At 40.1% G+C, this 68,007-nt stretch overlaps 1 protein-coding gene across 1 annotated transcript; it reads right to left on the reverse strand.

Annotated features, from left to right (window-relative positions):
* Positions 1–2,112: 2,112 nt before the first annotated feature.
* LRRC58 (leucine rich repeat containing 58) lies at positions 2,113–28,797 on the reverse strand. Its single transcript, XM_070369961.1, has 4 exons — positions 27,891–28,797; positions 16,329–16,457; positions 14,698–14,975; positions 2,113–11,406 (listed from the first exon to the last, which is right to left on the reverse strand). Exons 1-4 carry the CDS (start codon positions 28,388–28,390, stop codon positions 11,198–11,200), a joined length of 1,116 nt encoding a protein of 371 aa, XP_070226062.1. The 5' UTR covers positions 28,391–28,797; the 3' UTR covers positions 2,113–11,197.
* Between the last annotated feature and the right edge of the window lie 39,210 nt (positions 28,798–68,007).

Genomic DNA, 68,007 nt, shown 5'->3' on the forward strand with positions numbered 1-68,007 from the left:
TCTGAATGTAAATACTGATTTGACCCAAATCAAGTTCCTCTCCTTAATGGTATCCTAAACAGATTATATTTACCTGAGAGTACAAAAAACAAACAAAAAGTAAAAGAGTAGATCTTCTCTTTGGGATAGTTTATAACAATTAACATGTTCACAGACACATATGATGATTTATATGTATATAAATATACAATCTCACTTTGGTTCACACATCAGTCACCAACCTTCATCACAGGGAGATCCATGAAACACTCAGGCAAATGTCCTTTTTTCCTTCTGTATACATCAACTTCTGTATCTGTACTAGTCAGTCTATTTCCTAGTCAGGAACACAAGTCAGGGAGATTCTTGCAAGGGTCACTGTCAAGAATTCTCTTTTCTCAACTCATCATAGCTTTATGTACAGTTCTTTTATTATTGGATTTATATCTCATCTGCACAGAACTGTGATCTTGCTGTTCTTTCATTTTTCTCTTTATAACAGATGTTTCACAAACACTTAAAAAGGCAGGAACTGTTGGAAGTGTGACTCCTTCTATAGTGGTGGGAGTTTTGGACTGGGAGAAAGGATAGAGAGAAGGTACTGAGAGGAAGGGAACAGCAGCATTTGGGAGCCAGGCAAAGGCTCTAGGACAAAATAGTGCACACAGGCGTGTTCACAGACACACACTCATACAACACACTCTGGTCTTACCAGTGTCATTGTGCCTTTCTGCTGACATAGTTTAACAGTTGCCAAAGGGGTACCTTCAGAGACTGCTGCTGCCAGTGCTCCTGTCCCCCCGGTGAGCCACTGCTGACCTGCTCCTCTGCAGTATATCCTCCAACACTAGCAGAGAAAAGGCTGTATGAAGACATAGTGAGAAGAAGCTGCCTGCAAGCTAAAGAGAGGAGCCTCATCAGAAACTAGCCCTTCTGGCAGCCTGATATTGAACTTCTAGCCTCCAGCACTGTAAGAAAGCAAGACTCCAGCTTCCCTGACCTTCCCTGAGTTCAAAGAGCAGATTCCAACAATTGCTAATCAAGAAAGGTGCAGGCACAAAACCACTTAAGGCAAGATAAAAAGGACTGAGAAGCTCAAAACTGGGAGACTACCACCTGAGACCCTGCAGGCACCCTAATCTCGGCAGTAACCCCACTTTTTTGAAACTGCAGAACAAAGAAGAATGCAAGACTGTCATTGCCTTGATCCTTATCACACACCCCTTTCTGACTAACCTTTCCCTGTTTACCAGGGAGGGGAGCAGAGTTCTGGAGGCACTAGCCTACTGTGTTTCCCTTTTGCCTAGCAAAGGAATAAAGCCACTCTTCCCTCCCCTCCCCCAGACAGTTTGACAGATGCTTTCATATCAATCTGGCTAGCACAGATCACAAGAATCTTAGGAAATACTTTCTCTAGTGACAGTTGCTAAACTTAAGAATTGCTATAGAAGTAAAATTTTCTCTAAGGTATTTAAAAATAGGATAGGTTCTTACCCTGATGGTTGAGCTGTCCTCTGCGTAAAGTGGTCTGATGAAGGCTTCTCAAACTCTGTCGAATCTTTGATTCTGCAATCACTTAGAACCACAGAGAAATTCATATAGCAGGCCACAGTTAAAAATGTAATTACAGTCATGTCAGAGCTTAAGTCATAGGGATCTAGCAACCATCTGATTCATTTTTATCCACTGGTCATTTACACACATGCCTTTCTTTTATGAGATGCTGCCCTCAGCAGAAATAAAAATGATTGTTTCAAAGCTGCCTATTGACTTGTCATCCACTACAACAAACCCTTAGAAGTGATATAAAGGGTGGAATTTTAATTGCAGAGTCAGGGGCAAAGTCTTCATTACTCCACTAACACTGCCGCTGGCTGCATGTACACTAGTTTAAGAGGAAAGATTAAAAGACCTAAATAGAGGTGACTAAAAAGGGTGTGGTAAGGGATGCAAGAACTTACAAATATTTGAGAGCTACAAAAATAGAAGTTTTGAACACAGATAATTGTAGACTCAAAGTTAGGAAGAAACTCAGAGATCACTGTTGAGCTTACAAACAGGTTAAAATTATAAGTGATGACAAATTTCAGAAACTAGTTTTCTAGCTGTAACATAAGTTTAATTTCCAAGAAGTTAAACTTATTTCACAAATCTTTATTTAGTTCAGCTTAAAAAAAAAAACCCCAAAGCAACATTAAATCCAGTCTTTATTTACAGAAAATACCCACAGTAACATTTTAAGAATAGTTTCTTTTCTTTGCATTTCCATGGCATCATGAGCAAGTTTACTCTTCCATTTAAATCTTCCAAATAACTAGATATTTTAAGATTGCATTATTTTTCAGATTTAAGTAATAAAATAATCATGTAATATCATAGCTAGATCTAAAAGAAACTAAGGGTAGAAATTATGCATAGTGTTTATAAAAGTGTGTAGTTGGGTTGAACATTTCTTACTGTTTCCTAGCAAGAGAGTTTATATTTATGGATGATCTATAGTGTTTTATATAGGCGGATAGCTACATTTTAAAAATCTTAGAAAAAGTTTCTTGGCATTGTCAACTTCATCCCTGCTGCTAAGGATATTAGCCACTTATTTGTGTGCACGCTAAGTTGCTTCAGTCATGTCGGACTCTTTGGGACCCCATGGACTGTAGCCCGCCAGGCTCCTCTGTCCATGGGATTTCCCAGGGAAGAATACTGCAGTGGATTGCCATTCCCTTCTCCAGGGGATCTTCCCAACGCAGGGACTGAACCTGAGTCTCTCATATCTCCTGACTTCACAGGCGGATTCTTTACCACTAGCACCACCTGGAAAGCCCCAGCCATTTGTTTACTTGTGGTCAAAAGCAGCAGTGCATGACTCAAGGAGGTCTTCCTTACCCATGGAAAGGCTCTCTCTTACTTTGTGACTTTTAACTTGAAACATCTGACCAAGTCATCCTATTATGAAGGTTTCTGGTCACACTGATGTTTTGCTGCTTTTGTATTCCACGATTCAGCAGATATTGTTAGTTGAGGCTGGCTTCAATCTGGCCAATCCACTTGAATATATCATCTTAAAACCACAAAATGCTTTCAGTTCAGAAAAGAGGTAACTGACAGGGAAAAGCAAAGGGCATTGGATTAGTAATCACTGCTTGGTCTAAAGTAGCTGCTGCTGCTAAGTCGCTTCAGTCGTGTCCGACTCTGTGCGACCCCATAGATGGCAGCCCAACAGGCTCCCCCGTCCCTGGGATTCTCCAGGCAAGGGTCTAAAGTAGGCATTCAATTAAAACATTTTTTTTTCCAATAAATAGATTCTAGCCGCAGCTCTGTCACAATTAAGATATCTTAAGAGAATCTGGGCAAGTCACTTCATCACTCTCTCCCATTTCTTCATCTGTAAAAATCCTAGTTCACTGATCTTACCACAAAGGGACTTTCACAAAAGAGTAAGAACTCTTGCCGTGTAACTGAGTCATGGAGAAGAGCTTAACTATTGATGCCCAGACTCCACCTCTAGAGATCAGGTTTCAATTAGTCTGGTGATAAGGCCCCGTACTTTTGTGTATTTTGTAAGCTCCCATGGTGGTACTGTATAGTCCATGGGTTGCAGAGTCAGACACGCCTGAGGGACTTTCACTTTCACGGTGGTTCTAAAACGTAACCAGGGTTGAGAACAGATGTCCAGAAATCTTTTTACATCTTTTCCTAATTGGCAGCATTTGACTCCTTCAGATCTGTGGTGTTAAGTCAGTCTCATGAAATGTTATCTAAGGGTACAGGACCCATGCAGGGGAATCTGAGTTTGGTTTGTTATACTTGTTTAGGAGAGTAGAAATTCAATTCTGATTTGATAAAGCTAAATATCCCTTTCTCAAATCTATGTCAATTTCTTGATTTCAGACACAGAGAAGGGAAAGGGTATGACAAACCCACACCAACAAACTTCACCAAACCTAGTCCTACCTCAGTGTCATGAAGATTAAACAAGGCAAACTTTTGAATGTGCTTTGTAAACATAACGAGCCACCCAAGTATTTATCCTACCAGTAAAAATGTAAAATTCTGAAGTGATAGTGCAAAATCTTGTTTTGTCACACAACAGAGTACATATTAATTAAACAAGGTAGCGTACTGTAATGGAGACAGCACTGACCTGGGAATCCAGAGGCTTAGATTTAAGATTCAGTCATGTGAAGTCTTGGACAAGTCTGTCTGGGCTTAAACTTTTTCATCTCTCAAAAAAGCGAGTCAATTTCAGACCTCTAAGATTTCGATACCTGATGTTCAGATGAGACACAGCCAAATCTCACACAGCCTCTGGAATGTTCGGGCTCTCTCTGTGGTACAACAGAATTAGACGAGCCATTAAGACATTTTTCTTTTAACACTTGCTGTTAAGGAGAATATCCTCAACTGGGCAGGTTAGGGAGTTTTACCCTCAGGAAAGATCAGTTACAACTGACATTTTTTCTCTTGTGCCCTCAAATTTCTAAGCCCATCTTTATCTTAGGAGACTAAGTCTTCTTATATACCAACCAGGTAAAGTACTCTAAGCCTTTTCCATTTCAGCAAATTTTAAACAATGGCTGTTTTACAAAGTGTGTGTCTTTCCTACCCAGTTTTTTTTTTACCATAACTCACAACCAATCACGATACTCTTCCAAATTCCAGAATCCAGAAATATGTCAGTTGTTCTACAGTCAACCAAAATAATGGCACTGAATAAGTACTGTAGTATCAATGTGCTCTGTTAATACTATACTACTTTGCATTAAGATTGCTTGGTTCTGGACTAAATGCAAGAAATAACTGACTTTCCACTAGCAAAATGACCTCACCAATTTCATTTTAGAGTATGCATGTGTAAGTCTGTTAAGATTGTGGAAGGAGGAGGAAAGGATCTGGTCTAGTTCATCTTTCATCCTTTGCATCTGGCACAGAGAATATAAATGCTTATATACGCTTAATGTATTATTCATGGATTGAAAAAATTCAATGAATAGATGAGAAACAGCACAGCAAGTAATCAGGCAAAAACCAACAGTATAAGATTTTTAAGTAAATGCTTGTCAATTAAAAGACTTTTACTTTTCCAGAATACAGAGTTAGATTCCAACAAAACACTTTTAACAAAATAAGGCACAATGTTTGATAAGGCAAAATTCACACAGAGGGTTAATGTTAGATCACATTCTTTTGTGTGTCCTGGGTGAGGGGAAAGGAGGTATAGAATTGAATTAGCTTAAATATTCTGATTAAAGCATTTACCATTACAGGTAATATATAAATCTGATACAAAACTGTAACTTGTTTTGAAAATAAAATATAATTACTGAGTCACATTGCTTAGTTACACTGTTACTACTGTTTTAAACATCTATATACCTATAGATATATTAATTCACAAGATTTCAAATACAGAAAATTAAGAACTCAGATGATAAGATGTAATTTAAAGTAAAAGTACATTTATTTTCAATATCCTTTGTTGATACTTTAAAATCTCAAACTTTATAAAAAGTTAAAATACTGGTTATATAAAATATTCTTCCCATTATATTTTTGTTTCTCAGGAATACAAAGTGGGCTCAGAAATGCAACAGATACCAATTACAGACACAAAAGTCTTTCCATGACTGTTGTAAAGTGATTGTTGAGGTTAATACTCCTTTTCAATAACATATCAATGCCAATCATTTAAGTTAGTGAAAGAATTCTCTTCAAACACTAGTTGCAGACAGAACTAATCAATTTAGTAATGTTTCTGTTGAACCAGCAATAGTGATGTCAATCTTATCCCCGGCTTCTTCCTGTAACTGGAATTGAAAATACAATAGTTTTACCCAGTTTATTCACAGCCAAAGGAAGAAAGTAACTTCTGGTAAATGCAGATAGTCTCTCCAACCATGGCTTTCTGGTATAATGGTATATAACCTTCATTATACTAACAAATTTAATATTAAGTAGATTGAATACTGTCTCTTACAATAAACTGAGACTGATAAACAAGTTCTAGTTAAAAGTCTAGTAGCACCCAAATCAATATTACCCTGTGAATGTTTGATAATGTGTCATGTTTGTTGTTAGTCAACTGTTATTTTCTACATCAATTCTTAGCAAATATGAACCAAGAGACAGAAAAAGAACACAGATATCTACATGTAAAAATATTAAAACATACTCCTCCTTTAACCTGGTATAACAAAGAAAGCAAAAAATACACTAATAATATCTTTATATGATGCTATTAATATCTTTATATGATGCTATTAATATGCATTGGCTAGGAACTGGTAGCAGATGTATTTTCTTTATAAAGTAATATGAAAAGAGAATATACTTTTTCACTGATTTTATTTCAGGGACCCTAATCCTTCTGTGATAGTATGCCTGATTAGGATTCCATCTCCAGAAGCCCTAAACTCATAGGCATTAGGCCTGGTTTTAGGGGAAGAAGCCCTTCAGGATCACAGTCATTCTCCTTTCACTCAAAAGCAAGCGGTCACAAGACTGTCACATACAACTTAACGACACAGTTCCCCAAACTTTGGCTCTAGAAAGGGAGATTTAAGGCACACACTTTCTAAGCACAACTGAAGGCACTGCTACCTTTAAAAAGACCATGACTATAATAAAATACAAAACTGGATGCTATTAAATTCATCAGATTAATGTTACACAGACTATAGTGCTTAATACAGAACAGTGAAGGTCAAGTACCTTTCTAAACAGTGGAAATAAGAACTATGGATCCCAGGTCATGTTGCCTAAAACCTACTCAGCAGTCTTTACTGTTGTTAAATACTCAACACAACTTCAAAAATATTTTGGACTAAATGGGGAGAAATATTTATACTGACATAATAAAATCTCTACTTTGGATGAGAAGACCATTTCTTCTCATTCAGGTAAAAATTAGGTATTTCTAAATAAATGCAGCTTTACTAATTTTATATACTACATACATACACTATGATAAGTTCTACCAACAAAGGGTCTTATTTAGAACAATTTTTTATATACATAGCTACTGCTAAGATGCTTTATAAGATCAAACTTTACTTGCACTAATTATTTGCCTAGTATCTTTTCTCTTTTATATAGTGAAAAGGTAAACATTAACCAAGTTACCACAAATTCCAGGTTAATGAGGCATTACTTTCTCCCTTTGGAAAGACCAAGGTTAGCTGTAAGAAAATCCTATTATTTGCTGGCCCTGCATTATGGGGGAATGTAGACAATCTCCTACTAACAGAAGCTGAAGAAATTTTGTGATAAAGTCTTCCAGATGGTAGTTAGTGGGCCACTTAATTTCAAAATTTAATCTTATTTTAAAAAAACTTTCTTGGCTGAAGGATCTCCCTAAGTGACTTCTCTTTCTCTGTCCTTTGTTGTTTTAAAAGATTTCTTTCACTTAACACTCCAGCAATCAGCCTTTCTTGTCTTCTGTTTAAAACTGGTATTTACAATGTATGGTAGACTTGGTCTGCAGTGTTTCCCCGCACTAGTGTGGACTGCTTTCAACTCTACATTTAACCCAAAAACTTCTCAAATTTGAGATACAGTTTATAATGCACGTCTTTACTTTTAAATTTGTTAACTTAAAGTTCCAAATATCAAGAATTTTAGAGTAGGAGACTCTTCCTAAATCAGCAAGCATTTAGAAGTAAAATACGAACAGTAACCCTCAGATCTACCTCTACTACACAAATACAGGGAATGCTGAGAACCAGGACTGGCTTGTCCTTTGGTCAGCCAATCCCTGGCACCATGGAAGCAAAACATTCTATTACCTAATCTTCCTATTTCCTAAAATCCTAGGACTATTTCACCAGCTCAGTTTGGTGACACTTGAGAGAACTGGATTCTAGGAATAAACATGACTGAGAATGTTCATTTCAATTCCAAACCTGCAATGAAGAATTCCATTCTAAACACATTAATGTTCATCCTACCCTCTTCCTTCCCCTGCTGTGAATGCTTTGGTTAAGTAGCTTTATCCACGTTAAGTTTTGGTCATTAAAATTGTCCAAGTGGAGCAATATCAAAAACTTACACAAAAACAAGTGACTCAGCACCTAGAGACACTATCAATTTAAATATGCAGTTAGCTATATGACTCTGGAACTGTATTTCACTCCTGGTTAATTTTTATAGCCATCGGTTACCAAAACAAGGAAGACAGAGAAAAGAAACAGGGAAAAGCTTAGAAATTATTAGCAGCTCTTATAAAAGATTAAGTCAAGATTAAAAAAAAGAGAGATAAAATTGACAGCTAAAATGTAGATTTCAGTAAAAGTAACCAAAGACAGCTGTATACTAATCAGAGATTTTCAAATATACATACTAATATAACATTCTGCTGTTAAGACATTTTGCTATATACAATGTATACATCTATATTGTGCAACAAAGACTAGACACTGTTTCTGGTTGGACTGAGTTAAGTCTGTAAAAAATCAATCAGAATATCTTCTTTCCTGGAAGCTGGCAAGGTTAAGTACCATATCTACATTAGAAAATTATCCAAGCTGTTACTTAAATCAAACTGGTAATGAATTAGGAAGTAAACCTAAAGCATTTCAGCCAGAAAAATTTTGTTCCTATCAATTTTAGTCTTTTACTATGAATACGTTATTTACTTTCTATGAAAATATTTTATGAATCTTACCTAAATCACTTACTTACAGAACACTTTGGCCTTGCCACTTAGGCACTGCCTAAGTCATTTTTCAGTTTTGTATTAACAGTATGTCGTTTACGTGCATGTTAAGTCGCTTCAGCCCTATCCGACCTTTTGCGACCCTGTGGACCATAGCCCACCAGGCTCCTCTGTCCATGGGATTCTCCGGCAAGAATACTGAAGTGGGTTACCATGCTCTCCTCCAGAGATGGAACATGCGTCTCTTATGTCTCCTGCACTGGGAGGCGGGTTCTTTACCTCTAGCACCACCTGGGAAGCCCAGCTGTGTGGCTCAAGTGGAAACGTAAACAAAGACTTTTTATTACTTCCATTTTATGATATAATCACCTATGTACTACTTTGCTAGGCAGTGGAAATATACTACATTACTCTATAAACATACATAATTTCTGGATCAAAAGGAAAAAGGAATCTTATTACAACAGAGTGAAGGGATTCACTCCATAGCAGCGTTTCACAACTGCAGTCATGAAACTTTCATGATGTTTCATGAATTAACATATAACAAACAATCCTACGGTATATTCTCTTCTAAAATAAAAAAAAAATATATATATATATGACAAAAACCTAACATATGTACATATCATTATTATACAAGAAAAGGTGTGCCCAGTCATGAATGCCAGAAGTCAGAAGGGAGATCATCTGATGTTCCAATGTGTTTCAGGACTGTGTCTTACTCTACAGGTAATATTCTCCAACAAACTATTATGTTATTACAAGTAAGTTATCTAATGATTGCTAGTGTGTGCTGTGTATTTTATATTACAACGTCAACTTATAGTTGTACTATTAGTTTTTACTGTATACTGCTGCTAAGTCGCTTCCATCATGTCCGACTCTGTGCGACCCCAGAGATGACTGCCCACCAGGCTCCTCTGTCCCTGGGATTCTCCAGGCAAGAACACTGGAGTGGGTTGCCATTTCCTTCTCCAATGCATGAAAGTGAAAAGTGAAAGTGAAGTCGCTCAGTCGTGTCCGACTCTTAGCGACCCCATGGACTTCAGCCTACCAGGCTCCTCCGTCCATGGGATTTTCCAGGCAAGAGTACTGGAGTGGGGTGCCATTGCCTTCTCCATTTACTGCATACTAAGTTAATAAAAATTTGGTCATTTCTACTGGCAATATGTGAAACCATTTCTCTGCTATATTTTAAGGCTGTATTAATACATTTAAAATATTTTATCAATATATTATTTTCAAAAAGTACTCCATGGTTAAACTTGTTTTAAAAACTGTTCTACTGTGTAAAAACAATGACTGCTGTGCCCAGTTTTGTTTCACTTGTTGTCATGTTTCTCTAGTTTTTCTTTAAAATTGGAGGAAGTTACAGTTCAGTACACACAGGCAAAGTCATATCTGACTCTTTGTGACCCCATGGACTGTAGCCCACTAGGCTCCTCTGTCCATGGAATTCTCTAGGCAAGAATACTGGAGTAGGTTGCCATTCCCTTCTCCAGGGAAATCTTCCCGATCTTGGGATCAAACCCAGGATCTTCTGCATTGCAAGCAGACTGTTTACTACCTGAGCCACCAAGAAAGCCCTTTCACACACAGGCAAAGGAGCCACAGTGGACTCCTAAAACCTTTAAAATCATTCTCCTGTTCCTTTAATGCAAGATATAAAGAAGTTTCCTATCTAATATCTCTTTTCTGTTGAAAGAAATCTGATAGATTTTTCCGTCAAAACCTATTATTCTTTCGTAAGTTCAAGCTGGTTGGCTCCCCATTAAGTATAAAAGTGATTTGTTTAGACAAAAATGAAGTTAAGGTGGCTATGAGCTCAGATGTCAGATATACATTTGTTTACCTAGCTTTGTTAAAGCATATTTTAAACCATTCTGCATAGTATGTCAGGTTATAGGCTGCCCTGGTATCACTTCTTGAATAAATTTCTAAATTCTTGTTATGATTAAGGCACTATTACAGTCACTGCTGGATTATACAAGGATAACAACAATCACATAGAACAAAGGAGCAGAACTGAAGAGTTTTACAACCCCACATAAGAGTTATATCCCTTCCTTTGCAATCAGTAGCTGAGAAAGGTTTAAGTCCTATGTAACCATCTGTGAGCTTATCTGAAAAACTGTAATCTAGACATATGAGCAATACAAGAAAGGAGGGTTAATCCTGTTATGGTATAGGTTCAACCTAAACTCAGGACAACACTGGTAAAAATTACAGCTGCGATAATTTCTACCTTCATGTCAACTGTCACAAGCCAAAGCACTGGTGGTTTATTATAGTACTGCTCTGCAGAATGTTCCATTCTGCTGTGTGATTCATGCAAAGCCTGCAAACTGCAAACAATCAGCTAAATTTGAAACTGCCATTCAGAGCGAATTATATTCCAAGAATCCAAACACGGAACTGGGCTTCTTCCTGCTGAATGGCGAGAAACAAAATCTCCAACTATGTCATGGACATTTAAGATACAGTTTCTAGTGAACCTCAAAGTCCATCCTCTTTTCTAACCACCTCTGCTCAGTCTTTTAGTGCTTCAACCACCCTGCACCCTTTTCAGCCAAGAAGAACTTTCTGCATTCTGTGTGCAGCCACACTAGCTTCATCTTCTGAGTCGGATTCGCTCTGGGATGTGGAGCTGTGAGAGGCAGAACTGCAAGGGGAAGAGCATTCTGGCGAACACAGGTAGTGCATCAGAGGGAGGCGGTATTTCCCACAGAAGTCCACAAATTTAATTTGTCTAACGCAGCAATCAAAGTAGACTCCTGGGGAGAAGGAAGAATAAGTACAAAGTAATCATTACAAAGCAAAGCAAAGAGCCACGGTTTCTTTTTTAATCCTATATTCATCACTCTGAAAAAATATCTTAGTCTTCTTTTTTGAGAATCTTAAGCAGAGGTAGTGGCTGCTTCCATAGTTGTTAATAGAAATACTGGAAGGTCTTAGAGATATCCATCTGACTGCAAAGAAAAGGTCAGGAGATTTACTTTAAAGGGAGCTGGCATTAAAAGGACACTGTTGACTCAGCTTGTTGTCTCTGGTGACTTGGTGGACAGTGGCTGATGGAGATTATAGGATACCTAAAGTGCCCTTTCTCCATCCCCCAAGCCACTCCGTAGTACTACCCTACAGTCAAGGAACTTAAAAAAAGGAAAAAAACAAAAACAAAAAAACACACACACACACACAAAACTCCTTTGATAATGATCTTAAAGAATTAATTATTATACCCAAAATTTGCATAAAGGAGATGATTTTTGGTACCCCTGTCCTTATATAATGAGAAGGAAAAATTAAAAGTTAACCAAATGCCATATCTCCACAGGGTCTAACTATACAGCTTCAAAGTTGTTTCACTACTGATCTCACCTGACTTTCATGCTATTATATACTGTGACACAGACTGAAACTAGTAATTAGCTTTTCTGATGCCTAATTTAGTGCTCCTGATCTGTGGCCCTTCAGCTAAGTAAAAATACAGCTAGTGATGACAGGAAAGCAGAGGCTGCTGTGTCGTGGGCTTCCAGCTGCTCCTCCTCCTGCACGTCTCTAACTATGAAGGCTATCACAACAGCTGCAATATAATTGGAACACCTAGAACCCTGGGTCCCATCACCTCTCTGGAGAAGAATCTCAACCTTTACACTCTACCTAAGATTCCTCTGACACCAACTACTCTGTGTATATAACATATGGGACCAAAATAAAAAGATATGGTCCAAGCAAAGGATAACTTTTCTCCTATTTATTTTTCTTCTGTTATTTCTCCATTGACTTTCTGATTTTGTGATCCTGTAGTAAGTCAGTATAACTGATAGTTTAAAAAGGGAAATTCATAGTATGTTACTTTGAACAATATAGGAAAGTGGACCAATTCTGTAAACTGATCAATCAATATTAACAATAAGTCCCCATAATGTGCTAGCTTCTAAAACAGATAGAAGTAATAAAGCCTTTATAAAATTAAGCATTATAGAGTTGCTGTTGTTTAGTCACTAAGTTGCATTTGACTCTGTGACCCCATAGACTGTAGCCCACCAGGTTCCTCTGTCCATGGGATTTCCCAGGCAAGAACACTGGAGTGGGTTGCTATTTCCTTCTCTAGAGGTTCTTTTCCACCAAGGGACTGACCCTGCATCTCTTGCATCTCCAGCACTGGCAGGAGGATTCTTAATCACTGAACCACCAGGGAGCCCATTATAAAACAGTATAATACTATCTTGTCATTTGTAAGATCTCCAGACTATACAAAGACAAATTATCTCACAAAATGAAAAATTACTTTTGTTTATGAAAGTGAAAGTGAAGTCACTCAGTCGTGCCCGACTCTTTGCAAATCTGAGGGGGAAAATGTCAATGGTTCATTTCAGATTATTATCTCAAACTTTAAGCTAATAATGTAAAAAGTATTTTTGTTCCTAAGATAAATAACATAGCAGTATACTAAAGAACTCATTAAGAAGATATTTAAGAGAGAGGAGAATTCTTGTAGAGGTCAATGTCTAGAAAAGAAAGAAAGTGAAGTTGCTCAGTCATGTCCGACTCTTTGCAACCCCAGGGACTGTAGTCTACCAGGCTCCTCAGTCCATGGGATTTTCCAGGCAAGAGTACTGGAGTGGGGTGCCATTTCCTTCGCCAGGGGATCTTCCCGACCCAGGGATTGAACTCGGGTCTCCTGCATTGTAGGCATATGCTTTACTATCTGAGCCACCAGGGAAGGATAAATTCAAAGAGATTAGATATAGACTATTAAGCCTGAGGGCCTGGTGTGAGTGTTGTCTCTTGCCACTGTTAAAGTCAACTTGGAAAGGAGAACCAGAGAAAACCAAAAGCACTTCTAACTTGGCACAGCAATCTCTACTTCTAAGAATAAGTGCCCAGAAATGGCCCAAAGCAGTGTCATTTTTCTTTTTTTAAACTATTAGTATCCTTTTGACCTTTAATATTCTTTGAGAAACTTAAGTCACCTTCTTTCTTTTTAACCTTGTAAGTTTTCAAGGCATAATAGGACCTTGAGAGCCCGGGGAAACCTCAGCTCTGATCATATTTATGCAGCATTTTCCTGGCACCCACATTTATCCTACAATAATAAAAAGCTTCCTGTACCCCTATTAAGTTGGATTTAAAAAAAAAAAAAGTCTTTTATGAGGGAGACAAAATAAACTGACCTGCTATCATTTACAGATTCCACTCCAAACACCCTGGCGCTTCAGGCCCTTCATAACCTGGCCTCAATGTACGTTTTACTTGTCTCTCGTTACTCCTTTAACTGTACATTTCAGTCAAATTGTTACTCATCCGACATTTTTTTGCTTTTGTTCCCAATTTTACTCTCTCCAGCTGAAAAGTTTTCTATCCTCAATCAAACCATATCAAAATTCAACTCATGTTTCAAGAACTGTCTCATCTTTTCCAGATCTAATAAAGGTACTCTCTCCCTTCTATGATTTCCAATAGTATTTTGGATTCCTACTTTACTCTGAGTTACATTACATTATTCAATTCTCTCCAAATGCTCTAAACTCAAGAAATTTGAATCATGAATTTAAAAGAATATGGAATTCCAAGATAAATTCTGAAATTGGGACATGTTCATCCTATTCTCATACATTTTGAATTATACTTTACAAAGGTACCTGACACTCAGAATGCTGAGTCTAAAAAAATGTCCTTCAAATAAATATGAAAGGTAGCTAAACATTTTAGAGACTCTTCTAAAGCATTTAGAACTATTTATGTTTTGTGTTTCCCCTCTTATTACCAATTTAGCTTATCCAATGATAGTTCCATGACAGGATAAGACTTTTTTGCCTTGTGTATGAATTTGAAAGTACCATGAAAAGAAGAAATAAGAAAAGAAAGAAGAGAGAGAGGGAGAAAGGAAGGAACACAGAGAGGGTGAAATGTCTCACTATCTGGTAAAAGGGTGAAAAGATAAAGCAAACAAACAGAGAAAAACTACCTTTTTCTGAAAGAAGACAGCTAATTATAACAACATTTAGATCATTAATTTAAAAGTAACTAAATGAATGGGTAACAGGACACAATTAACTTACCTCCACACTTTGGGTTTGGACAATTGCTGGCTAAACTCAAGTATCTAAGAAGATTCCCAGGAAGATCATAGGGAGTGTAGGAAATATTTCGAATTTTAATGGTCCGTGCAGCTAACTCCAGGAGAGTTGGAGGATCATAGGTTAAATCTCTAACAAAACGAACAACCAGTGGGTTCCCTCGCAAACTCAGTTCTTCCAAATGAATAAGGTTGAGGATCTCTCGAGGCAGGTATGTCAGCAAGTTATTGTGAAGACTAAGGGAACGAAGTGAATGCAACCTAGAATGAAGGCAGTACAAAAATGAACAGCCATAAGTGAGGTCACTACTCAGAAAGTTAAGTGAAGAACTCAGTGTCCCCATAAGAATGAGCCATTAAGGTTAGTATCAATTCAACTAAAATTAAAAGATGCTGAAACTAAATTAGAACCCAAATTTGTGTATGTCATGGAATCTTAAAAAGCTCCAAATACTTAGAAAGTATTCTGTGTTAGCTGATATAAATACTAGATGTGAAGGCTTTTTTTTTTTTTGGCATGCTTTATCATTCAGATACCTAAAAAAGCAAAGATTTCAAATGCAACAGGAATCAAGCTCCTTCACATTATCTCACTGAGTGTGAATGCTACATAGCAAATATGAGTCAACAAAATTCCATAAAACCTTGGGGAACCTACGCCAAAGTAATACCCTATTTTTGATTACAGAAGAGAGGCTCAACAACTATGGAAAACAGCATGGAAGTTCCTCAAAACATTAAAAACAGACCTGTAATATGATCCAGCAATCCCACTCCTAAACATATATTCAGACAAAACTACAATTCAAAAAGATACACGGAACGCTATTTTCACAGAAGCACTATTTACAACAGCCAATATGTGGAAACAATCTAAATGTCCATCCACAGGCGAATGGATAAAGAAGATGTACACACACACACACACACTGGAATACTACTCAGCCATAAAAAGAATGGCATAATGCCTTCTGCAGTTACATGGATGGACCTAGATTATCATACTAAGTGAAGGAAGTCAGGAAGAGAAGGACAAATACCATATGATATCACTTACATGTGGAATCTAAAATGTAACACAAATGAACATATCTATGAGTCAGAAATAGACTCACAGACTAGAAACCACACTTCTGACTGCCAAGGAGAAGTGGAGTAGGGGAAAGAAGGATTGGGAGTTTAGGCTTAGAAGATACAAACTGTTACATACAAGATAAACAATAATGTCCTACTGTATAGCACAATGAACTACATTCAATATCCTTTGATATACCACAACAGAATATGAAAAAGAATACATACATACGTATAACTGAATCACTCTGCTGTACAGCAGAACACAACACTGTGAATCAACTATACTTCAATAAAATTTTTAAAAATAATAAATTTTAAAAAGAGAAAAGAGGCTGAGTAATTTTGAGGAATATGTCAGAGCATTCAAAAGTAAAATTAAAAATAAGCAACCCAATTCACAGCATACCTCAGAGCTTTCTGTATCATTTACTTTGATAACACTTAATTCTTTTCCACATACAAACCATGTGGGTGAATGCTGGACAGTAATTCCTAGGCACAGATATGTGTGTACACATAACTCCCAAAAATACTCACTGTGAAAGCTGAGGAGGCACACTCTGGATTTTGTTGTCACATAAAACCAAGTAATTTAGAGAAGGCAGATTTCCTAATTCTGGTGGTATTTCTTTGATGAAGTTTCCTCCCAGATATAAACACTCTAAACTGCAAAAATAAATGAAAAAAAAAGTTGGACAAGTACCTCATTGTCTTTATTAAAATGAACACGTATCATTTATCCATTCAGCAAATGTTTTATTCAGGATTTGTCTATACAGTCTTTGAAGGAAGAATGCAATCTTCAGGGAGCTCCTATTGTAGGTAAACAAACAAGACACACCAACGTGAGACAGTATTATAATTAAATGCAAAATAAGGCATCAAATAAGCATAACATGATTAAAATATCAAAATGAGCAGACCAATCCATAAATGATATAAGTAGAGAAACAATAAAAGGTTTAACAAGTAGAGAAATAATAAAAGGACATTAGTTTTGATTAGAAAGGCTCCCAAAAGTATTGTGACTTCAGCTGGATTATGAATTTAGCCCATTTAGGATAGCAGGAAAGGGGAACTTCAGGTTGGAAAGAGGGTTTTTACGGGATAACAAGTACACCTTTTGACACATAAAAGAATTCATGTTGAGGAACCCAGAGTACAGCTGGAGAAAGGCCAGATTACAGGAGCCCTGTATTATATGCTGGTGGGTTTGGATTCGATACATCATCATTCCACTGAAGAATGGAAAGACACACTTAAGTTTATATTTCTTCTTTGCTCTTATGATAGTAACTGTAAACTTCAGAGGCTAACTAAACAAATTATGCAAAACTGAACCACTATTATGAAATTGAAGTTCCAGTTAATCATCTAATAATGCTAACAATATTTTAGACACAGCATATATTGCACCAAAATGTACTGCTACTCCTTGTGGTGATGACTGGTAGACAGGCTCTCTCCAAAACTTTCTGGAGCAGGGGGAGCAGAGGTAGCAGAATCAGTTCTTACTATATACCTAAAATGTATACATACAGAGCTTTTCCATTACTATTTTGTCTTCCTGCTGTATCTGCTAACTCAGTAGACACTATCATTCTTTTAAGACAACTTTAAATGCAGGGAAAAATAAGTCTACTCAACTGTTACCCAAATTTCCAGGTTAAGAATTAACTTGGATATTTTTAAAGCTTTAAAAGCCAGACCCCATTCAGATCCACTAAATCAGAGTTCCAGGGGAAGGACCTGAGCAGTGGCAGATTTTAGGGTATAAGCTATAATGTTAAAAGAAAAAAACAAATTACCCTGCAGAGTTATAGTGAATTACAATCTAAATTAGCATTTAAGAGCACTCATTACCCTACAGCCCCGCCAATACTTACTATCATCACCTGCTTTATCCCTCTTTTTTTCCTATTTAATATTTTTTTTTTAATTACTTAGCCAGTGTGAAAAATGATACCATTCTGTACTTGCAATCTTCTCTCATTATTAGTGAAGTTTAGCATCTTTTTGTGTTTGGAGCCATTTGTAATTTTTAGAAAACAGTCTCTTCCTATCCTTTACCTGTTTTTCTCATGGGTTATACGGCTTTCTCTTATTAATTTGTTGGGAGTTTTGTTGTTGTTAAACATATGTTCTGCATAACCTTGTGCTTCTGTGGCCTAGAGCATTTGTTCACATTTTATATGTGTAAAAAGAATGTGGAGCTATTAGGATTGAGCTTGTTAATTGTGCAATTCAAATTTTTTATAGTCTCTCATGATTTTACCTTCTTACTCCGATGGTTAATTTTCTATTAGAACCATGGTCTTTCTACTTCCCTTTAGTGTGAGCATCTTACACGTGTGCTAAGTTCCTTCAGTCATGTCTGACTCTCTGTGATCCTATGGACTGTAGCCTGCCAGGCTCCTCTACCCATAGGATTCTCCAGGCAAGAATACTGGAGTGGTTTGCCATATCCTCCTCCAGGGGCTCCTCCCGACCCAGGGATCGAACCTGAGTCTCCTCTGCACTGCAGGCAGATTCTTTATCACTGAGCCACACAAGAAACTTCCCTTCAGAGTTTTGTCAATTTTTGCTCTCTTTCTCCTCAAAATATGGAAGCTATACTGAAGATCCATTCAGGTTCATGACTATTATAACTTCTTGTTGCATTATTCCTTAACTCACATGAAGCATTTCTCATTCTTCCTTCTAATCCATTTTGCCTTAAAATCTACTTCCTCTGATTATCAATACTGCCTACCAGTTTTATTTTTGTTAGTATTTATATCATTTAATGGATGTGAGAGTTGGACTGTGAAGAAGGCTGAGCGCCGAAGAACTGATGCTTTTGAACTGTGGTATTGGAGAAGACTCTTGAGAGTCCCTTGGACTGCAAGGAGATCCAACCAGGCCATTCTGAAGGAGATCAGCCCTGGGATTTCTTTGGAAGGAATGATGCTAAAGCTGAAACTCCAGTACTTTGGCCACCTCATGTGAAGAGTTGACTCATTGGAAAAGACTCTGACGCTGGGAGGTATTGGGGGCAAGAGGAGAAGGGGACGACAGAGGATGAGATGGACGTGAGTCTGAGTGAACTCCGGGAGTTGGTGATGGACAGGGAGGCCTGGCATGCTGCGGTTCAATGGGGTCGCAAAGAGTCGGACATGACTGAGCGACTGAACTGAACTGATATCATTTAATTGTAGCTCCTCCATTTACCAGTATAAGAATTTGTCCCCATTACTTAATCTCATTATCTCTCAGTTTCCTCTTTAAAATGGAATAACATTACTATATAATAGAATCAACAAATATGAACTAGGCACTGACCATGTGCCAGGTACTGTTCTGGGTATATAGTGTAAATAAGACCAAGTTCTTGACCTTAAGAAGAAGTAAATCAATAAATGTATACATATCATGCCAGACAGTTTTAAGTGCTATGAAGAAAAATGGAGGTAATCAGACAGTGATGGAAGTAATACTGTAGATGCTACTGTTATTGTTTATAGTCGCTAAGTCGTGTCCAACTCTGCAATCCCAAGGACTGTAGCACACCAGGCTCCATTGTCCAAACTCATGTCCTTTGAGTTGATGATGCTATCTAACCATTTTATCCTCTGTTGCCCCTTTCTCCTGTCCTCAATCTTTCCAAGCATTAGGGTCTTTTCCAGTGAGTCAGCTCTTAGCATCAGGTGGCCAAAGTATTGGAGCTTCAGCTTCAGCATCAGTCCTTCCAATGAATAATCAAGGTTGAATTCATTTAGGATTGACTGGTTGGATCTCCTTGCAGTCCAAGGGACTCTCAAGAGTCTTCTCCAGCGTCACAATTCAAAAGCATCAATTCTTTGGGACTCAGCCTTCTTTATGGTCCAATTCTCACATGTGTACATGAATGACTACTGGAAAAAAATCATAGCTTTGACTATATGCACCTTTGTCAGCAAAGTGATGTCTTTGTTTTTAATATAGTCTCTAGCTTTGTCATAGCTTTCCATCCAAGGAAGAAGAGTCTTTTTAATTCCATGATTGCAGTCACGATCTGCAGTGATTTGGGAACCCAAGAAAATAAAATCTGTCACTGCTTGCACTTTTCTCCCTTCTATTTGCCATGAAGTGATAGGACTGGGTGCAATTGATCCTATTTTTTTTTCTTTAATGTTGAGTTTCAAGCCAGCTTTTTCACTTTCCTCTTTCGTCCTCATCAAGAGGCTCTTCAGTTCCTCTTCACTTTCTGCCATTAGAATGGTTGCATATCTAAGGTTGTTGATATTTCTCTTGGCAATCCTGATTCCAGCTTGTACCCTGCATATTAGTTAAATAAACAGGGTGACAATATACAGCCTTATTGCATTCCTTCCAAATTTTGAACCAGTCTGTTGTTCCATATCCATTTCTAACTGTTGCTTCCTGACCCATGTACAGGTTTCTCAGGAGAAAGGTTAGGTGTCTGGTACTCCCATCTTCTTAAGAATTTTTCACAGTTTATTGTGATCCACACAGGCTTTAGCATAGTCAACAAAGCAGAAGTAGATGCTTTTGTGAAATTCCCTTGCTCTTTCCATGGTCCAACAATTGTTGGCAATTTTATCTCTGGTTCCTCTGCCTCTTTGAAACACAGCTTATACACGTGAAAGTTCTCAATTCACATACTGCTGAAGCCTAGCTTGAAGGACATTAAGCATAATGTTGTGTAATGAGCACAACTGTATGGTAGCTTGAACATTCTTCAGCATTGCCCTTCTTTGGGACTGGAATAAAAACAAACCTTTTCCAATCCTGTGGCCATTGCTGGGCCTTTCAAATTTGCTGACATATTGAGTGCAGCACTTTCATAGCATCATCAGCATCATCTTTTAGGATTTGAAATAGCTCAGTTGGAATACCATCACCTCCACTGGCTTTGTTCACAGTGATGCTTCCTGAGGCCTGCTTGACTTCACCACTCTAGGATGCCCGGCTGTAGGTGAGTGACCACACCATCATGGTTATCCAGGTCATTAGGACCTTTTTTGTTCTTCTGTGTATTTTTGCCACATCTTCTTAATCTCTTCTGCTTCTGTTACGTCCTTACCATTTCTGTCCTTTATCATGCCTATCCTTGCGTGAAAAGTTCCCCTGATATCTCCAATTTTCTCAAACAGATCTCTAGTCTTTCCCATTCTATTGATTTCCTCTATTTCTTTACATTGTTCATATAAGAAGGCGTTCTTATCTCTCCTTGCTATTCTCTCCAGAACTCTGCACTCAGTAGAGTACACTGGGTGGCCAAAAAAGGTTTACCTTAGGAAGTGACACTTGAATGGAGATCTGATTGAAATGACTGAGGGAGTACAAATCTCTGAGGTGGAAAAAAGCTTGGGTGCTGTGAAAGAGCAACACAGCCAGTGTGGGTACATCAGGGTAACAGAGGGGGGTTAGTGGAGATTGGGGAAGTCAGAAAGGTAGCCTGGGAAAGCCAGATTACAGAGGATCTTCAGGCCTTAGCAAGGATTTATCCTAGGTAGAAGGGGTGTGCAGAGAAGGTGATGGCACCCCACTCTGGTACTCTTGCCTGGAAAATCCCATGGACGAGGAACCTGGTAGGCTGAAGTCCACAGGGTCGCTAAGAGTTGGATACGACTGAGAGACTTCACTTTCACTTTTCACTTTCATGCATTGGAGAAGGAAATGGCAACCCACTCCAGTGTTCTTGCCTGGAGAATCCCAGGGACGGCGGAGCCTGGTGGGCTGCCGTCTATGGGGTCGCACAGAGTTGGACACGACTGAAGTGACTTAGCAGTAGCAGCAGCAACAGGGAGATGGAATTAAAGTAAGACAGACTGGTTCATAAAGATGCAGAAAACAGAAAATAAGAAAAACACAGAAACATAAGAATCATACACTTCTGGACTGAGAAAGTTGTTTTCCTGAGGTAGCATGTCCATACTATATCATTTTCAAATACTCACCACAGGCTTTTGAAGTACGTTATACGTTCAAAGGCAAAAACACAAATGGAGGAATCATTTTTTGGTATTTGCCCCAGACTATATGCAGGTCAGGAAGCAACAGTTAGAACCAGACATGGAACAACAGACTGGTTCCAAATAGGAAAAGGAGTACGTCAAGGCTGTATATTGTCACCCTGCTTATTTAACTTATATGCAGAGTACATCAGGAGAAACGCTGGACTGGAAGAAGCACAAGCTGGAATCAAGATTGCCGGGAGAAGTATCAATAACCTCAGATATGCAGATGACACCACGCTTATGGCAGAAAGTGAAGAGGAACTAAAAAGCCTCTTGATGAAAGTGAAAGAGGAGAGTGAAAAACTTGGCTTAAAGCTCAACATTCAGAAAACGAAAATCACGGCATCTGGTCCCATCACTTCATGGGAAATAGATGGGGAAACAGTGGAAACAATGGCTGACTTTATTTTCTGGGGCTCCAAAATCACTGCCGATGGTGACTGCAGCCATGAAATTAAAAGATGCTTACTCCTTGGAAGGGGAGTTATGACCAACCTAGATAGCATATTCAAAAGCAGAGACATTACTTTGCCAACAAAGGTTCGTCTAGTCAAGGTTATGGTTTTTCCAGTGGTTATGTATGGATGTGAGAGTTGGACTGTGAAGAAAGCTGAGCGCCAAAGAATTGATGCTTTTGAACTGTGGTGTTAGAGAAGACTCTTGAGAGTCCCTTGGACTGCAAGGAGATCCAACCAGGCCATTCTGAAGGAGATCGGCCCTGGGTTTTCTTTGGAAGGAATGATGCTGAAGCTGAAACTCCAGTACTTTGGCCACCTCATGTGAAGAGTTGACTCACTGGAAAAGACTCTGATGCTGGGAGGGATTGGGGGCGGGAGGAAAAGAGGACGACAGAGGAGAAGATGGCTGGATGGCATCACCGACTCGATGGACATGAGTCTGAGTGAACTCCGGGAGTTGGTGATGGACAGGGAGGCCTGGCGTGCTGCGGTTCAATGGGGTCGCAAAGAGTCGGATATGACTGAGTGAGTGAACTGAACTGAAGGCATTGAAAGAAAGAAGTCAGAAGGAAGAATTGAGAGCCAGAAAAAACTCAGTATGTGACTCTAAATAGGGTATAGAGTTTTGATTTAAATTTTACTGCATTCTATTTATCATCTGGTTGAGTCATCTCTTTTGTAAGATATCAACCTATTGCATGGTAGCTTCAAAACATTCCAGGACATTAATATTTAGTTTTTATTTCTATCACAATTCTCATATTTTTAATTTCTAAAGCCACCTGGAAAAGGTCAGTTTTCATTCCAATCCCTAAGAAAGGCAATGCCAAAGAATGCTCAAACTACTGCACAATTGCATTCATCTCACACGCTAGTAAAGTAATGCTCAAAATTCTCCAAGCCAGGCTTCAGCAATACGTGAACCATGAACTTTCAGATGTTCAAGCTGGCTTTAGAAAAAGCAGAGGAACCAGAGATCAAATTGCCAACATCTGCTGGATCATAGAAAAAGCAAGAATTCCAGAAAAACATCTATTTCTGCCTTACTGACTATGCCAAAGCCTTTTGATTGTGTGGATCACAATAAACTGTGGAAAATTATGAAAGAGAAGGCAATATCAGACCACCTGACCTGCTTCTTGAGAAATCTGTATGCAGGTGAGGAAGCAACAGTTAGAATTGGACATGGAACCAAGGACTGGTTCCAAATAGGAAAAGGAGTACATCAAGGGTGTATACTGTTACCCTGCTTATTTAACTTATATGCAGAGTACATCATGAGAAATGCTGGACTGGATGAAGCACAAGCTGGAATCCAGATTGCTGGGAGAAATATCAATAACCTTAGATATGCAGATAACACCACCCTTATGGCCAAAAGAGAAGAACTAAAGAGACTCTTGATGAAAATGAAAGAGGAGAGTCAAAAAGCTGGCTTAAAGCTCAACATTCAGAAAACTAAGATCATGGCATCTGGTCCCATCACTTCATGGGAAATAGACGGGGAAACAGTGGAAATAGTGTCAGACTTTTTTTGGGCTCCAAAATCACTGCAGATGGTGACTGCAGCCATGAAATTAAAAGACGCTTACTCCTTGGAAGGAAAGTTATGACCAACTTAGATAGCATATTCAAAAGCAGAGACATTACTTTGCCAACAAAGGTCCATCTAGTCAAGGCTATGGTTTTTCCAGTGGTCATGTATGGATGTGAGAGTTGGACTGTGAAGAAAGCTGAGGGCCAAAGAATTGATGCTTTTGAGCTGTGGTGTTGGAGAAGACTCTTGAGAGTCCCTTGGACTGCAAGGAGATCCAACCATTCTAAAGAAAATCAGTCCTGAATATTCACTGGAAGGACGGATGCTGAAGCTCCAATATTTTGTCCACCTGATGCGAAGAACTGACTCATTTGAAAAGACCCTGATGCTGTGAAAGATTGAAGGCAGAAGGAGAAGGGGACGACAGAGGATGAGACAGTTGGATGGCATCACTGACTCAAGTGACATGAATTTGAGTAAACTCTGGGAGTTGGTGATGGACAGTGAGGCCTGGGGTGCTGCAGTCCAGGGTTCACAAAGAGTCAGACATGACTGAGCAACCGAACTGACTGACTGATTGAAAACCACATCAGGCAGATAGTGAAACAGGTCATGGTCACAACAAGAATTAACCTACTTAAGAACAAAACCAAGTTTGTCCATATATTAGCTGAACAGTTATACCTACTTGTTGAATAAGAACTTCATATTTTGATGGAAAAAATCTACATCTACAACCTCATGATTCACACTGAGCCTAATTTACTCCAGGGGAATGAATTTAATCATAAAAACAGGATTTTCACCTTCTACTTATTTGTTATTCTTCAAAGTCATCGTTTAGAAACCACTTTTTAAAAACTGTATCACCAGGATCAACTGAGTATAGGAAACACACATCAAGATAACCTGCTAAATCTGGAGGGTCAAATCCAACAATTAAGCCAGGACTATTTACTTGTTATTCCTTCCTGGAAGGATGGAAGGTGGGGAAAAAGGGAACCTTTACATGGATTATACACTCTGCATTATTTTTTACATTGTTAAAGAGGGAAGATATATTCCAAGTATCCAGAAACACCTCATTTGGTTTTAAAAGCAACTTAGCCCAATACACAAAATACATCAAGGTTACCAATGAGATCGAGGGAGCCCATGTATATTCTAAGAGAAAATGGTGTTCTTGGGCAGGTACTTCAGTTAGGGTTTGAGTAACCGAACCTCTGCCTCTCCTTTTTTGAAGCTTTAATATATTATTTCAGTAGTAAGTAATTAGCAGCCTACGAGGATTGAATCATATGAATCTCACTGTCACTATTTGGCCTCAAGCAAATCACTGATACTAAGTCTCAGTTTCTTCATCTGTAAAGAGAAGAGGGTGAATCAGGCCAATTGCCTAGGCTGTCTCTTCTTCTAAGAGTATATACAGCATTTCTACATGACCCTTTCAGCCTACATTCAACTAGTGTCTCTATTTGTGAGATTTTAATTGTGAGACTTAAAAAGCATATTCAGAGGACCTACCACAAGGTCTGCTGCATTGTAAGTATTAAAAAAAATGGGACTTTTGCCTATCTTTTCCCCCATGTGATGGAAATAATATTTATCCTGAGTTTTCCTTAGTATGTTTAAAAAAATTCAAATGAGAATGTTGCAACTACATAACATCAAAATTAGAAAGAACAAGGTCTGACAATTTTACATTTAAATTCCTCTCCAACTCTTCTATTTCTAGCATTACCCTAGTATAAGCTACCATCATCTCTCATTCTACTAGAAGAGACTCCCTCCAACCAGCCCTCAAAGTCTCTTCTTGGCTCTCTATTTGTTCCCCACTCTATTCCTGCACAGCAACAAGACAGCCCTGCTTTTATAAAACTCAGGTGTACTTCAAATAAAATTCAAGCTTTACCATGGCCTTCAAGTTATGACATGGCCTAGGATCTGGTCCAAATTTATATTTGCCACCTTTCCTGTTGCTTACTTTCTCACTATGCTCTAGTACAATGTCCTCCTTTCAATGTTTCGGCCTTCAGTCCTTCTTGCCTCTGGGTTTTCATGTGCACTGTTCCTACAACCTGGACTGATCCCATCCCATTCTCTCCTGGTGAACTCCTGGTTCATTTCAGTTCAGTGGCTCAGTCGTGTCCGACTCTTTGCGACCCCATGAATCGAAGCACGCCAGGCCTCCCTGTCCACCACCAACTCCTGGAGTTCACTCAAACTCACGTCCATCGAGTTGGTGATGTCATCCAGCCATCTCATCCTCTGTCGTCCCCTTCTCCTCCTGTCCCCAATCCCTCCCAGCATCAGAGTCTTTTCCAATGAGTCAACTCTTCGCATGAGGTAGCCAAAGTACTGGAGTTTCAGCTTTAGCATCAGTCCTTCCAAAGAATGCCCAGGACTGATCTTTAGGGTGGACTGGTTGGATCTCCTTGCAGTCCAAGGGACTCTCAAGAGTCTTCTCCAACACCACAGGTCAAAAGCATCAATTCTTCGGCCCTCAGCCTTCTTCACAGTCCAACTCTCACATCCATACCTGACTACTGGAAAAACCATAGCCTTGACTAGACGGATCTTTGTTGGCAAAGTAATGTCTCTGCTTTTGAATATACTATCTAGGTTCGTCATAATTTTCCTTCCAAGGAGTAAGCGTCTCTTAATTTCATGGCTGCAGTCACCATCTGCAGTGTAACTCTACCTTTAAAAGCTCACCTCAAACGTTACTTGCTCAAACCAAACTAAGTTACTTCATTTCAACTCACTCCTACTTCTTCACAAAACTTGTAACAATTGTAATTAGATAATGCAGTTAACAGCTGTTTAACCTCTCCTCTGTTACAATGCTCCAGGAGGGCAGGATCCCTTTCATTACTGTATCCCCAGAACCTAGGACAGTGCCTGACACAGGGTAGGCACCTCATAAAAATCTGCTGGTGAGTAAACAAAGGGACATCTTGTCCAAACGCTTTCCTTTGCAGATTAGGAAACTGTAGTCAGGATATGTTAAATGACTTGCCTAAACTTGAGACACCAGGAGTTCTTATTCTCACGTCAGTGTTTTTTCACTGCACTGAACTCTGAAGTCCCTTTGACTCTGAGCTCTAATATCTAGTTATCTCAGAAAACTCAACAAAAGATGCAAAAATACTTTACAGACGGTAGTTACTTTTCTTTCACTTTGGACAAAACACTTACTCTTGCTTCATTTCTCACTTTATTTAAGGGACTTTTGTTACTTCTCTGCTTCCTTCTTCCATTTAATTCAACATATATTTACTGAATAATCCAGTCAATGAGGCAGATCTGTAAACACGGAGTTATAATCAATAAGGTTAAGTGCAATGGCAGGGTGCATGACGTACAAAAGAAGTACAGTTCAGACAATAACTCATTGTTGTCCAGGAAGCAGTAAAGGAAGGAAACACATGGCCTTCAAAACAAGTTTTGAAGGATGAACAGGAGTTTGCCAAAGTGCAAGCAACATTCCAGACAAAGGGAACAGCAGTACAGAGGCATTGTACCCATTCAACACATATTTAGTCAGTGCCTACAAAGTAAAGCGCACAGATTAGTGAACTCCACAAATATTGGAATACCACAAAACCACAAATTGCTGGTATCGCTACAGAGAGCACGGATGGAGCAGGAAATGTAGTGACAAGCCCTTGCTCCGAGTACCTGGTATGTCACGCTAAAAAACACAAACATTGAAAAAAAAAAACCACAAACATTGGTTTATAGGCATGGAAAACCACCCAAGACTTCGGAGTAAAGAAGTGATAACCGCGGATTTACATTTGTTAGAGTGTGTGCTCGGTTCGATCACTCCCCCAGACCCCAGAAAGACGAAAGAAAAACTGTCTTGAAAATCTGCACAGGACAAACACAACAAATCAAACGCTGCGTTCACATCCATGACCTTCTTAGATCTTCACTCCACCTCCACGAGTTGGCAGGGCAGTACTCGCAGTTAAAGAGTTCAAAAAGAGCCTGGACTAAGATGAGTACGTGACCCCACGGCGCCAAGACCAGGTGGGGGACTCTGGAGCTCCCGGACCCCGTCCCGGGCCTCCCTACTCTCAGGAAGGCACCCGCTCACCTCCTCAAGTTCTCGATCTCGGCCGGGATGCTCTGAAGCTGGTTGCCGCCGAGGCTGAGGGTCTGCAGCGCGCGCAGCTCCAGCAGCGAGGTGGGCACCTCCTGGAAGCAGTTCCCGCTGAGGTTAAGCACCTGGAGGCTGCGGCAGAGCGGCGACTGAGCCAGGCCCTTGGGGAAGGCGCCCGGCCCGCCAAGCCTATTGTTCTTGGCCAGCAGCGTGCGCAGGCCGCGCAGCGCCAGCAGCTCCGGCCCCAGCGCGGTCAACGCGTTGCCGCTCACGTCCAACAGCTGGAGGTGCGGGAAGCCGCTGCCCAGTGCCCGCGGCAGCGACACCAGACGGTTGTGCGGTAGCAGCAGCCGCAGCAGCGCCTCCCGCGCCCCGCGCCGCTCCTCGCCCCGCGCCTCCAGCTCCGACTCCAGCGTCTCGAGAGACACACTGAGGCGAGACAAGTTCAGTTCGGCCTCCCCGGCTGTGGCCACAGCCCCTCCAACCTCCTCCATCCCGGCCGCCGCAGAGGGCCGCGCTCGACCCACAAGCCGGGAGCTCCGCGGCGCCCCGGAACCTGAACCTCGGGCTGCGTCGGAAGTGGCGCGGACGGGCGCTAACCCCGCGCGCCCCCGCCGAGTCACGCGACGCGAGGCGGCGGGGTGCGCGCGCCGCTCGGGGGCCAGGCTCCGCCTCACGCGGCACGCGGCGCGCGGTGCTGTCGGGGCGCGCCGGAGAAGGGTGGAGACCCGGCCTCCTCGGCGCTACCTAGTTACCCTAGGAATCCGGCAGTGTGTAGGCAGCCACGCTTTATAGTCTTTGGCGTTGGCTGACCTGCCCCCGGGGTCGAGGACAGTTTAGTTGTTTCGCTTTGAGGGTTCGCGCGTCACGGTGCACCGCCTTCTCGGTTCCTACCCAGTTTAGAAGTGGGGCCCCTGGTCTGCGGGATTCAGCGAACGCGCAGGAATGTAGTCGTGATTCAGCTCCGTGACTGCAAGGCCCAGGAATTTCAAGTCCTGGGATTAACCAAGACGATTTTGAAGGGCGGAGGCAGCTGGACTAGAAAGTCAGAACTCTTTAGGTTCTTACCTGGGGTTCAGCTCTTAAATAGACTTATTTCCTCGGACAAGGGATTTAATTTCAGTTTCTCCACCCGTAAAATATGGATAATCCTTGCCCTCCTTGTCTTACAGCATTTTTTAATGGAATGTATATCAAATAAGGGCCTTTCGCCATTTTAGCTGTAGAAGTACTTGGTTTTTTGGTTTAAATTGAAGTAGCTGGAAATGAATCTGGGGAGCCATGGAGGAGTTTTAGTTAATTCCAGACAGCTCGAAGTAATTGATCAGTTTAAGAACGCCAAAAGCATTGTGGATTGCCATTTCCTTCACCAGATTGATGTTTTTACTTCAGGTCAAAAACCACAATTTAACTGTGAAAATCTACACTCTGGCTTTAAGTCAGTATTTCTAATTTGCATTTTCTGCCTGGCCCTAAACTCAATCTTTTCTGAAATTGCTTTTTGTAATTTTGGAAAGTCATGAATAGAAATAAAAATATTTAGTGTATTTTTTTACAAAGTTTATGCATAAAAGTGTTAAAAGATTGTGTATAACCAATTCCATTAAATTGCTTTCTTCCTGAAAAGGAGAATAAAGTAACTTTTTTCTTGCCAGTCATTTGTGTTTTTAAAACCTAATGAATTTGAAACCTGTTTCGAAAGGGCCCTTTTAAAAATTAGACTGTCCTTACTTTGGATCAAGATTACATTACGGCAGGAACCTAGTACGTGAAAATTGCAAATATTTAATACAGTATTATGCTCTTAAAAATGTGAATGTGCCTGTGATAAAAATAAACTTACAGGAATGTAATATAAAATGAGAAAAAATTCAAATATTCAGAAACAGAGTTAAGATCACAAATCAGTGAAATTAAGGAGGGAAAGACGAAAATAGTCTCAGAGACTGAAGCTACCTGGTAGAAAGTTTTAAAGCTATGTTGAGAGTAATGGAAGGATCCCCCTATTGTTCATAGTAAGAACTCTATCTCAGGTACTTTGTTGAAGCCAAATGGGTCTAAATAAAGCAGCATCCCTGATAATCTAGTGGGTCTTGATACTGTCCAGTCAACTTGGAGAGTTCTGAAAACTCCCTGGGAGGTGAAAGAGCTTTAGTGGTTTGTGAACCTTCACAGTGATGGAGGCAATGGGGACCCCAGGAAATGTGAAGGGGAAAGGAGGCAGCATGGTCAGCATGGTGCATTATCTAGGGAAAGAGAGATGGGTTACAGGGAGCTGGGAAAAGGCATGGCATGCTTGCCCACTTAGCAAAACTTCACCAGCAAGTCACTTTTGGGTCAAATTGACTGTTTCAGGATAAGTCTCCTGACTAGAATTTTACCAGGAAAAAAAAGGGGGGGAGACTAAATGAAGAGCTCTTTCTCCCTCAGCCACCCTGTCCAGGTTTCCTGAGGGCAGGAACTGTGTCTGTTTACCTTGGCCCCACACCTGAGACATAGTAGGCACTGGGCAAGTGAATGAAATAAATACATATATAGGTTTTGGCATACCTGACTAGGATGGCTGCTATTGCCTAACTGTAGAAGAAACAAAAAATAATCTGAAGAATCATTTTATAAACCATACTTGCTGGGAGACCATGTCCTAAAGTATATAAAATGTGGACTTTGGCTTTTATCAGATATAGGTTTCAAAATGTGGACTTTGGCTTTTATCAGATATAGGTTTCAAGTCTCACCTCTGGAAATCATGTTTCCTTAATCTTGATTTTGTTACTTAACCTACTTAAGCCTTGATCTCATTATCTGATTATTGTCTATTTTGTAGGGTTATTATAAGAGTTAAATCTAAAAGGCTTAGCTCATTGTGTAGCATAAAGTAAATAATCTGTAAGCAGTGGCAAATACTACTAATAATAGCAGTTATTGTTATACCTATTACTCTCTCCCAGTTCTTAGTTTATGATCAGGGTAAAAAGAAATAAAGTTAAGGACAATCTTTACTCAATTTTCTGCATAAATGGTGGTTTTCTCTTCTGGACCAGGCAATGTTTTAGGGATTAGAATTTGAGAGATTTGTCTGAACTCTCCTTGCCCTTGATCTTGACACCCAAGATATATGCTTATTACCCCATCTCCAAATTATATCAAAACCTCATACCTCCTAACCTTCATCCCAGCTACCTCTAATAAGCAGTACTTTCATTATTTCAAGCTATGTATCAATCTGTCTCCCTCCTCTCCTAACCCCATGTCTCTTCATTCCTTATCTGATGAAGGTCAGTTGCTTAGCCTGGCATGCAGTATTTTGGATTATTTCCATTGCTGAGTCACTCTGAGGTTGGCTTATCCAGTTTGGCCTGGGATGATTTAAAGTTCTGACATCTTACCAACTGTAGTCCAAATCTCAAACAACAGTTACTTTCTATTTAAGGCAGCATAGAAGGCAGAGGGAGCTGTAATCTTTCAATCCATTCTGAGGAGTCCGCCTCTATGTTTACAGGAGCCTAGAGTGAGTCTGCAGCCAGTTTTGTAACTTAAGGTCTGCAATTTGGTTACTAGCAATTCCTTCCTCTGCCTAAGTGTATTCTTGCTGTAGAATGGATAGATCAATACTAATTGGTAGATTAAGATTTCCTCATTGCCTTTCCCCAAATGAATCTTTACTGAAGTATGGGATGTCTTTACTCTGAAGATTCAAATAATGACATGACGTTTTTGCATCTGGGTGGCTTTGTCTAAGAGCTGTAAAAGCATCTTCATGACTACTTCCATTGAATTCACTTCATATAGGGGTTTTCTCACATCTGGTGAGGTGTTTTCCTTGGTAATTGGGGAATTTGAGTGGCTATGCATGTTTTAAATTTTATCCACTTGTGAAGTCTATGTTCCTATAATTGGGTTGTTTTACCTTTTCATAGATAGCTATTCATAAACAACTATAAACAAGCTAAAATACTTTTAGTCCCCAACTTATTCATTCATCAATACTTACCTCATGTGTAAGAAACTGAACTATACATTGGAGATGTATAGAGATAAACGAAAAATAATGGCTAACATTTTTTTTTTCTCAATGCCAGTTACTTGGGCCAGGTACCTAGGCTACTGAGTCCTAGGGGCTTTGTAGGCATTATTTTATTTAATCCTCATTCTGTAAGATATTATCTCCATTTTTTACAGACAAACCTGAAGTGTGGGAAAGTTAAGTAATTCGCCATGTCATGGTTATGAAGGAGTTGGATACCAACATAGTGGAATATGAGTCCAAAGTTTATAATTTTGTCTAAATACAATCACTGGTATCAAGAGATTTATAGACGTGTAACAGATTAAAGGGAATCCAGAAAACCCGAAGTAATCCAATTTAAAATTGGGCAAGAAATCTAATACATAAACCCATAAAACCCCAAATAATCCAGTTTAAAATTGAGCAAAACACCTGATAGACAATTCTCCAAAGAGACCTACAAATAGCCAGTAAGTACATGAAAAGATGCTCAACATCATTAGCAAATGCAAATCAAAACCACAAAGCCATACCACTCACACCCGCTAGGATGACTAAAACCAAAAGATAGATATAAACTCATGAGGATGTGGAGAAACTGGAATCCTCATACACTGCTGGCAGGGATGTAAAATGGTGCAGTCTCATAGTTCCTCAAAAGGATAAAGAGAGAGACTTCCCAAAAGGATAAAGATAATGACCCAGCAATTCCACTCTTAGGTGTCTATCCAAGAGACCTGAAAAAATATATCCAACAAAAACTTGTGCACAAATGTTCACAGCAGCATGGTTCATCACAGCCAAAAGTGGAAACAACCCAAATTTCTATCAACTGATGAATGGATTTTAAAAATGTGTTTATTTATCCATATAGTGGAATATTATTTAGGAATAAAAATGAATGAATTATTGATATGTGTTACAACGTGTCAATCTTTAAAACACTATGAGAACACAGGTGACTAGAAGAAACTGGTCACAAAAGACCACATGATGTAAAATTCCATTTACTTGAGATGTCCAACAAAACAGGCAAATCTATAGAAACAAAAAGGGCTTCCCTGGTGGCTCAGACAGTAAAGAATCCGCCTGCATCATAGGAGACCTGAGTTTGATCTCTGGATGAGGAAGTTCTCCTGGAGAAGGGAATGGCAGCTTGCTCCAGTATTCTTGCCTGGAGAATTCCATGGCCAGAAGAGCCTGGCAGGCTACAGTCCATGGGTTCACAAAGAGGAGGACATGACTGAATGACTAACACTTTCATAGAAACAAAAAATAGATTAATGATTATCAGGGGCTGGAGAGAGGTGGGTATAGGGAGTGACTGTTAATGGCTACAGAGTTTCTTTTTGGGGTGATGAAGATGTTCTAAAGTTGATTGTGATGGTTGTACATATAACTGTGCATATACTAAAATCATTGAGTTATACACGTTAACTAGATGAATTGTATAATATGTGGATTTTATCTCAATAAAGCTGTTATAAACCCAAAGCAATTAAAATATTAAGTAGCATTTGCTAACTGTCATATAGCGACATAAACAAATACTATGAGAATTCAGAGGAAAGAGACAATCTCAGGCTTCTGCAGTTAGGAAAGCCTTCACTGGGTGGTGGGGTTTTGGTAGAGATGGGATGAAGCATAAGAAATTAGAGAGGAAAAGAATGAGGAAGGTATTTCTTTAGAAAGAATGGCAAAAACGAGAAGGAAAGCTTGTGTCTAGGAAATGGTGAAGGGTCTGATTTGGCTGATATGCTTTGCCCTGGTGGTTATGATAGCCCAGTATTGGTGCACTTCGGAGAATAATGGGAGAAAATATTTTAAATTGTAACTTTGTCCCCCAAATCTAAGGTGTACTGTTATTGTATCATACAAAGGAGCAGTAATGTTTGTAATGATAAGTTGGTCTAGATCATGCTGGGAGAGGTATGGATATCAGGTGAGGAGAGCATCTCTGATTCATTTCTTCAAAAATCCCATTTCCTTATTAGCTCACGTAGACATACGTGAAAAACTCCTAGGTTTGAGGGAGTGTGGCACCTATAGAAAGAGCTTTGTCTATGGGGACAAAATATTCTTCCTCATTTCTCAAGACTGTGGTGGTAACATCAGGATGTTTCTCCTCTGCCTCAGAGTGGAAGTCAAATGTAGATCAAGTCTCAAGTCCTGTAGTGGGAATTAGAGAGAAGTGATATGAACTGGGGAGAAGGCAATGGCACCCCACTCCAGTACTTTTGCTCAGAAAATCCCATGGAAGGAGGAGCCTGGTAGGCTGCAGTCCATGGGGTCGCCAGAGTCGGACACGACTGAGCGACTTCACTTTCACTTTTCACTTCCATGCATTGGAGAAGGAAATGGCAACCCACTCCAGTGTTCTTGCCTGGAGAATCCCAGGGACGGCGGATCCCGGTGGGCTGCCGTCTATGGGGTCGCACAGAGTTGGACACGACTGAAGCAACTTAGCAGCAGCAGATATGAACTGATCACAATTATTTCATTCTATTATGTTCCATTCCACAATTGTTTTATTGAGCAACTGTGTAAAAGGTCTATGGTAGATGTCATAGGAGCTTTTTAAAAAAAAGACATTCCTCAACAGTTCATGTTTGTTATTTTAAGTTTACTTCAAAACTTCATAGGTCTTTCCTTTACTCAACCACTAAAGATGATTAGAGGAACTGAGAGGTTCTGGAGATGCAAGGGGAGGAACTAACTGCTTCATTCACAGTCAGAAGGGGTCAGGGATCCAAGGTAAAGATGCCTCCGGCATGGATCCCCAGCAGGAGGCCTGCTGTTTATGTCTTTGTCTTATTTGCCAAGTGTTTCTTCAAACCCTTGTCTGTAATTCACCTGCATTTTGTGCTGAGTATAAGGACTAGGGCAACCCAGTTCAGACTCAGTAATCCATTTGCTGTGGATTACTGTGGATTGCTGTGGTGGGAGAGGGAAAGGCACCCTAATAAAGAGCAGGCCACCACTGAACTTGAATTTAAAGGTTAATCAGAAAGACTTTAAACAGGAGACACAAGCCGTACTCATTCCTAAGAGGAAGAGAATGGAGAATAAATCTCATTTGCTCTCTTTCCTGTACTCTGTCTGTACCACATTATGTGTGTAAATTCTGTTTGTCCTTTTCATTAGTTTTTCAGCTATAAAGTATTTATTACAATGTAAATATAAAAGGTCATTACAGAAAATTCAGAGATGTGTAATAAAAAACAACTAAACAAATCACACATAATCTCACCATCCAGAAGTAACCACCACTGAGTTTTTAGTGTATTTCCTTCCTTTTCTATATGTACACATTTTTTTCCCTCACAAAACTGAAATAATACATGTGTATAAACATATGTTAAGTTTTGTATTTTAATTTTGTTCACTAAAAATTGTATAGTGAGCATTTTCCATGTTATTTAGTTATTCTTCAAACGTGATTTTTAAAAGTTGGGTGCAGAATGATTCTCCAATATTGGACTTGATGGTGTTCTACTAGTTCCACTCTTCAGCCATAATGCCTCGCAAGCACTCTTTTTTTAAGTCAACAAATTTTGCCATGAGACATATTGCATCTCACAGAGCTCTTTGCTGAGCTTTTGCTGCAACAGCTTGATAATAACAGTATCACCAAGCCCTCTCCCTGAGGACTGCCACACAGCCATTCCTCTGAAGACGTGCCGACTCCATCTCACTTGCTTCACACCTAGCTGATCAGAGGGACCAGCTGTGATACAGGTAAGCTCTTTCAATAAACAGACTCTTTGGGACAATTGTAGGCCTTGATTGTGAACTGGAGAGCCAAATGATGGATAACATGCCTGAATTATTTAGGTATCTACTCCAACTGTATGTGGTCCCTAAAGGGGACCATGTATGCCAGTACATCAAGCTAGTTCATAATCTTCTCATAGGCTTTCTGTAAATGAGAGGTGAAAAGGGTACAGGCAATACTGGGGCACACTGCTAGAGCTTCTGCTTTGGCACAGTTGAGCTCATCTTCAGTAGTGTATGAATTTCTTTTTTCTGCTTTTTCCCATTATAGAATGAAAATTTGTAAGAATATTACACTAAATTAAATTTAATTTAATTAAGGCAATAAATACATATTGGGTCTCATATGAACACAATTAAGGAAATATAGAAGAGAGGACCTAGGCAGGCCCTTAGGAGGCTTACAGTCTAGTAGGGATGATAAGATATGCACACACATAACTATAAAAAAGAGTAGACCAGATTGTAGGAATTTTAATGATGAGGAAATGATCATAAAACAATGTCATGAGGAAATTTAAACTGCACACTAAATTGTATACAAATTTAGCTCTCTTAAAAAGTACACATACTGAGTATGTGTACATATTCCCAAAATGGTAGTAGTGGTTGTCTGGGTGATGGACTTACAAATGGTTGTAATATTCTTCTTTATTCTTTTCCATTTTTCTAACATTTTAAAGCAATTAAAATGTGTTACTATTAGAGTCATTAAAATATCCTCTATTAAATGTGTGAGAGCACTATATAGAAGTACAAAATATGTTGGAAGTACGGAAGAATGATTATGTCTAACCAGGTGGGGGAATCAGGAAGGCTTTAGGATTTATATCTTTAATAATGATGAAAAACTTTTAATCTTGGGAAAAGATAATGAAATTTCATTGAGTTGAAAAGGTATTTTATATTCCTACAACTTTTTATCTCCATGACATTTGACTAGTCTCTATTAACTATCTGTAGCTCTAGTAACTGCTATCTGACATATTATCTTTTATTACTTTAGATATAGCTTAAAATTTTTTGCTACATACACCATGGGGAGATGTTTCTTAAATCAGTAGTTGTCACTAGTCATATTCCCAGTCAGAGTATATATTTTTAGCAAAGACTCTTTCTGCTTGTCCCACTGACCCCAGAAATGCTTTATTTAGACATTTACTAGCAAGGGCTGTTTCTTTATCCTCTTGTTCTTCTGAAGACTTTTGTATCTTTAATATTCAATGCACAGAGCACATATTTTCCAGGGTCCAATAGGCTTCTAGCAAAAAGACTTCACAAACCATCTGCTTCATCAGCCATGAGCTTCCTGTTCTTTTGGTGGAGACCCTAGGTGATGAGACGTCCCAAGGTTTTCAGTGAGAGTGCAGGGATTATCAGGACAGAATTTAGGTGACATGACAGGCTTCAACTAACCTGAAAGATGAGCATCTTGGTTCTGTGTAACCCTGATGAATTATTTACTCTCTCTATGCCTTAGTTTCCTCACTTATAAAATGGAGATAATAAAGAAGAGGAAAAAATAGAGATAATAGCAATCATTTCACAGGCTTACTTTGAATATTAAATTTGGCATTTGTTAATATTTGATATATATATTTGCCCTTATTCTGATGTATCATAGACCTGGGGGACTGTGGAGTTCTATTTTTCTCCTGAATAGATGATAGGAAGTGGTGGAATTTTGAATGACAAGTGAGTTGTGGAGGGCAGATGAGGGTAGTGGTGATAGGGGATGTGCCAGGCAAGGAGGGCTGGAATAGCACCATGACTTAGGGATGCTACTGGTGGAACTTCAGGTGTAGGGAAATAGTGAGAGATGACACGGGAGAGGGAGACTGGATCCAGGCCTTTACTTGCTGCAGATGTACATTTATGTCAGTTCAGTTCAGTTCAGTCGCTCAGTCGTGTCCGACTCTTTGCGACCCCATGAATCGCAGCACGCCAGGCCTCCCTGTCCCTCACCAACTCCCGGAGTTCACCCAGACTCACGTCCATCGAGTCAGTGATGCCATCCAGCCATCTCTTCTTCTGTCGTCCCCTTCTCCTCCTGCCCCCAATCCCTCCCAGCATCAGAGTCTTTCCAATGAGTCAACTCTTTGCATGAAGTAGCCAAAGTACTGGAGTTTCAGCTTTAGCATCATTCCTTCCAAAGAAATCCCAGGGCTGATCTCCTTTAGGATGGACTGGTTGGATCTCCTTGCAGTCCAAGGGACGCGCAAGAGTTTTCTCCAACACCACAGCTCAAAAGCATCAATTCTTCAGTGCTCAGCCTTCTTCACAGTCCAACTCTCACATCCATACATGACCACAGGAAAAACCATAGCCTTGACTAGACGGACCTTTGTTGGCAAAGTAATGTCTCTGCTTTTGAACATGCTATCTAGGTTGGTCATAACTTTCCTTCCAAGGAGTAAGCGTCTTTTAATTTCATGGCTGCAGTCACCATCGGCAGTGATTTTGGAGCCCAAAAAAAGTCTGACACTATTTCCACTGTTTCCCCATCTATTTCCCATGAAGTGATGGGACCGGATGCCATGATCCTCGTTTTCTGAATATTGATCTTTAAGCCAACTTTTTCACTCTCCACTTTCACTTTCATCAAGAGGCTTTTTGGTTCCTCTTCACTTTCTGCCATAAGGGTGGTGTCATCTGCATATCTCAGGTTATTGATATTTCTCCCGGCAATCTTGATTCCAGCTTGTGTTTCTTCCAGTCCAGCGTTTCTCATGACGTACTCAGCATATAAGTTAAATAAGCAGGATGACAATATACAGCCTTGATGTACTCCTTTTCCTATTTGGAACCAGTCTGTTGTTCCATGTCCAGTTCTAACTATTGCTTCCTGACCTGCATACAGATTTCTCAAGAGGCAGGTCAGGTGGTCTAGTCAGAGCTTGTTAAAGAGGCTGAGTATTCCCTGAGCCCTTTCTACCCGCTCCAAAGATGTCCCAGGCTTGTTCATACCATTCCCAGTAAAGTGCTGCCCTGGCTGGGCAGATGTGTTTAGTACTGTCTCTTGTTATTTTTCTCTGTTTGGGAAGCATGAATCCATAACTTTCAGATGCACCTGGATATCTACTAGTTATACCTCCCCCACTGCTGACTTCCCCCAAGCAACATCCAGAAAGACCAGTGACAATTGCTCGGGAAGCTGTCACTGATCTGTCAAACACCATCTTAGGGCTAACTCTGATCCAGAATAATTCAAATGTAACTCGCCTATAGAGACAGATTTGCATATTGTAGAAACAGAGTTCCATGTTCATATAGCAAATCAAACAAACTGTCTACGATCAGCCTGGGTGAACTTGACTCAGTGGACAATCTCACACGGAATGCTGAAGTGCTGGAAGCCTCTGTCAGCTGAGTGCATCCAGTGGGCATGGAGCTTGACAGTGGTGTCTGTGGGGGCCTTTCTTGGACCCAGTGGGGTGGCGGCTGAGTTGTGCTGATTCACATTCTTTCTTAACTGAAGCAAATTTTCTGCTTTTCTTTCTGTTCCTTATGGAATGTCTTTCTTTTTGGTGACTTTCAACATACTTCTACTTATTCATAATGTAGGTGAGTTACTTTTCAAAAAATCTTTATGGATAGTTCTGAAACAACTTAGGATATTGAGGGAAATACTGATTTGTAGGTTAAAAAAGAAACAAACAAATGACTTAATCTCTCTGAACCTCAGTTTTCTCATTTTTTTAAGATGATATTAACAATGCCCTATTTGTTTAACAGGAAATGGTGAAGAACAGATGGGAAAATCTAACAAACCCAAGTAGTAAAGCATTATTGTTTATTCTGTTTTCATGTTTTTAAATGAGAAAAGCCTTGCCACCTGCACTGCCAACTTGAGTTGTTCATTCGAGGCCATATCTGGATAATTACACTTATTTACATCTATAATTCGAACTCCCTCAATTAAAAAAAAAATCTGGACAGTCCTCCCCACTTCAAGTGCCTGATAAATGTCGATTTAGAGTATAGCATCACAGAATATTTGAGATCAGGTCTGTCCTAAAAATTCTGGATGGGCAGTCAACACAGAGTTTGTATAAGTTTTTATATTCAGTTCTTAAAAAATGTTGAGATAAATAGTATATCAGATCAGATCAGTCTCTCAGTTGTGTCCGACTCTTTGCAACCCCATGACATTGAAAAAGTTAATGTAATTCAGCTAAGCAAAAACACATATGCAAAAATTTCTTTAAAAAATCACATGTATCCAAAACCTGCAATATAATTACTTGAAAAGTGATCAAACACATTTATAGATTTCAGATACATTCAGTTTCTCAGGGACCTTCAGCAGCTCTGCCAGTCTCTTAAAGCTGGCAGCAGTGGAAGGCATCCTTAGGAGATGCAGCCAGGGATCGAATCAGGAGTTAGTGCAAGGCCAGGTCCACCCAGATTACATTTACTGGTTCTTTTCTTTGGATGCTTGGCTACTGTGTGTGTGTGTGTGTGTGTGTGTGTGTAGAAGGGAGAAGTAAGGCAAAGTGAAATGGTAATCCATTCATAGTTAGGAACAACCCAACCAAATAAATTAAAGGAAAGGGTATATATGTAAGTGAAAAAGAGAAAACTAATAATGTATTTTTAACAACAGTGACAGTCTAATATGAGGTGCTTTAGATATGGTATCTTTCAGCTGAGCTTTTGACTCAGTTTCTTGGACCTTGGGAAGCTAAAGATACAAAGGCCTAGAAATAAAACAGATTGAAATAGACAAAAGGGTTACTCAGATTCAAGTAGGACCATCTGCAGACAAATCAGTCAGAGCTTGGCTTTTATATTACCAATTACATCATCGACAGTTCCTGTTTCATGATTCTTTGACTAGAGCCTTTGGATTCCTGAGTCTAAGACCTTTTCCCTTGGGGCTAGAAAGTATACAGCTGTAGCAAGACCTCCTGGATATAACCTGAGAAGCTAGAATTAAGGACCTTTCATGAGTGAACTGCACATTTTTATGAGAGAGACTGGGAAGAGCAGAAGCTTACTAAGGTATTCATCCATCTGGTCCACTCCTTCTGTCCCTCTGGAAAATGATTGAACCTTGTCATATAAAAAGTGTCCCTAAGATCCCAAGATCCCTCAGAAGAAATGGAGTAGCCATCATGGTCAACAAAAGAGTCCGAAATGCAGTACTTGGATGCAATCTCAAAAATGACAGAATGATCTCTGTTCGTTTCCAAGGCAAACCATTCAATATCACAGTGATCCAAGTCTATGCCCCAACCAGTAACGCTGAAGAAGCTGAAGTTGAACGATTCTATGAAGACCTACAAGACCTGTTAGAACTAACACCCAAAAAAGATGTCCTTTTCATTATAGGGGATTGGAAGCAAAAGTAGGAAGTCAAGAAACACCTGGAGTAACAGGCAAATTTGGCCTTGGAATACGTAATGGAGCAGGGCAAAGACTAATAGAATTTTGCCAAGAAAATGCATTGGTCATTGCAAACACCCTCTTCCAACAACACAAGAGAAGACTCTACACATGGACATCACTAGATGGTCAACACCGAAATCAGATTGATTATGTTCTTTGCAGCCAAAGATGGAGAAGCTCTATACAGTCCACAAAATCAAGACCGGGAGCTGACTGTGGCTCAGATCATGAACTCCTTATTACCAAATTCAGACTTAAACTGAAGAAAGTAGGGAAAATCACTAGACCATTCAGATATGACCTAAATCAAATCCCTTATGACTATACAGTGGAAGTGAGAAATAGATTTAAGGGCCTAGATCTGATAGAGTGCCTGATGAACTATGGAATAAGGTTCATGACATTGTACAGGAGACAGAGATCAAGACCATCCCCATGGAAAAGAAATGCAGAAAAGCAAAATGGTTGTCTGGGGAGGCCTTACATAAAGCTGTGAAAAGAAGAGAAGCAAAAAGCAAAGGAGAAAAGGAAAGGTATAAACATCTGAATGCAGAGTTCCAAAGAATAGCAAGAAGAGATAAGAAAGCCTTCCTTAGCGATCAATGCAAAGAAATAGAGGAAAACAACAGAATGGGAAAGACTAGAGATCTCTTCAAGAAAATTAGAGATACCAAGGGAACATTTCATGCAAAGATGGGCTCGATGAAGGAGAGAAATGGTATGGACCTAACAGAAGCAGAAGATATGAAGAAGAGGTGGCAAGAATACATAGAAGAACTGTACAAAAAAGATCTTCATGACCCAGATAATCACGATGTTGTGATCACTGACCTAGAGCCAGACATCCTGGAATGTGAAGTCAAGTGGGCCTTAGAAAGCATCACTACGAACAAAGCTAGTGGAGGTGATGGCATTCCAGTTGAGCTATTTCAAATCCTGAAAGATGATGCTGTGAAAGTGCTGCACTCAATATGCCAGCAAATTTGGAAAACTCAGCAGTGGCCACAGGACTGGAAAAGGTCAGTTTTCATTCCAATCCCAAAGAAACGCAATGCCAAAGAATGCTCAAACTACCGCACAATTGCACTCATCTCACATGCCAGTAAAGTAATGCTCAAAATTCTCCAAGCCAGGCTTCAAAATATGTGAACTGTGAACTTCCTGATGTTCAAGCTGGTTTTGGAAAAGGCAGAGAAACCAGAGATCAAATTGCCAACATCTGCTGGATCATGGAAAAAGCAAGGGCATTCCAGAAAAACATCTATTTCTGCTTTATTGACTATGCCAAAGCCTTTGACTGTGTGGATCACAATAAACTGTGGAAAATTATGAAAGAGATGGGAATACCAGACCACCTGACCTGCCTCTTGAGAAACCTGTATGCAGGTCAGGAAGCAACAGTTAGAACTGGACATGGAACAACAGACTGGTTCCAAATAGGAAAAGGAGTACGTCAAGGTTGTATATTGTCACCCTGCTTGTTTAACTTGTATGCAGAGTACATCATGAGAAACGCTGGACTGGAAGAAACACAAGCTGGAATCAAGATTGCCGGGAGAAATATCAATAACCTGAGATATGCAGATGACACCACCCTTATGGCAGAAAGTGAAGAGGAACTCAAAAGCCTCTTGATGAAAGTGAAAGTGGAGAGTGAAAAAGTTGGCTTAAAGCTCAACATTCAGAAAACGAGGATCATGGCATCCGGTCCCATCACTTCATGGGAAATAGATGGGGAAGCACTGGAAACAGTGTCAGACTTTATTTTTCTGGGCTCCAAAATCACTACAGATGGTGACTGTAGCCATGAAATTAAAAGATGCTTACTCCTTGGAAGGAAAGTTATGACCAACCTAGATAGCATATTCAAAAGCAGAGACGTTACTTTGCCAACAAAGGTCCGTCTAGTCAAGGCTATGGTTTTTCCTGTGGTCATGTATGGATGTGAGAGTTGGACTGTGAAGAAGGCTGAGCACTGAAGAATTGATGCTTTTGACCTGTGGTGTTGGAGAAGACTCTTGAGAGTCCCTTGGACTGCAAGGAGATCCAACCAGTCCATTCTGAAGGAGATCAGCCCTGGGATTTCTTTGGAAGGAATAATGCTAAAGCTGAAACTCCAGTACTTTGGCCACCTCATGCGAAGAGTTGACTCACTGGAAAAGACTCTGATGCTGGGAGGGATTGGGGGCAGGAGGAGAAGGGGACGACAGAGGATGAGATGGCTGGATGGCATCACTGACTCGATGGACGTGAGTCCGAGTGAACTCCGGGAGTTGGTGATGGACAGGGAGGCCTGGCATGCTGCGATTCATGGGGTCGAAAAGAGTTGGACATGACTGAACTAAACTGAACCGAAGATCCCAAGGCATTTCATAACAATGCTGGGACAGGTGTTCCTACCCTAATTATATGTAAGAAAACTATACCACAAGAGAGATTGACTTGCCTAATTACAAATGACTAGTAAAGAAAACTTAGAACTAAATTTAAGTTTAGCAACTTAGTTCTTAAACTTAGAACTTGGATTTAAAATCTAAGAAGAGTTTTCACAGTGTAATTCACTGCTTCTTGATGATAACCATGTCAGACAAATAACAATCTGAGCAGGAAGGCATTTTGTTTTCTTATATGCAAATCCATCCTTCTAAAGGGCAGACAAGTTGTTTCTCCCTGACTCCTTTTCCATTGTCATCTGTCTTTCTTTATATTCATTTGATCATTTATTTCATTAGTCACTTTTTTTTATTTATTAAACTTAGAAAGAGTGCCTACGGTCTGAAAGCAATAGTTAGAACTGGACATGGAACAACACTGGTTCCCAATAGGAAAAGGAGTATGTCAAGGCTGTATATTGTCACCCTGCTTATTTAACTTATATGCAGAGTACATCATGAGAAATGCTGGGCTGGATGAAGCACAAGCTGGAATCAATATTGCAGGGAGAAATACCAATAACCTCAGATATGCAGCACTGGAGAAGGAAATGGCAACCCACTCCAGTATTCTTTCCTGGAGAATCCCAGGGGTGGGACCCTGGTAGGCTGCCGTCTGTGGGGTTGCACAAAGTCGGACACGACTGACATGACTTAGCAGCAGCAGCAGATATGCAGATGACACAACCCTTATGGCAGAAAGTGAAGAAGAACTAAAGAGCCTCTTGATGAAAGTGAAAGAGGAGAGTGAAAAAGTTGGCTTAAAGCTCAACATTCAGAAAACTAAGATCATGGCATCCAGTCCCATCACTTCATGGTAAATAGGTGGGGAAACAGTGGAAACAATGGCTGACTTTATTTTGGGGGGCTCCAAAGTCACTGTAGATGGTGACTGCAGCCATGAAATTAAAAGACGCTTACTCCTTGGAAGGAAAGTTATGACCAACCTAGACAGAGTGTTAAAAAGCAGAGACAATACTCTGCCAACAAAAGTCCCATCTAGTCAAGGCTATGGTTTTTCCAGTGATCATGTATGGATATGAGAGTTGGACTATAAAAGAAAGCTGAGGGCCAAAGAATTGATGCTTTTGAACTGTGTTGGAGAAGACTCTTGCGAGTCCCTTGGACTGCAAGGAGATCCAACCAGTCCATCTTAAAGGAAATCAGTCCTGAATATTCATTGGAAGGACTGATGTTGAAGCTGAAACTCCAATATTTTGGCCACCTAATGCATAGAGCTGACTGATTTGAAAAGACCCTGATGTTGGGAAAGATTGAAGGCAGGAGGAGAAGGGGATGACAGAGGATAAGATGGTTGGATGGCATCACTGACTCAATGGACATGAGTTTGGGTAGACTTGGTGGCTCAGAGGTTAAAGCGTCTGCCTGGAATTCAGGAGACCCAGGTTCGATCCCTGGGTAAGGAAGATCCCCTGGAGAAGGAAATGGCAACCCACTCCAGTACTCTTGCCTGGAGAATCCCATGGAGGGAGGAGCCTGGTAGGCTACAGTCCACGGGGTCGCAAAGAGTTGGACACGACTGAGCGACTGAGCAACTTCACTTTCACTTTCTTTCATGGAATTGGTGATGGACAGGGATGCCTGGCGTGCTGCGGTTCATGGGGTCACAAAGAGTCAGACACGACTGAGCAACTGAAGTGAACCGAAGTACTGTTAGAAGATAGAACCCAGTTCAGACAGAGAGCTGTGTGGCCAGGCTATTGCGGTCTGAATCATAGCCCTATTTCTCACTTGCTGTGTGTCCTTGAACAACTTACTTCACTTCAGTGTGCCTTGGTTTTCTCAGTAGTACAATACACTGAAGATAATAATAGTATCTACCTTGGTGTAAGTATGCAGATTAAATGAATTAGTTCAGGAAAAGCTCTTAGAATATGTCTGCTGCTGCTGCTGCTAAGTCGCTTCAGTCATGTCTGACTCTGTGCGACCCCATAGACGGCAGCCCACTAGGCTCCTCTGTCCCTGGGATTCTCCAGGCAAGAATATTGGAGTGGGTTCCCATTTCCTTCTCCAACGCATGAAAGTGAAAAGTGAAAGTGAAGTCACTCAGTCGTGCCCGACTCTTATCGACCCCATGGACTGCAGCCTACCAGACTCCTCCATCCATGGGATTTTCCAGGCAAGAGTACTGGAGTGGGGTGCCATTGCCTTCTCTGGAGAATATGTCTAATGCATGGTAAAATTTAATAAATGTTACCTGATATATTAGTTAGAGTTCTCCAGAGGAACAGAACACATAAAATCTGTATGAAGAGATCAAGTGATTATGGAGGTAAGAAGTCCCCAGATCTGCAGTGGCTAAGCTGGAGATTCTGGAAAGTCCATGGTGTATTTCCCGTCCAAGTCTGAATGCCCGTGACTCAAAAAGAGCCTATGTTTTAGTTCTGAAATCGGAAGTCAGTTCAGAGTCTAAAGCAAAAAAGGACCAAAGTCTCAGTTCATTCCCTTCTTTGGACTCATTTCTCTAGCCTTCCAATGATTTTATAAATGTGTAATTCTCTGTACCAAACTCCTTTGTGCTTGAAATAGCTAGAGTGATTTATTTGATCTGTTGTCAAATCCTATGTGCTGCAGTGTTCGCTGGGCTTTATAAATGCTTGACTAGCTTCATTTCTTCTTTGCTGTCCTCAGTGTCTGTAGGAGAGTTACGGGCCCATCCTCCCACTGATGTCACTCTTCCCTGTCGTTTCTTCTTTGTGGAGGGCACAGAAAATCTCGAGTTTGCTTGGAAACGAGAAGACATCAAAGAGGAATATGAGGTAGAGGATGATAAAGAATCTTACCAATTTTTCAGGTACTATGACTTTTTTGAAGTTTTCTCGCAGTTGGTTTACCAGTTTAGCAATAACACCGAGCAACTAGAGGAACAAAGCTCCTTGTATGAGGGAAGAGTCTCTGTGGATCTGGAGGAAATTTCTGAGGGGACTCTATCACTTTTATTAAGAAATGTGGATTTCATGGATGAAGCTATCTACAAATGCTCAGCCATCACACCAAATGGAAGAGGTCAAAGTACAAATAAGCAAATAGTAGAAGGTAAGGGAATTATTGGATTAACATGGTTTCAAGCTCTGCCTCTGTTCACAAAGATAGACCTACAAATTTTTTCTTCCGATGTTTTCACTTTTTCTCTTCTGCTCAAATTATTATACGTATTTCTTATTCCTATGATGAGAGTTAGGAACTTAGAATGTCAGTTCATCTTATCTAAAAATATTGCTCTGAATTGCAGGTATTACATCCACACCTGGATACATCATTCATTCATTCAAACAAGCAAACAAAACATAACAAAAACATTGGTCCTATCCCAAACTCACCAAACTGTAACACTGAAAAGCCAAAATGTTTCATAATACCTACGTGAAAACCCTGAGATATGACGTGTGGTTTGGGGAGAATAGCCCTGTGTTGGGAGTCAGGAGGCCCAAGTGGTAATTCTATGACTCTGGTCAAATTATTTAGATTTTCCAGGCTTCATTTTCTCACTCTTCTCACTATTAAAATGTAAGATTGGACTGAATCAGTGGATCTCTATAGTGCCCCAAGGATCCTCACTCTTTGCAGGATTACATGGAGAGTGGTCTCATGAAGGTGGAGGGAGGCATGGCAGAATTCCTCAGGGCAAGAGTTGGAAGAGACGGGAAAGTGGTGCTGATAATCATTTGCTATCTTCTGTGATTCTCAGCAGGGTATATGAGGGCAGCAGAGTCTGAAATGAATCCCCTCAAGTAGGGTAAGTTTCCAGAAATAAAGACAGCAGTGGTAGATGAGACCGGTAGTGGTAGATGAGGGCAGGAGCATGTGTGTATCCTGATATCCTCTCGCTGTGCCTGGATCAAGATTTCAATTATGGTGAACCTCAAGATGTGTTGCCTATATAAGGGTTAATGGAAAAACTCAGGGCAAGATTTCTGCTAGCCTGATCCTCTTGTGGCTGAAATTAAAAAAAGAACGAATTGTTTTGTTATTTTTTCCAACCAGACTCTGAAATGCCCCAGGTGCAGTTTGATAAGATTGATGATGAGGACGTGGCCACATGCGTCTCCAAGGGCTGGTACCTCATGCCCAATGTCACCTGGTTGGACCGGGCAGAGAGGGACCTAAGCAACCGCAGTACAGTGGAGGTCCTGGAGGAGCAGATGCATGGCTTCTACAGGGTGTTCTCTGTCCTGAAATACCCTGTCAAGTTAAATGAGAAATATGTCTGCCACCCAACAAAGACAGATGTGACCAACCAGCCCTTCAGAATCATCCGCAAGTACCCGAGTAAGTTCAAGCAGGATGTATTTCCCCACAAAGAAGCCATCATTCAGTAATATCTACCAGATGCCAAATGTATCAGTCACTTCTGGGCACTTTGGAGATTTAAAGAAACTCAGGAACAGAAGCCTATAACTTTTGGGCGAGGGAGGGTGATGAGGTGGAATCTCTCTGGGTTTGAAAAAAGGCCACACTGACAGCTTTCATCCAGATCAGTGTGGCTGTTACTACTGGTGAGGCTTCTCTCCCTCTGGTAAGGACATCAGCTTTATGATGTGACAGTCTGAGTAGACATAGCTACCGTTTATCAGCCTCTCACCCTGTGCCTGGCACTCTACCTACATCATTTTAGTCATTGCCCTGAACCTGCAAGGTAATTGTTAGTGCTGTCCCCCTCCTGTGTGAAGGGACAAGATGGCAAATGGTTTGACCAAGGACATGGCTAATAAGCATATGAGTTAGAATTCAAATCCATTCTTTCTGAATCCAAAATTCATGTACTTTTTTTTGTTTTTTGTATGTGCTTAGTCTCTCAGTCATGTCCAACTCTTTGTGACCCATGGACTGTAGCCTTCCAGGCTCCTCTGTCCATGGGATTCTCCAGGCAGGAATACTGGAGTGGGTTGCCATGTCCTCCTCCAGGAGATCTTCCCAACCCAGGGATTGAACCCAGGTCTCCTGCATTGCAGGCAGATTCTTTACCAGCTGAGCCACCAGGGAAGCCCAAGAATACTGGAATGGGTGGCCTATCCGTTCTCCAGAGGATCTTCCTGACCCAGGAATCAAACCAGGGTCTCCTGTATTGCAGGTGGATTCTTTACCAGCTGACCTCCCAGGCGAGCCCTTATTTTCTTATAACACCTAGTATTTGTGTATCTAAGATTGTAGACTCTGTGAACAGATTTAAATCATCTAAGAAGGGGAACCCATGTGCGATAAGTAATAGGCTAGAAATGAAGCTGCTGCTCCGCTCGTGAATCCTGGAAAGTCTTAACATTGCTATCTAACTGTGCTCTGCTGAACTCTGCAGCTCCTTGAGGGAAAATTTGATGGATAATTTTTTGTGTGTCAGTTCTGTTACTTCTAAACTGTGTCTGAACTCTTTAAGGAAGGGCTCAAGGTCTTTATAAAGCATATAAGAAAAGGAGAATAGTTAGGGTGGACCCAGGTACCTTTCCATACCTCTGTTGCTGTTGTTCAGTTGCTAAGTTGTGTTTGGCTCTCTGTGACCCCGTGGACTGCAGCACGCCAGGCTTCCCTGTCCTTCACCATCTCCCAGAGTTTGCTCAAACTCATGTTCATTGAGTCGGTGGTGCTATCTAACCATCTCATCCTCTGCTACCCACACCCTCTTCTCCTTTTGCCTTCAATCTTTCCCAGAATCAGGGTCTTTTCCAATGAGTTGGCTCTTCGCATCAGGTGGCCAAAGTATCATACCTCTGAGGTAGATGCTAATATTACCCCATTTGGCAGAGGAGGAAACCGAGGATGAGAGAAGATAAATTACTGAAAGCTACACAGCTGAAAGTGATAGAACCTAGGATTTGAATCCAGGCTTAACTATTTCAAGGCTTGAGTACTTTCCACTCTACCACGGTTGACTCAGGGGAATTAAGGTCCTTGTGTTGTAATATCCAGAGCCTCAGGCAGAGTGACTACCTTCGTGGCCCATGGGCCTCTCCTTCCAGGAGGAAAATGATGGTAATGAAGACACTTGCACATAAGCTAATTCCTTCTACTTTCCTTGGAGGATTAGATCTGGCAGGGACTTCTGCCATTCTCTTCTAGTAACCAGAGCATGTGAGAGCGAGGAAACAGTAGTTCAAAGAGTTGGGGTATTTGTCCAAAAGTGCACAGCCTCTATGTAGGAAGTAATACATAAGCAGAAGAGTCCTCAGAGCTTTCTGAAGGGTTGCTTCCTGGGTTATAATTCTCAGTTTGGCTTGAATAAAAATTTCCATTTCTTTTTTAAATTGAAGTATAGTTATCTACAATGCCATCTCTTTTCAGGATTGACTATTAATTTGTTTCATTGACACTTCCATTGAATTGTCTTGACATTCTTGTCAAAGATGAATTGACCATAAGTCAGGGCTTATTTCTGGATTCTCAATTTTGTTTTATTGTATAAACTCTGGGAGTTGGTGATGGACAGGGAGGCCTGGCATGCTGCAGTCTATGGGGTCGCAAAGAGTCGGACGTGACTCAGCAGCTGAACTGAACTGAACTGATGTATCTATTCACATGCCAGTTCCACACTGTCTTGATTACTGTAGATTCTTAGTAAGTTTTGACACAGTGAAGTGTGAGTCTTCCAAGTTTGTTCTTTTATGAGATTGTTTTGACTGTTCTTGTTTTGACATTTCTGTATGAACTTTAAGATCAATTTGTCATTTTCTGCAAAAACGGCACCTGGAATTTTGATAGAGAATGTGTTGAGTCTATAGATCAGCTTTGGGAGTACTGCCATCATAACAATATTGTCTTCCAATCTCTGAACATGGATGTCTTTCCATTTATTTGCTTTTTCTTTAATTTCTTTCAGTGATGTATTTTAGTTTTCAATGTATCAATCTTTTACTTTTGTTCAATTTATTCCTAAATATTCTATACCTTTTCATGCCTTGTAAATGCAATTTTCTTAATTTTATTTTTGAAATGTTCTTTGCTAGCAAAAGAAATACAATTGAGTCTTGTATATTGATTTTGTACCTTGCAACCTTGCTGAATCTGTTCATTAGTTGTAATAGTATTTTTTTGTGGATTCCTTAGTATTTTCTATTTATAAGATCATATGATCTATGAATAGATATAGCTTTATTTTTCCTTTCCAATCTTGATTACTTATATTTCATTTTCTTGCCTAACTGTCCTAGAACCCCCAGTACATTGCTGACTAGTAGAAGTGATAGTAAACATTCTTGTTTTGTTCCTAATTATAAGGACAAATTTTTCAGTCTTTCATTATTAAATATAGTTTTAGCTGGGGTTTATTATACATGGACTTTATCATGTTGAAGATGTTGTCTTCTGTTGCTAATTTGCTGAATGCTTTTCAACAGAATGAATTTAGGATTTGTCAAATGTTTTTTGTGCATCTCTTGAGATGATCCTGTGGTCTTTGTCCTTCATTCTATTAATATGATATATTACACTGATTGATCTTTTATATATTGAACTGATCTTATATTCCTACACTTAGTCACAGTGTATAATCATTTTTGGGCTTCCTGTGTATCTCAGCTGCTACAGAATCCACCTGCAATGCAGGAGACCCCGGTTCAATTCCTGGGTCGGGAAGATCCCCTGGAGAAGGGATAGGCTACCCACTCCAGTATTCTTGGGCTTTCCTGGTGGCTCGGATGGTAAAGAATCCTTCTGCAATGTGGGAGACCTGGGTTCAATCCCTGGGTTGGGAAGATCCCCTGAAGGAGGGCGTGGCCACCCACTCCAGTATTCTAGCCTGGAGAATCCCCAAGGACAGAGGTGCCCGGCGGGCTACAGTCCATGGGGTCGCAAAAAGTTGGACATGACTGAGCAACTAAGCACACAGCACACATATAATCCTTTTTATACGCCATTTATAGGTATTTTTGTGAGGATTTTTGCATATTCTTTTTTTTTTTTTTGACCATGTGGCACATGGCATGTGTGATCTTAGTTGTCCGACCAGCAATCTAACCTGTGCCTCCTGTAGTGGAAGCCAGGAGTGCTTAACCACTGGACTGCCAGAGAAGACCCTGCATCTATACTATTCAGAGATATTTGTAGTTTCCTCTTCTCATGATTCTTTGCCTGATTTCAGTATTAGGGTAATACTGGCCTCACAGAATAAACTGAATGTGTTCCCTTATCATCTGTTTTTTGTGTGTGAAGATTTGTGAAGGATTGGTATTAATTTTTATTCAATCTTCAACTTTTAGTTTTATTTCTCTATTATTTTTCTATTCTGTAATTTCTCTTTCCATAAGTTAATTTCTCCTTCCATAAGGAGATAAATACTTCGACTTCAGTATAATTTCCCTCGTGCTTATTTTGGGTTTAGTCTGATTTTCTCTATAAACTTAAGGTAGAAGTTTAGATTATTGATTTGAGTGCTTTCTTCCTTTTTAATATAAGTATTTACAGGAGTAAATTTCCCTCTGAGCACTGATTTATCTGCATCCCATAAGTTTTGGTATTTTATGTTTAATTTTCATTCATGTCAAAGTATTTTCTAATTTCCTTTAAGATTTCTTTTCTAGCCAATTGGGTTATTTAGGATTGTGTTGTTTAATTTCTATATATTTTTTTCTATATAGTTTTATTCTGCTATTCTATTCTAATTCTATCCATTTAAATAAGCTTTGAAAATGTAAAGTGTGAGTTCTCCAACTTTATTCTTCTTTTTGGCTATCCTGTTTCCCTTGAGTTTCCATATAAATTTTATGATCAGTGTGTCAACTTCTGACCAAAACAGAAGCTGACTTTTTGATAGGGATAGTGTTGATAGGCACTATAGTGTTGATAGGTTGATAGGCAAAAGATAACATTGCCATTTTAATGGTATTAAGTCTTTTGACCCATGAATATGTGATATCTTTCCATTTATTTAAAGGCATACTTTAAAAAAATATATAAAATAAAATGTAGAAGCCCTGAGGTTAAGTGAATTTGGAGGGGAAAAAGACTGGTGTGTGACACATTAGAGAAGTGAAATCAATATTAATTTTGTTACTGTTGTATTGTTGAAGGGTGTAATGACTCATCCACCTTACCTCAAAAAAGATAAAGAGGACAAAAATGAGGAAGAAAGAGAAAGGAAAGGAAGAAAGACAAAACAGAGATGGAGGAATGGAGGGAGGGAGAGAATGCAACATGCATTAGTAACTTAGACAATAAAGACAGAAAATGTTTATCTCATTTAGCGCCTAACAGGTCTTTTGTGACCTCAGCAAGAGGTGCTCAGTGGAGCAATTGTCCAGCAGCCAGAGCAGAAAATATTGAGGATTGAGAACAATAGTATTTTTCTCCTGGCATTGCTGTAATAATGAAAAGATTATTGAAGCTAAAAGTTCCTAGCATACTTCCTGGAACATTGTACACCTAACACTTCTTATTATTTTTATTATATCAACATATTAAAAGGGCTTGTCTTTAAGAGGGTAGGATTATAGACTGTGCCCTTTATGCATTGCTTCTGAGCCATAAAATCACTGACTAATAATGGGCAAAATTTAAAATAAAAGTCATGCTCTAAATAAGCTAACCAGGCATAATTGTCTCAGTATAAAAAGACAAAAAAAAAAAAGAAAGAAAGAAAGAAAAGGAAACTCCAAAAAAAAAAAAAAAAGCAGATGCTTATTTTACCTTTTATATGTACAGGTTATGAAACAATCAGACAATATTGCAAGAGGAAAGAATAATCTTTTTTCCTCCCTATGAGTTTATTATAATAAACATATTTTTCTAACTGAAGAAAAAATAAAATGTAGAGGAACCATACAGGCTTTAGAGAAAAGGATCAGGTTCATACAGTAATAGTTCAAATAATTATAACCTGATCTTAAGAAGAAAAGATTAGAAGATTATGTCATTTTGGCCTTAAATATTTAAAGGACCTTTATAAAATCACTGATTTGCTGTTCATGAGATTCTCTTAGGTTGACGATAGAACCTAAGGAGGAAATAATAAAATGGAAGTCATAAGTTAAGACATGAAGATTTCAAAATATCATTTAAAAATTTGTCAGAACTGGACTAGGCAACTGAAGAAGTGTTCCTATATAGCCAGGTGCGTGTGTGTGTGTGTGTGTGTGTGTGTGTTGTATAGCTATAATAAAAATAATAGTGAATACTAAGAGTTCTTACTTGTCTTCAGTGCTGTTCTAAGGCTTTTCAGGTTTTTTATTCTACATTTTAATTAGTTATTTATCCTCATGGGAATCCTATTAGGTAAGAAATATTATTATCCACATATAAGTAGGTTTGCTAGATTTAGTAAATAAAAATAGAGGATGCCCGGTTAAATTTAAATTTCTGATAAACAATAATTATTGCCACATCAGTTCAGTTCAGTTCAGTTGCTTAGTCGTGTCTGACTCTTTGCGACCCCATGAATCGCAGCACACCAGGCCTCCCTGTCCATCACCATCTCCCAGAGTTCACTCAAACTCACGTCCATCAAGTTGGTGATGCCATCCAGCCATCTCATCCTCTGTCGTCCCCTCTTCCTCATGCCTGCAATCCCTCCCAGCATCAGAGTCTTTTCCAATGAGTCAACTCTTCTCATGAGGTGGCCAAAGTACTGGAGTTTCAGCTTTAGCATCAGTCCTTCCAAAGAACACCCAGGGCTGATCTCCTTTAGAAAGGCCTGGTTGGATCTCCTTGCAGTCCAAGGGACTCTCAAGAGTCTCCTCCAACACCACAGTTCAAAAGCATCAATTCTTCGGCGCTCAGCTTTCTTCACAGTCCAACTCTCACATCCATACATGACCACTGGAAAAACCATAGCCTTGACTAGATGGACCTTTGTTCACAAAGTAATGTCTCTGCTTTTGAATATGCTATCTAGGTTGGTCATAACTTTTCTTCCAAGGAGTAAGCATCTTTTAATTTATGGCTGCAGTCACCATCTACAGTGATTTTGGAGCCCCCAAAAATAAAGTCTGACACTGTTTCCACTGTTTCCCCATCTATTTCTCATGAAGTGATGGGACCGAATGACATGATCTTCATTTTCTGAATGTTGAGCTTTAAGCCAACTTTTTCACTTTCTTTTTTCACTTTCATCAAGAGGCTTTTTAGTTCCTCTTCACTTTCTGCCATAAGGGTGGTGTCATCTGCATATCTCAGGTTATTGATATTTCTCCCAGCAATCTTGATTCCAGCTTGTGCTTCTTCCAGCCCAGCGTTTCTCATGATGTACTCTGCATATAAGTTAAATAAGCAGGGTGACAATATACAGCCTGGACATACTCCTTTTCCTATTTGGAACCAGTCTGTTGTTCCATGTCCAGTTCTAACTGTTGCTTCCTGACCTGCATACAGGTTTCTCAAGAGGCAGGTCAGGTGGTCTGGTATTCCCATCTCTTTCAGAGTTTTCCACAGTTTATGGTGATCCACACAGTCAAAGGCTTTGGCATAGTCAATAAAGCAGAAATAGATGTTTTTCTGTATATTGCCACATACATATGCCAAAAACAGTTGAACTACTTACCTCAAATTTGAATTTAAATAGGTGTCCTATAGTTTATCTGGCAACCCTACGTTGCATAGATGCGGAAGCTGAAACTCAGAAATGATGGGGAGGGAGCATGCAAACTTCACTGGAAGAAGAGAAAGGAAAAAACTACAGAACTGTCATCCCTGCACATTCTCTGTGCTTCTTTGTAGAAGACAGGGGATTGGAACCATGGTTTTTGGAGATCCCATCCTCACTATGGGGTCACAATCCTCACCATTGTACTTTCTTTGGGAAGCCAATTGGAGTCATTCATCTATTAATTCGAATATCAGTAGAATGCTTAGTCAGGTCCCGACATTGGCACTACACCATGAACCTCAAGATAGATGCAGCTCCTGCCCTTATTCAGTGGACGGGTTAATGGAGAAGACACAGGTTAAATGAGTGAACCATGCAGAGTGAGGGCAGTTGTTTATGGAGGGAACTGGGTGCAGCAGGGGCATGCAGGCCTTCTCACCTGGCTTAGGAGGCTAGTATTGGTTAGGGTAGTGGTTCTCCAAGCAGCATCCCCAAACCAGCAACACTGGCACCACCTGGGAACTTGCTGGAAATGCAGTTATTTAAGCCCCATTCATGACCTCCTGATCAAAAACTCTGGGGTAGTTCTAATAATTTGTGTTTTAATAAGGCCTCCAGGTGATTTAAACTCACAGATGTAGAGACTGGCTGCTAGGGGAGGTGCGATGCTCAGAGCATCCTCCACTGTGAGGATGGGGTGTCAACCCTTCAAAACCAGGTGAGGAGAGCAAGGCTCCTGGCTCCTTGCTCATTCCAGGAAAATAAGACTAACTAGACAGACACAGTGAATTAAATATCCTATTTTGAGTTTTTCTTTCCTTTAAAGGAAAGAAAAGAAGCAGTTGCTTATTCCCCATACTATTAAGCCTTGCCCACGCATTTAGGAGTAGAGGCCTTTGACCCACAATGGCCACAGACTCTTTTGAGACACTATGATAAATTATGAATGAGCTGACTTTCAGGGAGTCCTTGTTTCATGTCTCCCTAAATTTCAACACTTAAAAAATTCCTGGAAATGCCTAAAAGGCCCCCAAGAGTTTACTTTTATTCATCTTTCAGGAACTTGTTTGCATACAGCCTTTTGAGATCAGGCATCTGCATGTTTTTCTAGTCTCCTAGGTTTCTGTTTTTCAATACAACGCCTATGGCTCATTGCTCTCAGTTTACTGACTCCTTGTGGTTTCTAGATTCTGTTTACTTTTTCATTCTGCCAAGCCTTTGGAGAGACTCTGCCTGAGCTTGGAATGCCTTTCTTGGACTGCCTCGTGGACTCTGCTCATCCTTCAAGATTTCGTTCAGACTTCAAGTCCTTCTTAACTCTCCTACTCTCATTTCTGTTCGTCTGCTATTTCATTCATTTATCAAATATGAGCAGGATTACTGTTCTGTGTCAGATATTCTTTTAGGCTTTGGGGATGCAGCAATGAAGGAAATGAATCCCTACCTTCATGGAGCTCATGCACTAGTAGTGGGGCAAAATAAGCAGGAAATAAATAGATTATTACAATATGTAGTCTGTCATGGTTTGAGTCCATTTATAAGAAATACAGAGGCAAGCAAAATTAATCCATGCTGTTAGAAGGCAGGATAATGGTTAGCCTTGGATTGTGGAAGAGGGATCTAACTCTAAAAGCTAGAATATGGGAGGATCTGGAGGTGTTAGTAATGCTCTTTTTCTTGATCTGGATGCTGGTTAAATGGTTCATTCAGTTGGTGAAAATTAATTGAGCTGGACACTTATATGCAGTTTACTGTATGTATATTTCAAGATAAAGTAAATATTTGTGTAGTATATCAGATGGTGAAGAGTCAAATAGAGGAAAGAAAGCAGGGAAGGAAGACTAGGAAGAGGGGAGTAAGGGGTGGGGAGGAGGGTTCCAATTTAATATAGGCAATCCAGAGAATCAACCCTGAATATTTATTGGAAGGATGATGCTGAAGCTGAAGCTCCAATATTTTGGCCACCTGATGCAAAGAGCTGACTCACTGGAAAAGACCCTCATGCTGGGAAAGACTGAAGGCAAAAGGAGAAGAGGGCAACAGAGGATGACATGGTTGGATGGCATCACCGACTCAATGGATATGAGTTTGAGCAAACTCCAGGAGATAGTGAAGGACAGGGAAGCCTGGCGTGCTGCAGTCCATGGGGTTGCAAAGAATCGGAAACATCTTAGTGACTGAACAACAACAACAATCTAGAGAAAGCCTCACTGCTAAGTTAAATTTTAACAAAGATTTATAGGAGATGAGGGTGCTAGGCCTTGAGATGAGCAAAGGCTGGTGGTTTGAGGGGCAAAAAGGAGGCCAGTGGTTGAAATGGAGAGAATGCAGGGAAAAGTGTAGGAGAGAATGTCAGAAAGATAACAGGAGGCTGGACTGTGTGGCACTTTATAGATGATTGTAAGAGTTTTGACTTTGCTCATACTATGGGAAGAGATGGAAAGCTACTGGAGGGTTTTGAACATAGGAATGAAATCATCTGTCTTATATTTTAAAAGTATCTTTCTGGCTGCTTTTGAGAAAAGACCCAAGAGAGGCAAGCTTGGGAGCAGGGTGACAGTTGGGCAATTGTAATAATCCAGGAGAAGAAGAAGATGGCTTGGTCCAAGGTGAGAGTAGTGGGAGTGGTGAGAAGAGAGTGAGTTAAGTATATATTTTTGAAGGTAAAGCAGATAGAATTTGTTGACAGTTTGAATGATGGGTGAGAAGGACAGGGGGAAGTCAGTGATGACTAAGGTTTTTGCCCTGAGCAACTGGAAGTATGATATTGCCATTTATAATAATCAGGAAGTCTGGAGTTTGATTTGGGATGAGTTAAGTTAGATATGTCCATTTCAGACATTTGAGGGGCCAAGTTGAGTTGAGGGTGGTTGGATATGAAATTTGGGCTTAGAAGTCCAGGGTTGAAATGTAAACCTGGGTGTTGTCAACATAGAGATGGTATTTCAAATTATGGGATTAGATGAGCTCACCAAGGGGACAGTCATAGAGATGAGTAGAGGTCCAGGGACTGAATCCTGGAACTCTCCAGCATTTATAGGTCAGGAAGGTGAAGAGAAACCAACAAAGGAAGATTAGAAAAAAATGGACAGTAAAGTAGAAGGGAAACTAGGAAAGCATCAGGGCTTGGAAGCCAAATGAAGAAAATGTTTCAGGGAGAAAGGAGTGATTACCTGTGTCAAAAGCTGCTGAAGCGGCTTCTCTGGTGGTCTAGTGGTTGAGAATCCATCTGCAATGCAGGGGACACAGGTTCAATCCCAGCTCTGGGAGGACCCCCCATGCCACACAGCAACTAAACCCATGCATCACAACTACTAAAGCCTGTGCACCTAGAGCTTGTGCTCTTCAACAGAAGAAGCCACTCCAGTGAGAAGCCCGTGCACCACAAGGAAGCATGGCCCCTGCTCACTGCAACTAGAGAAAGTCCGTGCTTAGCAATGAAGACCCAGCTCAGGCAAAAATAAAGAAAGAAATTAAATAAATCTTTTTTGAAAAGTAAGATAAGGACTGAGAATAGATCCCTGGAGAGGGAACATGGAGGACAGTTTGCTTCAAAGGGGAGCAGCGGAGAAAGGAGAAATGTGTATAATGGAGAAAGGTAGAGGGTCTCATTTTTCTTTTTTTAGATGACAGAAGTAACATTGTGTATGTTGATAAAGAACAAATGGGGAGGGTAAAGTTGATGATGCAGGAGACGGGGAAGAACTACTGAGTAATGCCTCTGAGTAGGTAGGGAGGATGGGTCTAATGCACATACCTAAGGGTTTGCCTTAGGTAGGATTATGTAAAAGAGTGGACAGAGTATGGGGACAAGATGAAGGTAGGTGGATACTGTGATAGTGGGAGCTTGTGGAAATTCTCCTCTGCTTGCTTCTAATTTTCTCAGTGAAACAAGGGACAAATCATCAGGTGACTGTGAGGCTGGAAATGGTGGTGTTGAAGGTTTGAGAAGAAAGAAAGAAATGGTCCACTAAGAGAGCAGGAGAGAATAACCCAAGAAAAGTAACAGGCTTCCTGGGCAGTACTAAAAGCACATTTGAGCTTGTGGCTGGCTGGCTAAGTGTAAAGTGAGAATGCTCAGCATGGTTGTGTGCTATTCTCTAGCCTCATTCAGTTGCTTGTGTGTAGACACAGAATGGGAGGAGAGTCAGGTTAACCAGATGCTGGGATTTGGCCATGAAAGTATGACAAAGCAAGACAGATGAGAGCTAGAAAATGAAAATGATAATCAATTATGGTATCTAAGCTAGATTAGAAGGTGACGGATGTGAAGCATGGGAAAGACAGTGAGAGAGTGGTAAGATAATTGGGTTTGGGGTCTTAATGGCTTCCAAAGTATTTTAGACTTGGGTACAAGAGATAGTGAGTGAGCTGGAAGGATAGAGGTGGTGGTTGGAGAGTTTCAGTGCTTGAAATTGAGGTAATAAAGTGGTTTGGTTATTGCTAATGACAAAATCTAAGTCCCAACTATGGGGAGGGTGGTTAAAGTAAGATGGAAAACGGGGTCCTTGGAGGAAAGGAGGTTCTGGTCCAAGAAGGTCTATGAATGTATTATACATGAGATAGTAACACCAAGAATTATGACAGAACTAATGTTGGCAGCTTGACAAAGCCAGCAACTAAAACCAAGGAATGGTGGTGGGGAGCAACAGAAGATTGGAAGGGTGGTGAATTAAAGTCTAATGGGATGAGATTTTAAACTCAAGTGTACAGAGAGTAAGGGCTTCCCCAGTGGCTAAGTGGTAAAGAATCTGCCTGCCAATGCAGGAGACATAGGAGACTCAGCAGATCTTCCTGTCGAAGATCTCCTGGGGGAGGAAATGGCAACCCATTCCAGTATTCTTGCCTGGAAAATCCTATGGACAGAGGAGCCTGGCAGGCCACAGTCCATGGGATCACAAGGAGTCAGACATGACTGAGTAAATGAGCATGCCCGCACACAAGTAAAGAGAGGAGGATAGGAGAATGATGTGAAAGCCATAATGAGAATAAAGAAATTCCCTTACCTAGATGCATAAGGAATGTTAGAAAACCAGCACCACTTGAAAGGCCTATATGGGAAGAAATGTCTTTAGCAGAGTCCAATTTCAGTTAGAGGCAGAAGGTGAGGGAAATGTTAACAAAAGTTGAGAACAGAAGGGGTGTGCTGATGATTGGTAGCAAGTTTCAGAGAGCACAGTTTCAGAAGTTTCAGAAGTTGGGAATAGGCTGGGAGTAGGTTGGAAATGGGGTCAATAAAGGGAGAGTAAAGAGCCATGTGGGGCTCAGATGCACTGAAGGCCTTGGTGTATCTTGTACATACATGCTTAGCCGCTCAGTCATGTCTGACTCTGTGCAGCCCCATAGACTTTAGCCCACCAGGCTCCTCTGCCCATTGGATTTTCCAGGCAAGAATACTGGAGTGGGTTGCCATTTCCTCCTCCAGGGGATTTTCCCGACTCAAGGATTAAACCTAAGTCTCTTGTGTCTCGTGCATTGCAGGCAGATTCTTTACCCGCTGAACCCAAAGTGTTAGTCGCTCAGTTGTGTCTGACTCTTTGCGACTCCATGGACTATAGCCTTCCAGGCTCTTCTATCCATAGAATTCTCCAGACAAGACTACTGGAGCAGGTAGCCATTGCCTTCTCTAGTGGATCTTCCCAGCTCAGGGATCAAACCAGGGTCATCTGCATTGCAGGCAGATTCTTTACCATCTGAGCCAGCAGGGAAGCCCCAAAGCACAGGCTCAGTAGTTGTGGTGCGTGATCTGAGTTGCTCTGTGGCATGTGGGGTCTTCCCAGATCAGGTATCGAACCCATGTCTCTTGCATTGGCAGGTGGATTTTTTACCACTGAGCCACCATGGAAGTGGTGGTAAACATAAATTGGGAATCAAACCTGATGAGATTAGATATGGTGGTCTCAAGGCAGACTCTGATGGCCTAGCTGTGATTGTTATCGAGGGGAAAAGCGTGAGGTTATCAGGAGCATAGAGACGTCTGAGCTCTCTTCATTCTCTGTGACGGAGGTGTGGAGGCCAGGGTGGAGCAGATTTAGCTGGAACACATGGAACTGGGACTCCCTTTTGATTCTTGTGGGTAACAACATGGAAGTTGGAGAAAGAGAAGCAAGATGGCTTAAATTGTGTATGTTACAACTCAAGAGTGCTCCACGGACATAGACTCTAATGTGCCTGGCACCCCTGGAGAAAGGCAGCATGACTGCCCTGGAGAAACACATTCTTTAAAGCACCTCACTGTATGTGCAAACTTACTGCCTTGCTGGAATTCAGTATTATTCATCTTGTCATAAGACTTTGAAACCCTCCAACCAATAGGGTTGTTACTTTTCTCAGGACACCCTGGGAACATCCTCCCAGCTCCTCCCTTTTTAAGCTCACAAGCTAATAAACAGACTCTGCAGTCATTCCTTGGCCTGGGATGTGTTCCTTCCAACATATATTGGAATGTGGTGGGATCTGGTGACGGATGATATTGGTTCCTCTTAGATGTATCTCTGTCCCACAAACCTAACACACAGGAGTACTATTCCAAAACCCTGAGCCTATTTTGCTTGTTTCCCTTCACTTTCTGCAAGTTGGTGGGAAATATCCCATTCATTTTCCTTTTTCTTTTTGCTCCTCTCATTTTTCCACTAATGTTATTCTTGAATTCATGAATTAGTAGTATTAATGAATGAGTAGCATTACTGTTGAATGAATGAATGAGTAAAGCAGAATTTTGCCTTACAAATGAAGGAGAGTTGCTGGTGGTGAATGAATTCTTTGAGGGCTACTGGTCTTAGGAGGAACAGAGAACTCATTTTTCACAACTGTTCTTTCCTGTGTGTCTTTCAGGAATGCATTGTAGCTGAATGCAGGTTTTGCCTCTAATAGACAACTGCAGTCTACCATGTTTTCTTTTTCTCAGGGAGAAAGTATTCCCGTACATGTGACTACCATTAAGAGATTTGAATAACATCTGCCCAAGGACCAAACTGTCTTGCCTTTAGCCATTGGAGCTCCTGGCTTTCTCTTGTGAACTATATTCTCTTTGTCCTAGGCACCTATCTGTCATAAACATAACAAATTAGGAGGTAACAGGCCCAGGGTACTGGATGTTGACTAAAACTATAGGCGATCCCGTTTTATCTCTTATAGGTCTGTAGATTAATAAAGTCTTGTTTCTTTATATCTAATTATCTTATTTATAAGATTTACTTTTATTTGACCTCATACCTCTCACACGTCAAGTTCTCTGAATAAAATTTAACAATCTTTTCTGTGAGATGAAAGATGATTAAAAACCTCATGAATGTTCCGCTCTGTGTATGATTCACCGATGTGGTGCTGCAGTGACAGACGATTTGTTGGAGACTCCAGGGCAGAGCAGGTTTTCTCCAAGCCAGAATTTTGGGGTTTTGGTATTGATGTTATTATATGGGCACTCTACCAATACAAAGTTAAGAGAAAGACATCTTCCTAAAGGTGATTATGGACAGGAATTACTGTATTTGTAAAAGCCTTCTGTGGCACACCTGAACAAAGGCTATGAAAATCATAGAAAATCAAAGGTGAGGTCAACTCTTGAACTTTTCTGATTTGCCCAGTTGATTTCAGAGTCTCTATTATTCTTAAAATTCACTTTCCAAATCTCTCCTATCTTTATGCCTTTTGTACAGTATCTCCTCCTTTGTTCCTTTTGGAAGGAGGTGGGGGTGATAGCTTTCCTGGGTCTTGTAGGAATCAATATTAGGTTATGGGAAAGAGGAGGAAAAGGCATGTAAGAGAAAAGGAAATTCAGAAAATCATCCAGGAACCAGAGATTTTAGTTGGCTTGAAACCCAAATTTTTTGAATTACTGGATTCAGTGATAAAATAGTTTTGAAGGGCATAAGACATATGTCTGCTTCTAACACCTCCCCATAGACTGTCACAAAAAGGAGGCACATCAGAGAGGTTTACCCGGCCAGACCTCTGAGGTGTGCACTGGAGGTTGCTGGGCTCCCACGCTGGCTGGTGTGACTCCTGGATGCATCATCTCTGGGGAGACCAAGTTGGACTGGGGGTCATGCCTCAGGGAACTTAAGAGACATGGTCTGTACTCACATATCTACTTAAAAGTGAGAAGATATGCAGACAGTTATTAGAACTAAATGAAAAAATTTATTAATTACTAAATGTGCTCAGCGATTACATAGAGAACATTAATGATTAATTTGTGGTTCATACTGATGCAATAATTTTTAAAATAAAGGGAAGGATTATGGCAAGGTAAAATGACTAAGAGAGGGATGCAGATTTGAAGCCCAACTCTGTTCTTTGCTAATTGTGAGCTCTTACCTAAGTTCCTTAAACTTTACAAACTGTGTGTTCCTCATCTGTAAAATATCTTTTTCACAAAGTCATTGTGAAAATTTTAAGACTGTATTGTAAAATAGATTAAAATAATTGGTGATAAGGATGGTATTTGACACTTACACAGCACTTTTATGTACCAAAGACTATTTGAAAAAATCACATACAATACCTCACTGAATCCTTGAAAAAAAAGAAAAAAAATGAGGTAGGTACTATTGTTATGCCACTTCGAGAGGAAACTGGGACACAAAGAGGTAAAGAGCAGGAGAAGGATCAGGATATAAACTCAAGATGCCTGGTATTAAACATTACAGTATATTGTCTCTCAGTAAGTTACCAGTCAGGCTTCTCTGGCGGCTCAGTGGTAAATAACCCACCTGCCGATGTGGAAGATGTGGGTTTGATCCCTGGGTTGGCAACATCTCCTGGAGAAGGAAAATGGCAACCTACTCCAGTATTCTTTCTGGGTAATTCCATGAATAGAGGAGCCTGGGGGTCTACCCTTTGGCAGGGTCACAAAAGGGTCGGAAACAACTCCGTGACGACACAACAACAACAACAAAGTTATCAGTCACAATGAGAACAGTGTTGTTATACAGGTCAGTTAGCAAGAAGCTGAAACATGAGGTTAAAAATGGCATTTACAAAAGACAAAGAATATGTAAAATGATAAATATTACTGGCCACCTGGTTTAACTGTGGAGTCTGGTGGAAGGACTTTTAAGCAGGCGTTTTGTTTTGAGTTGTCACTGCTCCTTGGAAAATGACAAATTCTGCTAACTTATATAATTTAAATGAGGCTAGGCCTACAAGGATAAAGTCCCTTCTCTTCTGTAGGACAAAATTTCCTTTCAAATGTTTCGTCCTCCTAACAATTGTGTACGGGTTTCCTTGTTAAATATTTTATTTTTATCCATTAACAACCTTGTCTCTTATTTTCCTGGCAATACATTCTTTTTACAGGTCCTGACATTATCAAGTTTCCTAAGTTTCTTACCTGACCATGGCAAGTGAGTTAAGACCTATGCATTCCAGGGGTCGTGATCTGGGTGCATTTCCTGTTCCTATTTCCTAAATTTATTTAACCGGTTTTCTAATGAGTTGTGTCACTTCCCTTCATATATTCACGGTGGTTCCTTCTCAGTTTTGACCTGTCTATAGAATCCCTATCACCATTGCCCATCTGAACTTTCTACATGCTGTATTTTCATGTATGAATTAAACCCATTGTACCTTTCTTCTGTGTACACTTTTTGTTAATGATGCCATAAGGAAGCAGGAGAAATACATATATCCAGAGTTACTCAAAAAGAGTCTCTGTCTTTATTATAGACTTTCCCAACTCAACACTGTCTTTTCTTTTTTCCCCCTCATTTGATATATTCTCCATAGACCATCTTGTCTATACAAAGGAATACTATCTCTATACTTTCCCAAAATCTTTATCTCTAGTCCAGATCTCTTCCCAAACTTTCCTATTCAACTACTCACAAGATCTCTCCAAACTCAGACTCAATCTGTGCAAAACTGAATTCATCTCCCATTCCTTCCTCCCTTCCCCAGCCAGCGGGTTTCTCCTGCTCTCTTACCAACCCCAGGAAATGGCACTTTATCTACCAAGTCATCCAAGTTGGAACCTTAGGGTCATTCTTGACCATTGCCTCCTCAATAGCCAGTCATTAGCCAGCTCTTGTCAATGTTACCTCCTTAACCTTCTATTAGTCCCCCAATGCCATTATCTTAATTCAAGTCACCATTATTTCTCACCTCATTCCTGAAGTAACCTTCTAATTGATCTACTACTGCCAGATCTTGCCACCCTCACAACAAACAGCTAATAATAATTTATGAAGAACTATTACAAAGCAGTAAGAAAAAGGCCAACAATCAATAGAAAATGAATGAAGGGAATGAAACAAAAGAACAAGGACCAACATGGAAAGATGTTCAATCTCACATAAGGAATAGTACAATACATTAATTAAAAATAAGGCAACAACACTGGCTATAACTGTGATTTCTTTCCCTTTAGAAAATAAAGCATTCAGCTTTTTCCAGACTTTACCATGCAAGAACTCCTTGAATTCTTGAGCTAAGGAGTAATATAATCAAAGAGGTGCTTTAGGAAGGTACAGGTTGAGGGCATTGGAAGAACTAGGAACAGAGATAAGTTAAGAGGCTATTGCTGTCAGTCATTGAGAAGAAGGTCTGAATTAGAATAAAAATAGAAATAATAATGTGCTTAGTTTAAGGGATGTGTCTACTCACAGCTTTAGTCATAGATATATGCATTTATATGCTTTCATGCAAATAGATATTGTTTTTGCAAGGAGAGAGAAATTTACATAAATAGATGTGCATTTCTCTGTGTTACCTTTGTTTTTCACTGTCTGTGACTGTATCATTTACTTTTTTATTCAGCAAATACTTACTGAGCCCTGATTTTGTGCAAAGCAATGTTCCAGGTACCATGGTAGAACATGAACATGAATCAAACACAAATCCAATGCTTGAGGAGCTTACAGACCAGAAAGAGAGAACACATTTGTCAAATAGCTAAAATGCAAATTAATGAAGTGATAAATATCATAAAGTTAGAAAGTTCAGAAGAGAAAGTCATTACCTTAGCTGGAGAGATAAGGGAGAAGATGGCATTTGAACTTGGTTTTAAGGAATTAAGAGGATGATAGAGTTACCATATGATCCAACAATCCCACTTCTGAGCATATATCTGGAGGAAAATCTAACTTGGAAAGATACATGCACCCCAGTGGTTATAGCAGCACAATTCACAATAGCCAAGACGTGGAAGCAACCTAAATGTCCACTGACACATGAATGGATAAAGATGTGGCATATATACACCACAAACACACACACACACATCCATACAATGGAATATTACTCAGCCATTCTCCAACACCACAGTTCAAAAGCATCAATTCTTCAGTGCTCAGCTTTCTTTACAGTCCAACTCTCACATCCATACATGACTACTGGAAAAACCATAGCTTTGACTAGACAGACCTTTGTTGACAAACTAAAGTCTCTGCTTTTGAATATGCTATCTAGGTTGGTCATAACTTTCCTTCCAAGGAGTAACCATCTTTTAATTTCATGGCTGCAGTCACCATCTGCAGTGATTTTGGAGCCCAGAAAAATAAAGTCTCTCACTATTTCCCCATCTATTTCCCATGAAGTGATGGGACCAGACACCATGATCTTAGTTTTCTGAATGTTGAGCTTTAAGCCAACTTTTTCACTCTTCTCTTTCACTTTCATCTTAAGTTCCTCTTCACTGTCTGCCATAAGGGTGCTGTCATCTGCCTATCTGAGATTATTGACATTTCTTCTGGCAATCTTGATTCCAGCTTGTGCTTCTTCCAGCCCAGTGTTTCTCATGATGTACTCTGCATAGAAGTTAAATAAGCAGGGTGACAATATACAGCCTTGAGTACTCCTTTTCCTATTTGGAAACAGTCTGTTGTTCCATGTCCAGTTCTAATTGTTGCTTCCTGACCTGCAGATAGGTTTCTCAAGAGGTAGGTCAGGTAGTCTGGTATCCCCATCTCTTTCAGAATTTTCCAGTTTATTGTGATCCACATAGTCAAAGGGTTTGGCATAGTCAGTAAAGCAGAAATAGATGTTTTTCTGGAATGCCCTTGCTTTTTCCATGATCCAGCAGATGTTGGCAATTTGATCTCTGGTTCCTCTGCCTTTTCTAAAACCAGCTTGAACATCTGGAAGTTCACAGTTCACATATTGCTAAAGCCTGGCTTGGAGAATTTTGAGCATTACTTTACTAGCATGTGAGATGAGAGCAATTGTGTGGTAGTTTGAGCATTCTTCGGCATTGCCTTTATTTGGGACTGGAATAAAAACTGACCTTTTCCAGTCTTGTGGCCACTGCAGAGTTTTCCAAATTTGCTGGCATATTGAGTGCAGCACTTTCACAGCATCATCTTTTAGGATTTGGAATAGCTCAACTGGAATTCCATCACCTCCTCTAGCTTTGTTTGTAGTGATGCTTCCTAAGGCCCACTTGACTTCACATTCCAGGATGTCTGGCTCTAGTTGACTGATCACACCATTGTGATTATCTGGGTTGTGAAGATATTTTTTGTATAGTTCTTCCGTGTATTCTTGCCATCTCTTCTTAATATCTTCTGCTTCAGTTAAGTCCATACTGTTTCTGTCCTTTATCGAGCTCATCTTTACATGAAATATTCCCTTGGTATCTCTAATTTTCTTGAAGAGAGCTCTAGTCTTTCCCATTCTATTGTTTTCCTCGATTTCTTTGCATTGATCGCTGAGAAAGGCTTTATCTCTCCTTGCTATTCTTTGGAACTCTGCATTCAGATGGGTGTATCTTTCCTTTTCTCCTTTGCTTCTCTTCTTTTCGCAGCTATTTGTAAGGCCTCCTCAGACAGCCATTTTGCCTTTTTGCATTTCTTTTTCTTGGGGATGGTCTTGATCCCTGTCTCCTGTACAATGTCATGAAATTCCGAAAAAAAAAAAAAAAAAGAAATTCTGTCCATAGTTCATCAGGCACTCTATCAGATCTAGTCCCTTAAATCTATTTGTCACTCCCACTGTATAATCATAAGGGATTTGATTTAGGTTATACCTGAATGGTGTGAG

The sequence above is a fragment of the Bos mutus genome, chromosome 1 (assembly GCF_027580195.1).
Source record: "Bos mutus isolate GX-2022 chromosome 1, NWIPB_WYAK_1.1, whole genome shotgun sequence".
Lineage (NCBI taxonomy): Eukaryota > Metazoa > Chordata > Mammalia > Artiodactyla > Bovidae > Bos > Bos mutus.

Coding starts and splice junctions, on each gene's coding strand:
- LRRC58 (XM_070369961.1), bottom strand. CDS start 28,390: ATGGAGGAGGTTGGAGGGGCTGTGGCCACAGCCGGGGAGGCCGAACTG. Junction 16,458..27,890: donor GAGATCGAGAACTTGAGGAG/GTGAGCGGGTGC, acceptor TTATTTTTGCAG/TTTAGAGTGTTTATATCTGG. Junction 14,976..16,328: donor GTGCCTCCTCAGCTTTCACA/GTGAGTATTTTT, acceptor CCTTCATTCTAG/GTTGCATTCACTTCGTTCCC.